Source organism: Heloderma suspectum, chromosome 4 (genome assembly GCF_057233095.1).
Source record: "Heloderma suspectum isolate Gila_16-S chromosome 4, 16-S_ref, whole genome shotgun sequence".
Lineage (NCBI taxonomy): Eukaryota > Metazoa > Chordata > Lepidosauria > Squamata > Helodermatidae > Heloderma > Heloderma suspectum.
The window spans coordinates 134,218,545-134,290,633 of NC_139461.1; positions in this window are offsets into that span (position 1 = coordinate 134,218,545).

Here is a 72,089-nt window from a genome sequence, read left to right on the forward strand (position 1 = left end):
CACCTTGCATTCCACCATCTGCCTATCAATAGAATTTAGGGATCTCAGAGAAATCCACTGCGGATTCAAATGAAGCTGGATTCTTTGGAATCCGGCCTCAGGAACCCGCAGCAGATTGGGACCACTTACCTCTGCTCCAGGAGGACTGGAGGTGGAATGGCACTTGGCTGCTTCTTCCAGCCAGAGCCGTTCGCCTCTTCCCTGTCCCTGACGATTGCCTTTAAAAAAAAAGTATTTTTTTTTTTAAAGGCAATCAGGAGGATGTGCCCATAGACTTATATGCAAATAGAGTCATGAATCTTGCATATAAGTCTATGTGTCCATAGGCTTATACGTAAGATTCACTGCTCTATTTTGCGTATAAGTCTATGGGCACATGCGATCAGCAGGATGCACATTTGTGGCTGGTTTAAAAAAAAAATAGCGTATTTTTCTACAACAACATTTGAGCAAAATTTGGGAAAGTTAGAAAACCAGTCCCCAAGTCTGCAGAAAAACGCCCAACACGGGGAAAGCCTGATGTGGAATCCACAGGTCGGATTCATGAAAATCCAAACTCATTTGGGTCCGTTGTGGATTTCTCTGACATCCCTAGGCCAAATGAAACATTCTCACTAGCACACTTTGTGCAGCTATACACACCAGATCCATACCTCTGTGTAAGCGCATATGGCTCCAATTTGGTTTGGGACTATGACACTTCAGGAAAGGCAGTTTTAAGTTTCCTCCCTGTTTTCATTCCAAAATTCCATCTGTACCCTTTGGGGGGGGGGTGTGTGCTAAAAATAACAATGGAATGGAATCCAATGGAGCCATTTTTCTTTTTTTAACTCCCCCCCCCAGTGGTAAATGGGGGGGCCTATAGCCTCTTCTCCTGAAGTTTTGCAGTCCCTATTCAAATTGGGTCAAGTGTGCTTACACAGAGGTAAAGAGACCTAGCATGTATGGCTCTACCGTGTGTGCTAGAGAGAACACGTAGCTTGGCCCTCAGTTAGTTTCCAGTCTAAGTTTAAGGCTGGTTTGGTATCTAAGGGAGCCCTTTGTCTCATGTGGAGTCCTGAGATCAGGAAATGCCATCTTGAAAGTGCCATCATATCAGATGGCAGTCTGGGCATAACCACAAACAAGGCTTTTGTCACAGATGCCTCCTTGAGTGTGGCATTTCCTCCCATTCAGAGTCTACCAGTTTTATCTAATTAGTCCTTTACAAAAGACCATAGCAAAGGGCTTTTTCTGTTTAGATAAGTCTTTGGACAACAGCCAACCGGGACTGGGAGGTGTTGTGCAAAACCGACTTTTTGTTTGAATCAGTCATGGTTGGCACTGATTTTTCTTTTCTGTTTTTTTAGCATTGTTCATGCTTTTCTGCTATACTGTATTGTAATTAGGGATGGCAGAGAATTCCGCCATGGATCTCGGTGAGGCCGAATGCCAGTGCATTCGGCCCCCCAAAATCTGTGTCGGAACGGCCTGCCACCCCCCCACCCCTCCGCAGATCCCCCCCGGGACGAGACTTACCTGGGGCAGATCTTCCGGGTGGCGGTGGCTCCGGCAGCGGCTTCGGTGGCGGCGGCTGCGGCGGCTGGTCTTCCGACCGGCTGCTGCCTCTGCCATTTCCAGTCTTGGTAAAAAAAAAAAAAGACGTGATAGGCTACGTAAATCTTTACGTAGCCTATCATGGCTGGGTGGGTTTTTTAAAAAAACAACAACCTGCGTACGCAAATGGCGGCGGCTACGGCCGCCGCCATTTGCATTCCTTCTTTTTGGCCGTCTTAGTCTACGTAAATATTTACGTAGACTATGACGGCAAAAATAAAGGGGAATGCAAATAGCGTAGCGGGCGCTATTTGCGTCCCCTTTTGATTCACCGTTTTAGCCTACGTAAAGATTTACGTAGGCTAAAACGGCGAATCAAAAAAGGACGCAAATAGCGCCCGCTACGCTATTTGTGTTCCCCTTTATTTTCGTCGTCATAGTCTACATATTTACGTAGATTAAGACGTCTAAAAAGAAGGAACACAAATGGTGTTTTTTGTGGTTTTTTTTACCCAGAGCCCTCCGCGGCTGGAAATCTGGCTGCGGACGGCTCTGGCCTGGCTGGGCCTGGCCGGCTGCTCCGTGGAGCTGCTGCGGAGCACAGCTGGCCGTTTGAGGATTCCGGGGCGGAAGAATGGAGTGCTTCCCCCCCATCGAGGATTCCGGGGGGAGGGATGGAATGCCTCCCCCCCCACCATAAACATAATCCGTGAACAGGTAAGTCACTTTCGTACATCCCTAATTGTAATGTTGTGTTGCGAGCCGCTTTGAGAATATGTTAAAAAAGGAAGTGATTTGTTTTTAAACAAAAGTGAGGTGAAAAAAAGTAGGAGCAAGTGAGGGCAATGCAAATGCTGAAGTGAACTATTTCAGACCCCCCCCCCCAATAATTGAAATTGCATATTTTGTACTTTGCAAAAATGTTTACAAGAGCTATGAGTAACCTACTCCTTAATTGGTATATAAAATGTTTTCCATGCACTCCATTAATGCTTTCTATACTAGTCAAAAACTGGAAAGTAACAATAGCAAGATGATAGCTGTTTATATCATACAATCCCTGTACTAGACAAAATGAGCTCACAGGGCTGTATTTAGTCATAAAAAAAAACATCCCTGTGTGTGGGTGTGGGTGTTTGTGTGTGCGTGCTCAAATCCTACCAACATGGGTTTTATCTATGGAACACTACTGTTTTGGACTTCTCCCAAAAAACAGGAGCTGGGTTTATATGAATGTGCAAGATCAGAATATTTTGGGTAAACAAGAAATATGAATACAACACAGAAAAACAAAAACATCATTAATAACTCACATGCTAAAAGTAGAATTAACACTGCATTTCCCCCAAAATCTCTCAACACTTTCCTTCACTCTCTCCCAGCTGCGCCCTCTAACTGACATAACTCCCCCTCCCCTGAATTTTCTCCCATCTCCATGGTAACAAGCCGCACTCACTCACATCCCATCCCCTCCCAACTGGCCACTCTGACATCAGGTTTACTACACAGTAGTATAAAAAAACAAGTAAAGTTGCTAATCATGAGGATATGTCCCATACAACAATTAAACAAAACAGAAGCATTTCATGGTTGCTGAAGGGGTTTTTAATTGGTTGGTGCTGTTTATTTCTTTTATTGTTTCATTTTTAATTGCATTTTAAGGTATTTGTTTTTATGCTATGTTTTAATTAAGATTTTTTAAAATGTGGATTTTATTGTTAGTCACCTGGGGTGCCATTTTTTGTGTGGAAAGGAGGTATATTAAATAAATAAATAAATAAATAAATCGGTGCTTCAGAGCATTTGTTTGTTGTTGTTGTTGTTGTTGTTTAAACAGTTTAAAAAACCCAGTAATGGTTAGGAAAGATGATGGAAACACTGGTGATGAATTGCTGATGGGGACAGAAATCACTTCCACTTCCAAGGTAGGGAAGGCAGCACAATGGTGTCTCCCACAAACAGGTAAAATCAATGGAGACATCAGCAAGGTCTGGACATGGGCGATCAAATTGGAACATCAAGATGCGATGTCGTTTGCCTCTTCTCCACAGAACCATTCCAGGTTGCTTGAATGAGCTGCCAGTTTCACAGGCTGCAGAATCCAAGCTGTGATTGAAATGTGTACATCAGCAATGACCTGAAAGATGAACTCCATCTTCGAAGCCACAATGTTCATCATCCAAGCCCCTGTGTTCTCTCTCATTGGTCTGATTTTATAAAATCCCTTTGATTTGTGTTCTTTCTGCTAAGGATTGAAATGACAGTCATTTCTATATGGACATAGTTACCATATTCAACAAGGCTGAATTCCAGTGTCTAGTCCAAAAATAAAACTTAAAAAACCCATCCTTTATCAGGCCGGAAGAGAAATGAGCTGTTCTCCTGTGGCAGTTTATCTGAGATCAGAACTTAAATGAGCCCTGAATTCAGCAAGCTAAACAAATCTATGAAGGGAAAAATGCTGTCTTTCTCTGTCACTTCTAAACACTATGCTAAATCTCACTTATCACAGTCCAATGCAATGCACATCACAATGAGCCACGCACCATAATGAATGGCTTTTCTATTTCTGGCGTATTTCTCACTGAGTGGCTTTGCTCAAGAGGCAAATCCATTAGGTGCTGAAGTAAAAATGTTTTCTCTGGATCCTGTCAAGGTGTCACTATGGAGACAAGCAGCAACAGCTTTGTCTTCTTTGCACACTGAAGGCAGGCTGGAAGAGAGAGCATAAAAAAAGGAAAAAGAAGTGCCGTCGTTTTGGTCCAAGAACAGCAGCCATGCCTGTGCAAATTTCAAAGCTATGCTTGGGTACAGAAGCCATTTGGCACACTTTTGATGGAAATGTTGCTGGCTCATAAACATTTATAGTATTCCATGCCACCATGAAATGCCCCATGAAAATGCCTCCCATATCATTTGATACAAGGGGCATTTCTTGGTGGAGGGGGGGAGGGGAATCCTTTTTAACATTAATGTGTGTGTACCTTGTTTAGCAACTGGGTTTTCTTTACAGTATCGATAAGGGGTTGAGAGCCAAAACCCCTCTGAAGTACCTGCAGAATGGGTCCTGACCACAGATACTACTCCCTCCATGCCCCTCTTTTGCAGCTTATACTATCACTCCTTCTAACAGCGAACTCAGATGTTGAGTGCCAACAGGACTGTCACCAAAACAGAATCAGTGAGAAACAGAAGGGCAGGTAATGGACTACTCAGAGAAACCTCAACATTTGCAGAAGTACCAGAAATCTTTTGTAAAAATGTAAGGGGGACCCTGCTCCCAAAACTAACCCCATGGGGGCTGTGCATGTACAATAGCTGCAGAAGAGTAATCGTTCGAATAGGGGCAGGGGGAAGAAAAGAAAAAAGAACACAGGGCCTGGAGGCAAGTGGAAAGTGGAACTCTCTGCATGGAGAAAATGTCTGGCTGGGGCCCTCTGAACAAGATCATGCCTATTAGGAGGCGAGGATAGTCTGCAACATGTTTTTGTAGGTTCTAATTGTACTGATCATTGGTAATCCAGCTCTGTATGTGCAATATTCAGATCCTATCACCATGAAACAGAAAGGGGATGACACACACTTTCTGCAGGAGTTTGGCCCAACTCCTTGTGTTGTACTTCTTGCTGGGAAAAAAAAAAATATGGGAGATGTGCCATCAACAGATTAATTTCAGAGGGAATGCTGTCTGGATTGCTCCCAGCAAGTGAGTTACCACCACTGCACATCCATTAAAAAGAAAGACTAATGTAATTGAGTATATCATCTTCATGGGAAAAAGGAGTAAATGGGACTCTTCCCACATGGCCCATCTGTTTTATAGACACAATCACAAATGTGGTTGATGGAGAAGAAAGTTGCAGAACTGCCTCCACCGAATGTTTCCACCTGCTTGCCCACACGCCATGGGATGATCCTTCACTATTATGTATGAGGTGATGTATGATGTCCATGCCCAGGCCTGGTGAAAGCAAACATGCTCCTGCAGGGTTGTTTTCTATTAGCTTGGAACAGAGGTAGTGAAAGGACATGCAATTAAGCTAATTGCATGCTCAATCTGCATAGCAGTGATTCATATCAACACCATAGTACATAGAGAGATGCTTGTGCTTTTGAATGAGGGACATGGTGTGCAATTAAGCTGATTGCGGATAACAGACATGAAGTGTGCAGCAGGGATTTGTATCTGCATGACAAACATGGATATCTGCTTTTGCAGATAAGTGTCCTGAATATGCAATTCATGTATTTAGGAAGGAAGGGAGGGAGGGAGGGAGGAAGGGAGGGAGGGAGGGACAGGTCTCACATATCCCTGTCCTACCAGTAAGTGGCAGTAGACCTGCCATAGCTCCCCTCTGATAGATTGAGTGTTGATCAATTATGCTGTATAAATTGAAATTCATATTCATTAACCTGGTTGACCCCTTAAATCTCATTTTTAATTAATGCCGGAAGTTTCTCTGGCTTTTCTTCACAATGAAAGATTAGCATATACCTGATTAACCTTGTGCCATTTATTTTTTTGTTTAGGTAACTTCCACAGGTGTGCAGTGCATGGTTTCAGAAAAGAAATCCATTTGCCTCGATGCTTTTTCCCCAGAAATGAAGTTAATTAATGTGTAAGGTGCCTGGGAAGTTCCACAGCCACAGAGGTACTGAATGAGGCTACAGGAAGCCTTGTCAGGATAGCCTGGCTTCCTTGAACCCCATCCCTGCACCAGCTCCAAACATCTGCCATAATGTTGTGATCCATATGGATGAGCACTAAACCCTGAGGGTAGATGGCTTTCCATCCTCACTAGGCCCTGGAGATTCTCACCTCCTTCAGGGCAGTAAAGCCTCCCCGCTTCCCTCTATAAGCTTGAAATACCCTTTCTTGGCAGATGTCCCTCCAAGGTATTCATTTGTTTGTTTCTGAGTTTCTGCCTGGACATTCTGTTCAAAATGAATTCCAGGTAGCTTACAAAAGATTAAAGAATAATCAACCACAATAAAATAACAACTTGAACATGCACTAACTCTCCCAATCCCAGAAATGGCCACTGAAATAAAACCATCTTTGCAGCTTGTATAAAAGCCAGCAGCAGTAGGGCTAGCTAGCTATCACTTTCTGTGGTGGCTCTTCCAGATTCCAGAAGTGCCTCCAAGTTGGAGCAAAGTTCTTGAGTGTGCCCAATGGGGAGACGTGATACTTGAGATACTCTGTTTCCAGACAGTTTAGAGCTTTAAAGGTCAAATGTCAATCCGCACCTTCAACTGAGCCTGGAAATAAACTAGCTATGAGTGAAGCTGATAAAAGAGCCATGTAATATAATCTGATTTGCTGGCTTCAGACAAAACCTGGGAAGCTTCATTCTGAACCAATTGAAACTTCTGGACTGTCTTGAAGGTCAGCCCCATGTAAAATGCACTACAGCAGTCTAACTTAGAGCATGGATGACTGAGGACAGGTCTGGTTTATCTAGAAGAGGGTTCAGTTGGAGAACAAGACAAGGCTGGTAGAAGGCACCACTGCCACTTCAGCATTCAAGAGCAGGCCTAACCCAGGAGTATTCCTAAAGTGCAAAGGCTGTACATCGGGGGGGGGGAGAACCTCAGGCCCTCCTGGGGTCACACTCTGGCCCTCTGGGGTTTCCCAGAAGGCTACACACCCTTTCCTTTTCCCCTAACCTCCAATCACTTGGCGGTGTCCTACCTTTGGGCTCCCCCCGCCCATATTAAAAGGTTGAAGTGCCTCTCTTAAGGCTTAATTATTGGTACCAAGATCTTTAAGCTATAACATGCTGTGTGTGTGTGTGTGTGTGTGTGTGTGTGTGTATTTTGGGCCTTACCGCCTTTGTCTTTGGCCCGGCCCACAACTGGACTGTGGCCCCTGAGAGTTTCTCTGAAATTGAATTTGGCCCTCTGGCTGAAAGAGGTTCCTCACCCCTGCTGTACCCCAACTCCTAGATCACCAGGTTCCCCCAGCCAACAGTACCTCTGTCTTGTCTGGATTCAGTTTGTTTACACCCATCCAATCTGAAACTGGAACTACATACAAGTTCCATTGCTTTTCCAGGGTTGGACAATGGAAATGAGAGACAGAGTTAGGTATCATCCACATGCCAGAGAGACACAATAGCCCCAAACATTGGATGACCTCACCCAGGGCTTTCATGTAGATGTTAAAGAGCATGGAAGACAAGACAGATCCTTGCAATACCCCATATGCCAAAGGCTGTGGGGTGGAGCAGCAGGCTTCTAGCGCCACCATCTTGGACCTACCATCCAGAATGGACTGGAGACACCACAGAACAGTGCCTTCAGTGCCCAGCCCAGCCCAGCCCAGCCCAGCAGGATGCTGAGAGATCCAGGACAATTGGCATGGAAGATATGATCACCCCTCTGCCAGCATATAACTGTTGTGAATAGGACCCTAATTTCTGCTTCGAGAAAACCTGAATTTTCCAACCTGTGTGCAAATTAAGCAGAATGTGTCTGCATTTGCTTAGTTTCTATAGTATATTGTGCTTCTGCTACTCATGGGATAACATAAATTCCATAAACATAAATTCCAGGTAGATGCCTAGGATGTGACGCCCAGGCCTGGTCTCATGGTGGGAAACAGGCTGTCGTTCGTGACAAATGACCAGTCTATGCAAGATACACAGTTCATAGGAGGAGATGACTTTTCAAAGTTGGCTGGAAATAATGTGTTAATTGTGGTGGATATAATCAGAACTGGATGTACAATGAGAGCTCTGATTGACAGTATTGAAAAATGCCAGCCCAGAATGGTTAAGGTGGCCAGTTTGTTGCTGAAAAGAACATCTCAGCCTGATGGGTACAGATCTGACTATTGTGGATTTGAAATTCCAGATTTATTTGTGGTGGGTTTAGACTACAATGAGTACTTCAGAGATCTAAATCACATAGGTGTTATCAATAACCATGGCAAAGCCAAATACAGAGTCTAAAGAGCAATTGGTTAGCCTGAACTGGAAGAATGACAGCCCTCTTGAAGCATCTCCTGAAGAACAATTCAGCTGACATTCATTTCATTCATCCTGGACTAATAATAAGTGGTATTCCCACCTCCCACATCCAGGAAAACCTGCTCAGACATTGTCATTGTTGGCCTCCCTAATCTCCTTGAGCTTTTCTAGGGGTCACCAGGACACGACAAGGACAGGAAGTCCTAATATTTCTTATGATGTATACATTCTACCATTACTCTAGCATAGGAGGTTGGTGTCATGGACCTTCCAACCCAAGGACTGGCCCAGACCAAGTGAAACATCCTCAAGGAAGGACGAAGCACCATCTGGGTTTTCACATCCAGGTGGGAATGTTTGCCTCCCAGCCACAGAAAGTGCTCCTGCACTCTTGGGAGCAGGTGGAGTCCACCAATCCTCACAGATCTGAATTATGGAAACTGCAGAACCCCAGAAATCAATGGCACCTGCATCTACTGCAGCACCAGCTCTCCTCTCCATTTCCAGAATAAACTGCAGAACTGAAGGTGGCAATGATGAACATGAGCAGGAGCTGCTTTCTATACCTGTAATTCCAGTCCTTATTAGAACTCTTATTTCGTACTATGTTATGTCCTTCCTTCCTTCCTTCCTTCCTTCCTTCCTTCCTTCCTTCCTTTCCCTCCTCAAACCCACCTTTCTCTGAAGACTTTGGCTGAACTCCTTCATCTCCAAAACCAATGATGAAAAGAGAAACCCTAGCTTATGTAATCCTGGGGTCCCCAATATGGTACCCATGAGCACCTCCCTTGGGACCCACCAGCCACTATTGTGTGTGTGTGTGTGTGCACACACATGTACACACACGTGTGCATCTGAGAAAGAGGGGGAGTAATGAAAGTTGAATTGGTAATGTGCATTACAACCAGCCATTTTATGCACATTCACCACATCTCATAGAGAATGTGCATATAATCTGTTCATGAAGAGGGAATTATGCACATTCTCCTGCTATTCTGCATAATCCCCAACAGGCCTCAGAGAATGTGCTTATCTCAACTGGATTTTGCACATTCTCTGGACATTGTGAATAATCTCCAACAAGCCTTGGGGTATGTGCATCTCGCACATTTTCACGCATTCTCAGCAATACACACAAGTCAGTTGTTCATAATAATATCTCACTCCTCTATGATACAATCATGGATGAGGCAGCTGACCTGGCATGTATTAATGAGATTTGGGTGGGCGAGCTGGGAGGTACAGACCTGACCCAGCTCTGTCAGCCTGGTTATTTAGTATAGAACCAGGCCAGGCTGGAGAACCGGGGGCAGGGGAGTCACCATGATCCATAAATGCTCCATCTTGGTCACCAGGAAAGCTTAACCCTAGGACAGGCTATGAGGGCCTGAATCTTGTGTTGGGCTAAAGAGTAGGGATGGGCAAACTCACCCCTGTCCATGCTGGGTGCTGCTCATTGAACCACCGCTGGCTGCTTGACCCTGCTCGCCAGGTGCGGCAAGCCACTGGGTAGTTTGCAGGTGCCCAGCAAATGGCACATGGCATCCCGCTGCTCCCCCGAGCCAACATTCTGTGTAAGATGGAAGCTCGGCCTTTTCTGAAAAGGTCAATTTTATGTAAATGGTGGCCATAAAGAGGCCCCTTTACTCAACATGACAGGCAGTGAACAGGGTCGAGCGGCCGGCCAGGGCCCAGCGAGCTGCAAATGGCATGTGGCACAGATGGGGGTGAGTTCACCCAACCCTAATTAGAGCCCTCAGAGGCCCGCTGTGATGAGTTTTCAAGACACTATGAGGATAAGATTGCCCACCTACATACTTACCTGAATGCCACCATTGATGCAGTGTCTAGTGAGGTGTCCTGAGCATCCCATCTGTTTTTTGGGATCAGTTTCAGTCTTTGAAGCCTGGACAAGAAGCTTGCATCTGCATGACCCACAAGATGCACTCTTGGCCCTTGCCCTTCCTGGCTTATTTGAGCTAGCTGTGGGGGACTGACTGGATGGATCAGGGGAGTGGTGAACACTAGGGATGTCGGAGAATTTCTCCACAAATCTCCGGGAGGCTGACTGCCAACGTATTCGGCCCCCCGAAATTGGTGGGGAAATTCTCCGACACCCCCCCCCCCGGATGGGACTTACCTCGTGCGAATGTCCCTCTTGGCGGAGGGTCCCGGCAGCGTTTTGGTGGCATTTCGGCAGTGGCGGGGGTGGCAGCCACCATTTCCCAGTAAAAAAAAAATAAATGATAGGCTACGTAACGATTTACGTAGCCTATCACGGCTAGATTTTCAAAGTCAGCCGTGATAGGCTACGTAAATCGTTATGTAGCCTATCACTTTTTTTTTTTTTACAATTTACTTTTTTATTTCACGGCCGGGGAGACTGGGCGCTCCCCCCTGGCCAGAATTTCGGCGGGGAGGGATGGGGCGCCTCCGCCCCAGCCTGAATTTCGGCCGGGAGGGGAGGGGTGCCTCCCCCCCGCCAAGAATTTCAGGGGGAGAACCGGAGCGCCTCCCCCCCCACTGAAAACAGCTGCAGGACCGGGTAAGGGACTTTCGTCCATCCTTAGTGAACACATCATTGAATGATGGTGTGGTCCCTACTACCTTGAAGGAGGCAGTGTTGCATCCAGTCTTGAAAAGAAAAAGAAACCCTCCCTGGATATATGCCAACTATGGGCTAGTCACAAACACCCCCTTTCTGGGTAAGGTGCTCGAGAGAGTGGTGGCATCTCAGCTGCAGGTGCTCTTCAATGAAACTCATTATCAGAATCCATTCCAGTCTGGGTTCAAGCTTGGTTTGGGGACAGAATAATCTTGGCCACCCTGATAGATGACCATGTCCAAGAGAGGGATAGAATCATAGAGGAATCATAGAATCATAGGGTTGGAAGGGGCCTAGAAGAGCATCGAGTCCAACCCCCTGCTCAGTGCAGGAAGCCTGATTCCCAGGCGGTCTCCCATCCAAGTACTACCCAGCGCTGACCCTGCTTAGCTTCCGAGATCAGGGGGTGCAAGTCTATTGCTTCTTCTTGATCTTTCTGTGGTTTTTGATGCCATTGACCATGATATCCTCCTGGACCATCTCCATGAGTTGGGACTTGGAGACACTGTCTTACAGTGATGTGTCTCTTACTTTCAGGGTTGGTTCCAGAGAACAGCATTGGGTGACTGTGCCCTGGCCTCTTGGCAGTTGAAGTGTGGAGTGCCACAGGGCACTATCTTGTCCCCAGTGTTATTTAATATTTATATGAAGACATTGGGAGCAGTAATTAGGAGATGTAGGGCAAGTAGGGATGTATGGATTCCCCACCATCCATTCTGGTGGGGAATCTGCGGGGGGGGGGGAGGTGATCTGTTCCTCCCCCTGGAATCCTCGCAGAGTGGCTCCACTCTGTGAGGATTCCGCAGAGCCAAGGGCCGCCGCCGTTTACCTGTCCTGAGTCAACCAGAGCCTTTCGCCTCTGCACCGATTGCCATTTTTTTAAAAAAATGGACACATAGACTTATACGTAAGATTCACAATTCTACTCTGCGTATAAGTCTATGGGGACATCCTGCCGATCGCTTTTTTTTTTTTTTTTTAAGGCAATTGGCACAGAGGCGAACAGCTCCCGGTGCAACTAGCAACTGAGCCATCCCGCGCGGAATCCTCTGGCAGAGGAGGTAAGTGGGGCCAATCTGCTGTGGATTCCTTGAATGGATTCATTTTCATTCATGGATTCAGTCCATTCATCATGGATTAATTCATTTGAATCCACAGCGGATTTCTCTGACATCCCTAAGGGCAAGGTGTCACTAGGGATGGGCAAACGAACGGCATTCAAGATCGCTAGGATTCTCTGAACATTGTCTCACTGCTTGTCTCGTGCCTGATTCCTGTTCACATTTGCAGTTGCTGCTCACTCTGTGCAAATGGGAAACTTGTGTAAATCAAGCAGTAATTGAATGTAAAATTTGTGCAACTTTGCTCTATAGACTAAAGCAGGGCTGATTCAGTCTACCGGGGAAATTTGTGTAAATTAGAAATTTGTGCAAAATAGAACCAAGAAAGCTGAACAAATCGAACATGAGCCTATGTCCAGCAATCTGAGAACATTTTCAGCAGATACATGCTCACACTCATACTTGGGGCTTCCAGCAGGGCTCGCTCAAACATCCCCAGGTGTCACCGGTATGCTGATGACACCCAGCTCTATTTCTCTGTGCACTTTCTGAACTGGTGTCTGCTGCTGCTCACTGTTCCCTTCCAATCAGCTCAGCAGTGTGAGTGGAGGCAATCACAGCTTGAGGAGGTTTAATCACCCCCTGAGTGTTGGTATAAAGCTTAGGAAAAAGCTTAACAGCAGCATGGGAGGGACAATCTTCATTGGGATTGCGGGAGAGAGAAGGGTTAAACTTCCCCCACATTTCTCAGCAGATCACTAGGGAACCCCTGAGCTGTGGGGAACCAGGAACTGGATTGCAGATAAAACTAATCTTTAAATGCTGTCCCATCCCTTCTCCCCCACTGCTCAGCTGTGTGAATGGGTGGAAGGGTGTGTGAAGGGTGAGTGAAGGGTGAGTATGCATACACAGACACAGACACACACATACACACACACACACACACACCATACCCCACCATCCATTCATTCACACACTGTTAGGGGGAAGAGAGAGAAAGAGTGTGAGTGGGGTGGTGACTCTCTCTCTCTCTCTCTCTCACACACACACACACACACACCCCACCTCCATCCATCCACTTTCTCACACACTGAATGGATGCATGGAGTGAGGTGGAGGTGGTGATGGTGGTGGTACTACCACTGCTGGGTGTGTGTGGAGTGAGTATCCGTTCTTTTATATGGCTGAGCAGTCAGGAAGAGGGGGGTGTCTGCAGAGTCTCACTGCTCAGCAGATTGGGAGGGAAGACTGAGGAAAGTGGGTGGGGCTTCAGATTTACTGTACCAGCAATACACCCCCCTTTTCCCCTGCTGCTCAGCTGTTCCCTGGTGAAGCTGAGCAGTGTGTGTGTGTGGGGGGGGGATAGGGATGTATGGACTGTGTGAAATCCACTCTGTCTGTGTTGCTTGGATTGCCAGGGACCTTTTGTTTTGTCATCCTCCTGCAGACAGATGTGAATTCTTTTCATCATGCAGAAAAGTCTGCAAATAATTACGTAAGTATTTACCTAAGTATTTACATAATTTACCTCAGTACATAACATTTAGTGTATTGTCCCCCATTCCATTCAACGTTTCCTCAGCAGAAACTTACATATTTTCCTACGAATACATATGTGTACATTTGAGGAAAGCAAAAGAAAATCATCCTAAAGTCCACAGACTCCATGAGGCCTGAGGGGGTCGCTCTGCAGCAGATTCCGCAGGTCAACTTTTAGAAGTCTGAGCTCATTTTAGTCCATCTTGAATTTCTCCAGCATCCCTAGTGTGGGGGGGTATTTTTTTCTAAGCTTTATACCAGTGTGTATGTGTGTGTGTGTGTGGGGCGGGGGGTTCATCAGGATTGTGGTGGGAGGCAAGACTTTTTTTAGAAAAACCTCCCCTTCCCTATGCTCCTCCATGCAACTCAGCTGATCATGGCTGCCCAGGGCATACTGGGAGTTGTAGACCAACACATCTTGAGATCCCCAGGTTGGGGCAGACTGCTATAGATGATGCTGTGCACAGACAACAACCAAGAGTACCATGCAGAGTGAGGTTAGGGAAGCTCAGACTCTGTTTTGAGAAATGTACAAAAGACTGCAAATTGACTGGGACATAAACTATGTGCTATCTCCAGATAGTGTTATGTCAGAGTGGAAACATTTAAAAAGTTCTTTGCAATGATAGTCTAAGAGTTCAGTGTGGTGATAGCATTCCTTTCTTTCTGTAACTGTTAGATATGGAGCTGTCATAGCTTCAGGCTTTTGCAGTGGAACTCCAACATCTTTAAACCACAGATAGCAAAGAAAATACATGAGAGCCATTGTGTGTGTGTGTGTGTGTGTGTGTGATGTATATGGGAAACCTGCCACTGTACTGAATCACTTTTAGACTCCTCTCTGTTTTCAACATCAACCACAAGAAAATAAATGTATTTCCCACAGTGCATCACTGCCTAAGGTACCAGGCAAAGAATGCAAAAATCATCTGACTAATGTTCGGGATAATTCTTGTCCCTTTCTTGTCGCTTTCTAAATATGTGTTTATTATTTTAAAAAAACCCAGCCCCACTTTTTCCTGTAGTTCGACCTGCTTTATAGGTTTGTTAAAACAAGACGATAAAAAAAACTGTGCAGCTGTAAAACCACAGTACCATCAAAAATAAGGCAACAGATCAGCACAAATAGAAAATGTAGAGAGAAGCCCTTAACAGATTTTGCTAGTCTCATCTCAGCTCTCTTGACCTCCCTCAGAATTCCTCATATGTTCCACAAAACTAAGTTTTGAGTTTTGCTTCTGTAGCAATCCTCAATTCCAATGTAGCCTAAATAACAACAGACTCCTGGCATTTTAAGTCAGTAATTCCAGTTCGAAACCCCTGCAGGAATGAGTGGGTCTTCTGTTTGTTTCTAAAATTTAGCTGTAAGCAATAACGTGAGCTTCTGTGAGCTTGCCCCAGAGTCTGGGGTTACTATTCCAAAGGCTATACTCCTTCTAGCTGAAATATGCATCCCTCTGGATGATGGGATTTTGAGTAGGGCCCTATTTGAACATTTTAACAGATGACGGGATCATTCAAGACAGGCACAATTTCAGATGTTCACATCCTGGACTGAGAAAGGCTTTAGCTTGTAATTCATGATTCCAGGGCCGGTCCTGGGACCCCTGAAGTGGGATCTACCATTTCAGATTCCCCACAATACCTTAAAGTTCTCGATGGGAAATTAAACATTGTTGCTGGGGGCCCACCAATCAGAACAAGCTTAATTGGGGTGCTGCCAATGTCAGCGGTTGGCATGGTGGGCAGCTACCGAGGGCCCAGAGGTTCAGAAGGGCCCATCTCTGCCCATGCCGCAGATGCCACCACCCTTCTCCTCACCTTCCCAGCTGGCCCCACTGTTGAAAGAAAGTACTGTGGCTGAGCCTGCAGGCCCTGCAGCACCCCATTTTAAAAGATTTAAAAAATACTTATCTTTTAAATGGCAGCGATCTGAACCAACCAGACACTGACTGTGGGGGCAATATAGCCAATGAGGCCATAGGGTGGTCTTTATGTTGCTGCTATCCCCTTATTGGCTGGGTCCCCTCCCCACAAAGCAGCATTTGATTGGTTCAGATCACAGCCTCTCAAAAGCTAAGTATATGTATTAAAAATGAAGGCTGAAGGCTCAGCCGGCTGGCTGCCGCAGTATTTAGCCAGTGGGGCCAGCCAGACCAGGTGCAACGGAGCTGGAGCCAGATCCACCATCCCAGCCCCCTCCCTTCCAAGTAAAAAGCCCAGAGTAGATGTAGGGATGGAGGTAGGATGGCCTGGCAGGGTGGGGGCTTTGGCCAGTGAGCAAGCAGGCAGCTTTGGCCAGCCAGCCAGCAGGCAGGCAGATGGGCCTTTGGTGAGCAGGGTATGGGCAAGCAGTGGGCAGACGGGTGAGTCGGCGGGTCTGCGCGAGGGGCGTGGCAGCAGCAGGTGCCCATCGGCAGCACTGTCACAATGGCACAGCAGAGTCTGGCATCAGCCCAGGGGGCGGCACTGTAGCTGAGGCTGCTATCCTGTACCTGCATGGCAGGGAGTAAGCACCTCGGAAGTCAGTTAGACTTACTTCTGAGTAGACATATATAGGATTGTGCATAGGGATGGACAAAAGTCCCTTACCTGGTCCTGCAGCTTGCTTCGCGGTGGGGGGGAGGCGCTCTGTCCCTCCCCACCGAAATTCTGGCTGGGGGGGAGGCGCCCCGTCCCTCCGGCCGCGAATCTCATCTCCTGCCGGGACGCAAATGGCAGCAGCCGTAGCTGCCGCCGTTTGCGTCCCTGCAGTCAGCCATGATAGGCTACGTAAATGTTAACGTAGCCTATCAAGGCTGACTTTGGGGGGGGGGAAGCGCGTACGCAAATGGTGGCGCCCATGGGCGCCGCCATTTGCGTTCCTTATTTGGGCACGGGTAGTCTACGTAAACATTTACGTAGACTACGGTGAAAATAAGGGCAACGCTATTTGCGTTGCCCTTATTTTTGCCATAGTCTACGTAAATGTTTATGTAGACTACACGTGCCCAAATAAGGAACGCAAATGGCGGCACCCATGGGCGCTGCCATTTGCATACACACTTTTTTTCCCCCCCAAAGTCAGCCATGATAGGCTATCTAAGGATTTACGTAGCCTATCACGGTGTTTTTTGAAAATCTAGCCGTGATAGGCTATGTAAATCTTTATGTAGCCTATCACGTTTGTTGTTGTTGTTTTACTTGGAAATGGTGGCGGCGGCAGCCGGTCAGAAGACCGGCTGCCGCCGCCGCCGCCGCCGTGCCGCCACCGGGAGCCACTGCCGCCAGGGACATTCGACAAAGGTAAGTCCCATTCCCGGGGGGGGGCGGACCGTTTCTCCACCAATTTCGGGGGGGCGAATGCATTGGCCTCCCAGAGATTCGTGGAGAAATTCTCCGACATCCCTAATTGTGCGGTCCAGCTACTTTGGTTCTGGTGTGTTACTGTATGTAAAATATGCAAAAGAAAACAATAGCTTTTGTTCATGAATTTGGAAGTTACTTCACACTTCCTTCAATATCTCAGAAAGGATTTTCATAATGTGCTAATTTATTTCAACGTAGTCCATGATTGATGGATTGATGGATCAAAAGGCTTGATTAATATTAATCAGCTAAAATATATTGATTTGGTGAACACAGCCCTATTTTCTACAGCTCTGTTCAGCCTCAGCTGCCTCTTTACTACCCACATCTCAAGCAGCCTCCTCTTTCTCCCTACGCCAACCCTGATTTTTCTCCCCATTTGTCTTGTTGGTTCTATTTTGACACAGTAGAGACCCGGTGCCTCTGTGTGTCCATCAATGTGTTTGGCCTCGATGAATGTCTGTTATTTTTGGTATCCTGGAAAAATCTACAGTAAGCAGATTGTGGAGGCGGGAGAAATGAAGCACAAACTGATACAGGGGGCAGCATTGGATTGGGGAATCAGGAGAAGACACCTGAAAAATTAATCTTAATGATAGATGCAGGTGCAATCAATAGCAGAGATGAAAGGATTTCTTCGCTTATTGATCCTTTGGTTCACTCTGACCTGAGTTTCAGTCGTCCTGAACTCCAATTTAACTAAAAGAATTAACTAAACATTAATTCCAGAACTGGAGCCTTGAGATTGCTGCAGTGTTTAGTCTGTTCAAGTCATTTGTACCTTTCCCCACCTCTGCATTACTAAGATGCCACATGCTTGCGATTAAAAAAAAAATGGCAAAAAAGCAGTCTTGACATGATTGTACATATAATAAGGAAGGGAGGAAGTTGGCAGTTGCAGACAAGTATGTTTATTAAGCCAACATGGTTCAAACAGACATCTTTTTTCTGGGGCCCTCTTATACACAAATAACTTGAATACATACGAACAACTGAAGAGCCCTGCTGGATCAGACCAAGGGTCCATCTAGTCCAGCACTCTGTTCACACAGCGGCCACCCAGCTGCCCATGGGAGACCCACAAGCAGGACATGAGTGCATCAGCACCCTCCTGCCCATGTTACCTAGCAACTGGTGCACATAGGCATACTGCCTCTGATCCTGGAGGTAGCACAAAACCAATATTTGGTCTCTAATGCTGTTGGGAAAAGAATGTTGAAACAAAAGGCTCAAAACTGGATTCATGTTTGAAATGAGTTGGTCTCAATAATGTTGGAATAGAGATGGCAAGAGATCATAGTAGAAAGTGTCACCAAAGGGTTCATCTGTACATGCAACAGCAGGGGTCACTCAGAGTTACAGCACGAAAACCCAAAAAACAGTTACCAAAAAAGAAAGACGATGTGTTACAAGCCCTGCCAACGGGGAGCCCTACCTGTGAGAAACTGTTGAGAATTTCTCCTCCCCCTGGAGAAGTTTGGTGAAATTGGCTCCCAAATTTCTCTGCCCACAAATAAGGTGGAGAGTTCTGAGAATTTGTACACAGCTCTAAAACTATTATTTTAAAAGGCAGTGGTGAATTCTGAAGGCTCTGGGAGACAATGATAGGACATGTCCACTCCCAGCAGGATCTAAATGTTCCCATAAATGAATGAATGAGTGAGTGAGTGAGTGAGTGAGTGAGTGAGTGAATGATGGCACATCATGGAGACTAGAAACTTGCCATGGCTGCATCAGCACTCGTGTATAATGCATGCATTGGATTTACATGTGTACATCCACCCAGATGATATATCCAGTTCCTGTATTCCTTCTATTCCCCCCACTTTTTTTAAATTCTCAAAAGAACATAGGAATCAGACAGAGAGATGGCCATGCATTCCTAATCGCCTCTCAAGTGTGTTCACTTTATGCAGTCAGGTGCACAAGAAGTAAGGTTCTCTGTCAACTAACCCATAGGCACCATAACAGGAAAGGAGTGCCCTCCAAAAACAGCATCAACATCTGGCGATTCAAAGGAAGCTTTACATGTAAGCTGGGTAGTAAAACAATAGTAACCTTTCAGATGGTAAAAAGCAAACATCAATAAACATCACTGTATAACATTCCAATCAATTAATGTGAGAGAGCCAGCAGGTGATCCAAGAGATTACAGACGTGCTCAACTTCAGCCTAAGAAGACTTATGATAAAGAGCCAGGAATAGCAAAAGACAACATTAGGCAGGTCGGGGGAAAAGATCCTTGTGGGAGGTTGAACACTAGCATACCTTGAACCAGTAGCAATGACCGTTTCTTGAAGTTTCTATACCATAGAATCTACAGCCTGCACACACATAGTTCCACTTGTGTTTCTTGATCACAAGCACTCCATGCAGCCGGGCCTCTTTGTAACTGAAGGGAATTCCAAAGGCAGTTTATGATACGACATGGGGGGAATCTGTCATTCAAAGGAAAAAAGTCAAAAGTCCAACTGGGCATGTTTAAGCCTCTGGATGCAGATCAAAACGCTGTTTGGTTCTCTGATGGTATTTTTCTGTCTTAGATAATTTTAGCTGGACACATTCTAACCTTTTTCAATATTGCTGGATGTTTTAAAGCCATAATAGAACAACAATTGTGTCTTTGTTTTTCGTTTTTAAAAAAAGTTCTGCTCTCCAAGCAGATTAACAGAATATCTTGGCCCAGTTCAGAGGTTTGCCACAGCACCAGCTAGAAGGTGTTTAGGACAAGCACAACATTGCAATCTAAGTAACGCAACTTATAGACAGGCTGTAGGTCAGGAAGATGGCACTGAGGGAAGATGCACCCAGCAAATAAACATACTGAGGGATTCTTCATACATAGGGAAATGAATGTTTGCAGCTATCCATTGCATAAATCTTGGAATCAAACAAAGAAATGAAACTAATGTTCAGTAGAAAGGTTAATAAAGTCAATAATATGGACTAGGGCTATGCCTAGTGGACCCCCCCCCCCAATCTGACTTAGAGGCCACTTTGGGGCTTCTGAAGGAGGCCCAATTCGCTGCTGGCTGATTCAGGGGCCCTGACCTGCTTTGGCCTATGAAGATAAAGCAGGATTCAGACATCTGAATCCTGTTCCCCCCCCCCAATGCCATCCAGCCCCCAGCTCCTTACTTGGGCCCTTAGGATTGTTCTGAGGGGGGACACCACTGGGAGAGCTGCTGCTGGCACTGCTGGGGGAGCTGCTGCTCGTTCAGGCAGGCGAGCCGCTGCCAGATCCTAGGCCCTTTGGACATATGCCAGCAGTCATCTTGTTGTTCCAGAGGGTGGAGCCATTTTTAAAATGGCTCCCCCCCCCGGAACAACAAGACGGCTGCCAGCGCATGTCCATAGGACCCAGGTAAGGAACTGGGGAATAGGTGGCGGTAGTGGGCTTCCGGATCTTACCAAAGCATGCCAAAGTGCTTCAGAGTGACCCAGGCCACTTCGTGCCCCCTCCGCCTCACCTTGGAGGTGGCCCAGAGTGGTCCACTTTGTCTCGGAGCTTGGGCTTCGTACTGAAGCGTTGCACAGCCCTGATATGGACCTATTGAGCATAGAAGATGGGGAAATAGTTATGGAAAAAGTCTAAACATTATTATTTCATTATTTGTGGTGATTTCACCCTTCAGTTGATTAATGTTTGCACACTTAGCCATCACTATGTCTTTTCAAGTGTGGTCACCAAGGCTATGTAGTATCTCTCCCACCCACCCAACCCCAAAGGAGCATTATAAATACTTACAGAAAAAAAATATTCCTTGAGTTACAGCATGAGATATTTTCCTAGGAATAAGCAGTTCATTCTTCTATCAGAAGTGTAACACAGTGCTGAAGTTGCAACATGGAGATTAAAGTTAATTGAACCACTAAGATTAAAGGATTTAAACAATGTGACAAGAATCGGATACAAACTCAAAATCAGAATACAATTCTGATATAAACACATATAAAATTAATATAAGCATATAAAATTAGAAGTCCTTTTAAACATATCAACTCTCAATGTGGTTTTCTGTCACTAACAAACAAAACTGTCGGCAAAAGAGAACTACAATATTTCAGAGGGAAAGGAAAGACTTTTAAATGCTGCCGGAATAATGGCAAGTCTTTGTGACATTTCAATATATCTGCAAGAGCGGGAGCACTAGAATTATGTATACTGACCTTGTCATTCTAACCTATCTTGACTGAATTCAGAAACAGTCTGAGAGGTAGTGATTCTAAGTACTGCTTCATTTCGTACTACCAGGAAAAGTCCAGGTACATTATCCTTCAATGTTTGTTCCCATCTTTGCTAATAACTTTAAAATTAATTAGCATTTTAATTAATTTATGTATTAGATGGTCTTCTGCCCACAAGGAACACACCAATTGTTTAGCACTGCTAATGCTTCTTGTATGTCAAAGCATGACCCAAACCAAAGCGTATTTTGTCCAAAGGCAACATTGGGCATGTGCTTAGATCTCCCCCATTAAAACTTGTGGGGGTTAAAGCTGCATGCCTATGCATGTCTACTTGGGAGTAAGCCCGCTGAAGCCAGTGAAATTTACTTCCAATAAACAAACACAGGATCAGGCTGCAAAAGAGCTTCACTTTGGCTTGATCATGCCCAATAATAGAAAATCTCTTGATTACTAGTCAATGATTATCAATAGTAATAATAACAACTTAAAATAACAACAGCAACCTTTGATGGTTATGAAGCCAATTCATCAGAAATCAGATAAAACTTTTGAGAATAGATTTTCATTGCAGCAGTGGTGACAATTATTTCCATTGTTCCAGGTCATTCTAGGTGGAAAATGGTGGCCAACACAAAAAAATGGTGGCCTCCACTGGGATTCATCTTTTTTTCCTCCAGAATGATATTGTGTTCAGGGTATTCTGGGAAACAAAGACTGGTTACCTGTCAGTGGCTGCCAGGAAGAAAAGGTCTTCAGTTGCTGCTGTCACAGTAAATTAAATTATGTTTTAAATGAATTAAAATTATGAAAAAGGTTGCCACTGCATCATCACCAATGCTAAGCCCACCCCACTGCCAAAACATCCATCTTAGCATAACTGGAATCCTCTCCACTCCCACCTTGTTTCTGTTTAGAGGCATTTAACTTGGGAGTATCTGAAGTCCATAGCTTTCAACTTAGAGCTCTTGAATGACACTTACAATGCAGCATGGAACCAGTGGCCAATTCCAAGATTGTGATGGTGATGGTAAGACTTATGATGGTCTTAAGGTCATAAGCCGAGGCCAATGAAGCTGACAAGGTGGGAGGAGCAGAACTTGAGATAGCCTGTTGGTTAGCTTTAGGCATGGCATCACTGGCCTGTAAAGCCCATTGCCAACAATAGCCTCTGTTTCTGTGTGACTGCCTGGTGGTAAACTTTACACAGATGCCTCACAAATCCATGTTGTGTAATTCCCTGAGAGACCATGTGTACTTCCCATGACTCTTGGCAATGGGGACCACTCCAACACCTCTGGGAGTCTCGGCCCTGCTTGAAGAAGCCACCAAGTGCTATTCAAGCCCAGCAAGGCCGAGGATTTAAGTCCATGAGGTGAAAGCCTCAGTGAGGAGAAAATAATCTGGCAATGCCAAAGGCCATGAAGCAAACGAAGAGTCATGCTGAAAGACCTATCAATAAATGAAATGAACTATTTGCGCTATTTTGAAAGGAAAAGAGCTCCCAGTGCTCCAATCCCAAAGAATTGTATTGCAATCCCTGTATTGCAATCCCTGTGCAATACTTCTCAGGAAGTAGCTAAAAGAGAACTGGGCAGGAAGGCCATCACCCATATTGGAGGCATGCACCTAGCGTAGGCCAAATCCTGCTTTCCAAAACTCTTAAGACTTTCTGAAACGTTGCTCTTTGTAGGTGCAGAACCTCTGTGTTTGACTGTGCAGACACTATGAAGAAGAACTTAAACTTCTGAGCATCTTTCCTGCCATTGGACCACTTACATCGACCAACCAGCCTTCATCCTCTACACATGTTTTTTTTTATTATTTATTTATTTATTACATTTATATCCCACTTTTTTCCTCCTTTAGGAACCCAATCCTCCTCCTCCTCCTCACAACAACAACCCCATGAGGTGGGTGGGGCTGAGAGTCTGTGACTGGCACAAACTCTCATGGAAGTGAGCTTCCATGGCCGAGTGGGGACTAGAACCCGGTTCTCCCGACTCCCAGTCCAACACTCTCGCCACTACACCACACTGGTTGAAGACAGTCAATAGGGCATCCTGCAGCACTGGGCTGTCAATCTTCAGTGGATGTACAAGCAATATCCTCCTCTGTGTAACTGATTTGTGTATCCTTTAAATTATAGGAGGAGGACCAGTTATCAAAATAATTAGGAACCAATGCATACTCTCTTCAGTATTTACTTCATGCTTTTGGTTGGACCATCTCTATTGTTTATGGAAGATGCTTTACCTTTTTTAGACTGACTTGCAGAGAATTCTGATTATTTCTTGATTATGTATTATGCAACTTATTTATATTCAATCTACTTCTTTAAAAAATTTTATTTTTGTACTGACCAATTTCTGTATGGTTGATTGATTTATCTTGCTCTAAGCATACATAATCCTTGCTTCTTCTAAAAGTTTCAACTCCTTATCTTGGCTTTTCAGTGTGTTTACTGACTTTGAGCATGATTGTTAGTGATAGAAATGCTGCATGTTATAATTTGCTGGGTACTTTTTATAAAACCAGTATGGAGCCTTGAAAATATAATGCAGATATGAAACACACACACACACACACACACAGTGCATTACCTTTTTTGCTTTCTCTTGTTGAGTGAAAAAACCTCACCAAAAACAACCAATAACAGGACATTTGCCATTTACAGATAATTACCCCCTTTCTATCAGCTTCAAAAGGAGAACAAAATTGGTTTCTTTAAAATAGGGATAAAAGCAGCCATCTCAGTGGAAAATGCATATATTCAGTTTGTTTTGTAGAGGTGGCACTTTTACGGTTTACCTCACTCAGCTCCTAGTGGGCACTCTGTAAACACTTTTTCAAGACGGGGACACAAAGAGAGGTGGGGCATCCAGCTACACTGGAGAAGCTGTCCTCAAGGCACCCCAACTCTATTATCTCCCCAACTTCATCTGATTTAGACTGTAAACTTCTAAGAGCAAGGGCCTGTCTTTTTGCTTATGTTACTCTGTAAAGTGCCATTGCATAGATGGTGCTATGTTAATCAGTCATCATCATATTCTCTCACTGTTGGGATGACAAGAAGCAAGGGAGGACAGTGGCCATGTGCCTTTATTCAGAACAGGGAATTTTAGCAGGTGCAACTTTTCTAATCCCTGCATGTCAAGTTGGGCTTACCCAAATCTCCTCTTTGGCATAGCTATTCATGGGTGCCTTAGTTTTCATTGTGGTCAGCTGTGCCTCTTAGTAGCCCAGAAAGGATTCTGGGCACTTCTACTGCAGAAGTCTTTCTGTTTCTTGAGGCAACGTAACACCAAGGCTACATAACACCAAGGCTAATGCTACATAATACCAAGGCTACATAATACCAAGAGCCAAATTGATGCATACTCTGTGAACCTGGCACAAAACAAACAAATGCCCAAGTGTAAATAGTGCCATGCACAACATTGACATTGGGCCTTGCTCTTCTCTCCTAAAGGGGTCAGGCATCCTGAGCTTTCCCCTGTCTTACAACTGGCTCTTCTGGATAATGCCTCATCATTGTCCGAGTAGCCCTGTGTCTTCTGTTCTCACAGTATGTGTCCTGTTCTCTTTCCCACCCTTTGCCTCCCCTTTTGCTCCCAGTGGTGGGATGGATTTCAATGCTGGGCCTTGCCTCTCCCTCTTACGAGGAGTTGGGCAGGCCTTGTACAGGCCTCCGCAGTGCAGAAATTCCCACCTGCCCACCTGTTTGCACTCCTGGTTGACTCTGTGGTAGGGATGTACTAAAGTCACTTCTGTTTTGTGGATTCATTCGCGGCGGGGGGGGGAGGTGCTCCGGTCACCCCCCCCCCAGAATCCTGCCTGGCTGGCTCCGTTCTGCGGTGATTCCGCAGAGCCGCCGGCTGGCTCCGCCCGCAGCCAGACATCCAGCCGCTGGGCAGCAGGGATGCAAATGGCGGTGGCCGTAGCCGCCGCCACTTGCATCCCTGTAGTGAGCCATGATAGGCTCCGTAAGTATTTATGTAGCCTATCATGGCAGGCTTAAAAAAAAAAAAAGCGTACGCAAATGGCGGCAGCTACAGCGGCCACCATTTGCGTTCTGTATTTTTCGCCATTTTAGCCTACGTAAATATTTACATAGGCTATTATGGCGAAATAAAGGGGAACGCAAATGACGTAGTGGGCGCCATTTGCATTCCCCTTTTTTTGGTCGTAATAGTCTACGTAAATATTTAAGTAGGCTAAAATGGCGAAAATACAGAATGCAAATGGCGGCCGCCGTAGCCCCCACCATTTGCAAATGTGTGTGTGTTTTTTAAGCCTGCCGTGATAGGCTACGTAAATACTTACGTAGCCTATCACAGCCTCCGCAGGGACACAAAAGGCGTCCCTGCATTAGCCATGATAGGCTACGTATGTATTTACATAGCCTATCATGGCTGTAAAGAAGAAGCGAATGGCGGCCGCAGGGCGGCCGCCATTTGCAAGTCGGCGCCGATGGGAGCAGGTAAGTGCTCCGTTTTGCGTGACTTTCGTGGGTTGGGGGGGTGGGGGCTTCGTTCCCTGATGGATTTCGGGGGGCTGAATGCACTTGCATTCGGCCTCACCGAGATCCATCGCGGAATTCTCTGACATCCCTACTTGGTGGGCTGCAGAGCCATGGAAGTTCAAACAGGTGCAAGCTCCCAAAATCTGAATTCTGCATTTGCATTCAGATGGCTGATTTCCCCTCGCAAAAAGAAAATAAAAGATGGAAGCAGTCAAGAAAGGTTTGGGACCCCACTTCCATGTTGATAACAGGGAAAACTCAGGTATATAAGTGTCACACTTGACTCTGCTACACATGAATCTTGCCATTTATATGCGGGTACTTTTTGTACCTTGGTTTAAAAGGTCAGTAAAATCAAGGTTGAGGTTGGCAATGCGAATTCTTAATTTCTGCAATCTAACAAATTGCATGCAGAGCAGTTAGGGCTGTATACATTTCTCCCTTTTAAATTCCACTGATTGGCTCTTTGGCTGGGAAGGGGGAGGAGGATTGAATCCAGCCCTTGACTCCCTCTCACAAATAACTGATCAGCAGCATTTCAACACACACACGCACACACACACACACATACATATATATATATATATATATATATATATATATAATGTTCAACATATATCCAGCTATCAGATTTGGAGTAGAACTATGTACACAGCAGTTTGCAATGTGTAGATTGTAGTTTAAAGTCCATTTCCCATTCACCTTTCAGCCTATGGCAGATGGTGACAAATACACAAATGTTCTCCTGTTTAGTTTTTCAGGTCCAAAATAGTTTGGCTGGGAGGAGATTTTTTTCCCAATGCCACCCTCCTTAAATTGTGAAGATGTTCACTTTTTGAACCATCTTGTCATTCTTTCTCCTATCAGCTTCTTTATTCAGCACCACCACTACAATTACTGGGTTTTCTTCTTCTTCCTGGGAATAGTCAATACCAGGCAGCCAGGGATCATGATAACTCCATTCCCACTCCGCTCCCCACAATGTTCCCATGTCACCTGCCTCAGATACCGATGATCCCTCCCCACTGAAGCATTCTTAGCTCTGCACAGTCTGCCTTTTCCACCATACCAGTCCCAGAAGCAGTGGCGGAAAAAACAGCCCTGCTGGAGTGCCTGCCCCAGAAATAGGTTATGTGCCCTCAGACAGAAACAGAGTATGAGAGATGATCTACTGCAGAGAGACAGAAGCCCCTGTGACACACACCTTCCTGCAGGAGTATTTCAGCCCTCAGTAGGTTACAGATCTGTGCTAGAGCAACACTCCAGGTTACCTGCTGTCTGGCCTAGGCCCTACTGGATAGCCTTAGTCTTGGTTCCAGTTCTTACAGTGTGCTGTCCCAGGTCCTGATGATGGACCAACACTAAGGCACATTCAGACAGTCCTCCCAATGATAATATGGCAGATTTGGAATGAGTGTGGCCAGCCTTGATCTGCAGAGCTCCCTCCTCATTCATGTGTGAGGGGGGAGTTCAGAAGCATCCACTTTGAATTTGGTCACAATGGGGCAAATTACGGTTTACAAATCATACTGTAATAACCTCCCTTACAGATAAGACTCCCTCAGAGCCAACTGCAATCCTTGAGTGAGCTAAATATCTCCCTTTGACCATGGCCTAAGGAGGGCTAATTCTGTGATGAGTTAGAGGTCAAAGCTTTTACTGTACCTCCTCCACAGCTCAATAAATCCATTTCCTGTTACCATAAACATCCCTGATCCCCAGGAAACAAAACTTGCCTTGGTCCTGATCAATCTCTACTGCTTGGACTTCCAGCTCTTGCTCTTCCCTGCATCTTCTCTTGTCTATCACTCCCATGACTTTATATAGCAGGCTCTGCAGTTTGGACATACTGTTCATCCCTGGGGTCCTGCCCCACACATTTCTGGAATGCCATGAACATCTTCAGGTGAAGCAACACTGGGAACAAGCCCAGCCAGATCTCCACCCCTACACAATCTCTCACACATACTTTGCCCTCCAGTTTGATCCTGATTTGGGATCTTGGCTTAGGGAAGAATTGCTACATTCAGATGAAACAGAAAACTATGGTTTGCTGGAAATGAAAGCACTAATGTCTAATCTCCTCCCCTCATATGTGATGGAGGAAATGTTGCACTCTAAGGCTTCTCAGGCTCATTCTAATAACAACAAGCTATGGTTCATTGCCACATCTGAATTGTACTACCATTACGCCTGCCTGGCTGCCTGCCCATCTACGCAGCTCTACAGTTCATCAATGACCAGTCCTGGAATTACTCACACAGCCTCCTCACCCTGCTGTAGGAGGAAACAAAAAATGAAAAACGAATTAGCTGATTGACTCTCTCCTCTCACATTCAGAACCTGTGGAATTGTCAGGAATATATTTCCTGCGTTGGTATATCAGCTACCTTTTGTACTACGCACTCTGTAAAACAAAGCAAGAAAGGGTGAGTGCTCAGCTGCTTGCCTCAGAAACCACTGGGATTTTGTGAGCATCCACTGTGACTCCTTGCAAAACCTTGAAGGGCATTGTGTGGACTCACAAGGAATACTCACAACCCCCACCCCCACTGGATTTTTCAAGCAAGCAAAGAAGAGAAACAAAAGCAACCGCTGCACCTTTGCTTGTAAGGGTGGGGGGAGGTAACCAGCTACAAGAGGCGTGCAGGTGAAGTGAAACGTGAGTCGTATTTTCAGATCCACTCAAGCAGTGGAGGCTGATGGCTCTGATGTCAGTGGGGCAGTGAATCCACTCCAGGTTTCAGTCAGAACCAGCCAGAGTTCTAAAGGAGCGATCCAAGCATGTTGGATCACTCCTCTAAAGTTCTGGCTGGTTCTGAGTGAAACCCAGAGCGGATTCACCACCCCAGTGACATCAGAGCCACCATTTTCAAACCCCTCATTTCTAGGTCCTTGCCCCATACCTCCAGAATGCCACATCATGGCTCCAGAATCTGTTTGGATGGGGAGCAGTATACAAATGTTGTAAATAAAAAAAAATGAAATAAAAATACCTGATTTAAAAAAATGGTGTTGCTGGATCAGACCATCTCTCCCAGTATTCTCTTCCTAAGAGTAGCCAGCCAGATTTCACTGGGAAGGGAAGCCAGTAAGCGGAGCATGCAGGGAAGAGCCTGCTCTCCTCTGCCCCTAGTGCCTGGTAATATTCAGAACTATATTGTCTGTGTGCTAAAGGCCCATCCACCTAATCATGGCTAATAGCTGTTAGTTAACCTAACAAGATGTGTGACAATTTCATTTCATCTGAACCTTACCTGTCCCATTTACAACAGAGAATGTGAACGGGAGCACATTTTTTGCTAATATGTTAATATATTCTTGAACTTGTCATCGTGTTTGAAGAACGCAGTGTTTGAGGGAGTAAAATGCACACTTCAAAGTGTGCATTTTAAAAAAAAACACATTTTGACACTTTAGTCTTTGGAGAAAATGTGCACAATTCTGAAAAATACACACAGAAATGCACACAAACAGCACACTTTCCCCATTTGAACGAACCAAACAACATGTCACAAATGAAAACAGAAGATTGCTGAACTGAGCTTCGAAGTGACGTTTGGAGAGTGTTAGCAAGCGCAGACATCCCTGCTTCTCCCATCCCTATCAGTTTGTCTAATCTTTTTATAAAGACACCTAAGCCACGAAAGCAGTTAGAGACCATCACCACACCATGGAATACTGAATTTCCTCAGCCTACACGGCTGCCACTGTTACTGTGGCAAATATTAATTTATAGACAAGATCTGGACTGGTCTGTTAATTAGCCTCTCGCACAACTAAATATCCTTTGAGGTTGGGGGAAATGCTTTGTTTGCATGAATACAAACATAGGTATCCTTCTGTTTTCCTTTATCTGCGAATTGAGTTGTTCCTTGTAGTTATTATTCTGGAGTTTGCCCTTATGACTGTTTTCTGTTAGCTTGCTTTCTAATGTAAAATCAATAAGCAGGAGAGATAAGAAATTGGTTAAGGGGACTCTCTGACATCAGCCTCATTTAAAAGTAACAATGTGAAGGGAGGAGAACCACTATCAGAGGGAGAAGGGGTTTTTCTTCTTCTCCAAATTATGCCAGTATAGCAAGCAATCCATCAGGAAAAATGAAAGTGCAGGCAAAAATGCTGCCCTGAATACTAACACCATCGAATGCATGAGAGAAAGAATGCACAATGATGTCACTTAAAGAACTGTGTGATGTGAACGAGAGACACGCTGAAATAGGGATGTATGAAAGTCACTTACCTTTTCGACGGGGTGATTCGCGGTAGGGGGAGGCGCTCTGCACCTCCCCCCGAAATCCTAATCCGGCCGGCTCCGCTCCACGGAGATTCCGTGGAGCCACCGGCTGGGGCCGCCCGCAGCTGGACATCTGGCTGCTGGGCAGCCTGCAGGCAAAAAAAACCCAACGAAGCCCCCGCCCCACCCATCCCACGAAAGGTGCGCGAAACGGAGCACTTATCTGCTGCTGTCTGCACTGACTTGCGAATGGTGGCAGCTACGGCAGCCACCATTTGCATTCCCTTTTTTTCACTGTTTTAGCCTACGGAAATATTTACGTAAGCTATGACGGCGGGGAAAAAAAGGAAAACAAATAGCACCCACTACGCTATTTGCATTCCCCTTTTTTTTTGCCGTAATAGCTTATGTAAATATTTATGTAGGCTAAAACAGCAAAAAAAAAAAGGGAACGCAAATGGCGGCCGCCATAGCCGCCACCATTCGCAAGTCAGCGCGGACAGCAGCAGGTAAGTGCTCCATTTCACGCACCTTTCGTGGGGTGGGTGGGGTGGGGGCTTCGTTCTGCCATGGATTTCGGGGGGCAAATGCACTGGCATTTGGCCTCACTGAGATCCGTGGTGGAATCTCTGACATCCCTAAACTGAAAGCAGAGACCTTTTCACAAGCATGTCATGTTAATTCTGTTATGCAGACTGCATGCCCAAGATTCTGCAATTGCTGTTGTCTATGGTAGCGACAAGAAGGAAAAGAATGTGTTTGGCCACAGCATGAAGAACTTCATCTGGAGGGCTTTAAACTGAATCCTACAGGGGAGGGAGACGTAAAGTTGGCGATAACAGTGGATGAAGGCTCATGCACCACAATGGAGAGAACAGCTCTAATGGTGCCCAATAATAGTCTTCAGAAACATGTAGGAAGAAAGCCAGATTATAAAGCACATGGTCTTCGATGTCTACACTAATGCCCAGAGTATGGGAAACAAACAGAACCAATTTGAACTCTTAATACAGGAGGGAAATTATGACTTTATAGGTGTAATTGAAATTTGGTGGGATGACTCCCATGACTGGAATACAGAAATTGAAAGATATAACTTGTTCAAAAAGAATAGGAGGAACAGAAAGGGAGGTGGAGTTGCACTATATGTTAAAACTGCATATCTCTGCACAGAAATACAGGAGGATGAGCTTGGTAGCCCCATCAAGAGCATCTGGGTTAAAATAAATGGAGCAAAGTATAAAAGGAACATGGTGGTCGGAGTCTACTACTGGCCACCCAATCAAGGTGAAGACAAAGATGAGACTTTTAGAAAGCAAATAGCCAATGTTTCAAGGAAGCATGATGTAGTAGTAATGGGGGACTTCAATTTCCCCGATATTTGTTGGGAGACAAATTCTGTAAAACATGGCCCCTCCAAGAGATTCCTGACTTGTGTTGCTGATAATTTCCTCCTACAGAAAGTAGAGGAAGGAACTAGAGGATCGGCTATTCTTGACTTGATACTGACCAACAGAGATGACTTAGTGGATAAAGTAGCAGTTATGGGAACTCTGGGGGAAAGTGACCATGTCATACTTGAGTTCTTGGTTCTAAAGGAAGCAAAAGCCAAGTGTAGCCAAATGTATACCCTGGATTTTAGGAAAGACAATTTTAATAAACTCAGAACAATGATAAGTAAGGTCCCATGGCAAGTAACTCTAATGAGAAAAGGAGTCCAAGATGGGTGGGAGTTTTTTAAAAAGGGAATTGTAAAGGCACAATTACAAACAATTCAAATGAGGAAAAAAAGGTGGAAGACAACAAAAGAAGCCAATGTGGCTTCATAAAAAGCTTAGAGATGACCTGAAAACAAAAAGAAAAGGACACATATAGGAAGTGGAAGGAAGGCCAAGCTACAAAGGAAGAGCACAGGCAGGTAGCACAGAATTGCAGGGATGGTGTCAGGAAGGCTAAAGCTGAGAATGAGCTGAGGTTAGCGAGGGATGCTAAAAACAACAAAAAGGCTTTCTTCAGCTCCGTGCATAGTAAAAGACAAAGGAAAGAAATGGTGGTTCAACTATTAAATAAGGATGGCAAAATGATAACAGATGACAAGGAAAAGGCAGAAGTGCACAATTCCTACTTTGGTTCAGTCTTCTCCCGAAAGAGGGTCTATGAGCACCCTGGCAAAGGCTAAGTGCAGGCTGAAGGGGCAGGATTGCAGCTTGAGATCAATAGGCATATGGTCAAGGAACACCTCATTACTTTGAATGAGTTCAAATCTTCAGGGCCAGATGAACTGCATCCTAGAGCAATAAAGGAACTGGCAGAAGAACTCTCAGAACCACTGTCTATTCTCTTTGAGAATTCATGGAGGATGGGTGAAGTGCCAGATGACTGGAGGAGGGCTAATGTTGTCCCTATCTTCAAAAAGGGCAAAAAGGAGGAACCTGGGAACTATAGAACAGTCAATCTGACATCAATCCCTGGGAAAATTCTGGAGCAGATTATAAGGCAATCCATCTGTAAGCACCTTGAAAACAATGCAGCGATTACTCAAAGCCAACATGGTTTTGTCAAAAACAAATCTTGCCAGACTAATCTCATTTTTTGAGTAGGTGACCTCCCTTGTGGACTGTGGGAATGCTGTGGATATAATATAGCTCAACTTCAGCAGAGCTTTCGACAAAGTGCCCCAGGATATCCTGATGAGCAAACTAGCTCAAAGTGGGCTCGATGAAGCAATGATCCGGTGGATCCACAGTTGGCTACAGAATCGGACTGAAAGAGTGCTTATCAATGGGACCTTCTCAAACTGGGGAGAGGTAATGAGTGGGGTACCGCAGGGCTCAGTCCTGGGCCCAGTGCTCTTCACCATTTTTATGAATGACTTGGAGGAGGAGGTACAGGGAATGCTGATCAAATTTGTAGATGACACAAAATTGAGTGGGATAGCTGAACCAGAATTCAAAGTGATCTTGATAGACTGGAGCGCTGAGCAGAAACAACAAAATGAAATTTAATAGGGATAAATGCCAAGTTGTGCACCTAGGGAAAAACAAAACAAATGCACAGTTACAAGATGAGAGATACTTGGCTCAACAATACTTGGAAAGTGGGGAAGGGCCTATTTTGCAAGGTGAGATTAAAGATGGAAAAAAAAAACTTTCAGAAAGCAGAGATATCATACATGACTTTAACAAGTGAAGCTAGCAAGATTCAATGAATGATCCAACATGATCCATAACTGGGGGTGATTCTTTTTTTTCTTTTTAAGTAGGAAAGTATTTATTCATTTAACCTTTTGCTAGAAAATTTAAATTTGGAAAGTTTGCTTGTTTTCCATAAAGAAATGTAGACAATCCCACACCCCTTCTTTACAGATTCAGTTTCAGAATTGTCATTGGTGGAGCTGCTAACTTGCTTAAAGTATGAGAAACATACTACTAATCCTTTATGCATTAGGGGGTAAAGGAAAGCATTGGCTGTCTGATACATCTCATTCTGAATCACACTGAGGTCTATTTCTTACAGCAGCAGATCAGCTGTCTCTGAGCTGTACCACATCAGATTGGGTGGACAACAGGTATCACATGACATAATTCTCAAAAATGTACAAAACATTCCTGCACATAGAAAATTAGCATCTCAAGGAGACAGCTAGGTCAGAAGCTTTCTCCCTCACCTCTAGTTTTCTATATGCAGGGATTTTTATTTTTATTTTTTGCTATGGTTGAACCTTGAATCAAGTGAGCCCCCATCTGTTGTCCATAGTGGTACAATCCAGATAGAGATTTTACTGCCTCTGGTTGGATCCAAACTAAGTTATTAGAGACTAACTTCAGTCCCACTGATTTCAGTGGGTCTGCTTTAACTATGACTAAATCTGGATCCAACCCCTCATCTGCAATTTTGTGAGAATGTGATCTGAGATTCTGTGTTAGGTAGGGCATCTCAAACAGTCAGAATATGAATTCAATAATATCTGACAAGACAGTAGCCACATGTAGTTAAGTGCCTTCCAAAACATGGTGGAGCAAACCACACAGGCATTGCCATGTGTCTGCAGAATTCATCAGGCATCATGAAACCAGCCCATATATGAGGCTAATTCAGGACTGAGTTTGTAATGTGCAAAACCAACTACAACCTACTTATATCATGATGCTAATGTCAAAAACGTTGTCATCAATGGGGATTGTTCTTACAAGTAGTTTAATGATGTTGCAGTTCAACAACACCATCTATGGACATTAGAACTGTAGCTGCATTGTTCACTCATATGCTGAAGGCAAAAAGAACACAAGTTGGACTGAAAATTGCTTTCATGATGTAGTTAGTTGATCAATTAGTCAATATTCAGACTTTTCTGTTGAGGAATGTTTACAGTGTTATAGCAACAATGCTGTAACACTTGCATTTACAGAAGTAAAAAGGCTTTTTTTCCCCTTTCAGACTTGGTCTGAAATAGTAACCCTTTCCATCTGTGTCTGCTGGGACAAGAACCACTGGTACTGCACAAATTTGCACAAATGTGTAGGCATTTAATGCAGAGACATCCACTAAATAGCCCAGGTTGCTGAATGCAGGGAGCCATATTTCTTGTGTCCTCTGACCTTTATGTCTACTCTAGGTCATGCAACCCAGTCCCCATTATTCTCTTCCCACTTTATCATTATTTGAAACTGGAATTGACAGCTAACCAGGAGATTATTTAAATCAGATGTGATGTATACAGAACTGTCCTGGCCCAAGGGAACTAGCAGGTTATTTTCTTGGGCAATGAAAACAGTTACTTAGGAATTACTTGGTGTGAGAGGAACAGGTTCCATTTTGGGAATAAAGTGTTGGAGTCTCGAGTATCTGGGGATGGCTAGACAGAAAGGGCAGAGGAAGAAAGGGAAATAAGGAAGAAAGATGCCCATGCAGTGGTCTCATTGCCTTAAGAGGGAAGGCTGTGACAGATTGAGATGACTGCTGACCCATGGACTGGTCCCAATCATGCCCTCTGCCAACATAATGGATAGTTGCTTCCACCAGCTCCATGAGAGGGACTTAAAAAATCCTACCCTAAGACCAGAAGGGAGTAAACTCTGGATGGAGGGGTTGGGGGCAACTGGCCTAACTTCCCTGGAGCTTCTCTGTTGAGCAAGCCTACAGCCTGACTCCTTCACTGTGCCTTACCTTAACCTGGTTTGAAGGGGAAAGTTACTGAACTTAAAAGTCACTTATGTAAAACTGGATGCCTGATAGAAAGAAAGTTCTTAAACTCTCCAAAATCAAAACTAGCTCTTCACAGTTTCCCAGGTGAGCATCATAAGTTTGATGGAGCTGTAAAAATAAATTAGTCTGAAAGGAATCCAATGTTCAGATGGAAAAGTGCATGCTTATGTCCCACTTAAAAAAAAGAGAGTCACAAATGGTTTCAGAAAAATATCATCAAGGAAAAATGATGCAGTTTGTGATATATTTGGAAACTATATGAAAAGGTCATTCTAAAGGTTGATCGGAAGCTACTTCCCTTGTTTCATATTCAATTCTGTGAAAAGGCATCTCCTATCTTCAGCAATTTTTTTAATACTCAGTGTGATTATATTTTCATTGTTGCCCTGGGACTGGAGAGCAGAAGGGAAGCACGCTCTGGCTTCTGCCATCAGCTAAGGAACCTAGGGCCACTGGGATGCTGCATACCTTATTTCCCAGGACAAACACCAATCCAAGAGGGAGACCAACCTGGCCCATCCATCATCCAGAGAAGGAGCGACTGCATGGAGCTCCCTGCCAGAAAGAACACTCAGCTTCAACTGACAGTTGCCCTGGGCCTGCAGAAGAAAGGGAAATGAATGCTCTGCCTCTCTTTTTGATTGATGTGAGCCACTTTGAGAGACAATAATTGTCTGAAAAGCTGGATACAAATACAATAAATAAATAGCTTCCCCACTTGCTGCTGCTATTTTTCTTCTTTGCTTTCACTGACTTGGGGGGTTCATTTACCCTCAGTGCCCTTCAGTCTGATTGGCTGTGGTGACCCACATAGTTTTATGAAGATGTCACAACACTGTGTCTGACCTGGTGCCATGACACCTGTAAACAAAATAATGTGGATCACCACAGCCAATCAGATAAAAGGGCACCAAAGCAGCAGCGGTCTAGGGAATAAAAGGCATGAAACAACAAGGTGATTTTTTTTTTTTTGAGGGGGGCGTTGTAGTTTGTTCAACTGCATTGAATACAAAAATGTTGAAGCAAATATTGAACTTAGCAAATATTTGGCACAGCCTCCATTGCCGTGTTTGCTTTTGCTTTCTGCAGGGCAAATGTATTCCAAATACATCAGCAACAATCTAGAGAAAACTGAGTGCAATACTGCTTAATAAGACATCTGTCCTTAGCAAGAGTGCTCAAGGCACCCAGGGAAATGGGAAAAGAAAATTCTGAAGAGAAGTTAGGAAAAGAAGACAACATATGGCTTCCCATAGGGTTTTAATACAGTTCCATGATTCAAAGGCATCCAAGGCTTCATTCAAGCCAAATATCACTAGGGTTCAGTCCTGTGCTAGGGCTTAGCTTTAAACCATGCAAAAACATAATAAGAGAGGAACCTGGAGAGCTCGTATAGTTTTTCTTCACCACTATGTACAATTGGAACATCTAGGGAATTTTGAGGGAAGCTTAAAAAAAAAAAAAAAAGAGCTTTGGTAAGACAAGTTAAATTCCTCAGGAGGGAATTTTTCATATTTTTAGGATGTCACTGAATTATTTCTACCTAAAGAAAAATCTGAGGCAAATTTGGAATTCCCTGCTCCGGCAACAACAGGATTTTGGGGACGAGCTTAAACAGTAGTGATGAGTGTAATTTCTTAGAGACAGAGTGGGGAGATGTGTGGTAGTGGGGGAGGGAACCACTGTGTATACGTGTCATCTCAACCAGTGACTACAAACCTAGAACTGGAATAATGAAGATCTTGCCAGTCAGCAGGGATATTATACTGCACAACTGAATTTCAGTTCAGTGTAAATATGTACAGAGATGTAAAAAGTGTGGCATCCATACCGTCATGGCTATAATGTAGTCCAATACTGAATGAATTAATCCAGAATATAAAACCTAAAGGAAGATGAGGTTTCAAGCTAACGACGTTGTAATTAACAGATGCTTAGAAGAGGAAGAAGCCTTCAAACAAATCCAATCATTATTTTCATAGCAGATTTTCTGAAAATAGCCAGCCAACAGTTAAGCTGTATTATACATGTTATTATACCAGTGATAGAAGTTCCCCTTGAGCCCCCTTTATTTCATAGCACAGCTCAGAAATGCAGAGAATGGCACGCTGACTTTTGAACCCAGGAGACCAATGAGCGCACACAGCAATGACATCCAAAAGGAATTTCTTTACAACAAGCTGAATAAATAAAAACATGTTTATGCACAACAGTTCCATTTCCTAAAGATATTCATCATACCTAAGAACTTAAGATATACTCCATATAGAAGACCAGGAAACAAAAAGTAATCTCTCGAAGTGTATCTCAAACACAGTAGATAAGTGACACACTCACTCATAAATAAACCAGAGGGGGAACAAACAGGTGTATTTCACCAAGGGAATCCAAGATTCATCAGAGGAAGATGTATTTATAGGTTGTTATACAAGAAAAATATATTTCTAGGCAACAAAGCAACACGGAAAATTGTGCTATTACCAAACATGTCCATGGGCAGCAGTCAGCAGATATGCGAAATATGGCCAGCTGTGAAATATGTAGGGAGACTCAACAAATAACCCACTGCAGTCCAACAATAATCATACCAGAAGGGTGTGGTAGGGTTGACTGGAAGCAGTGGAGGCTGGTGGCTCTGATTTCAGTGGGGCTGTGAATCCATTCTGGGCTTCAGTCAGACCAGCCAGAATTCTAAAGGAGCTATCCAAGGTTCTGAACCTATTTTGTGGATAGAGTTCTTGGATAGCTCCTTTCAAGTTCTGGCTGGTTCTGACTGAAACCCAGAATGGTTTCACAGCCCCACTGAAATTGGAGCCACGGCCCTCCACTGACTGGAAGTGCCATTATCGTTACTGTTTTCGCCTACCCTTATGGTAGAACTGGGACATGGCAGTTGCAGGCCACCCTAAAGAAATCTGCTGCCCTCCCTGTCTTGTTGATTAGTTTCAGGAGAAATGAAGGTTAAAGGAATATGCCCTGATCAAAATACAGAATGGGGCAGTACATGGACAATCCACATACCTTCCAGCAAACTTCTCTGCAGTCAAGCATGTGTTTAACTTCCCCACTAAAATCCATTGAATGTAAAATTATTTGTTGAACTATCCTGCAGAAATCATTTGGACTTAGAAGTGCCTGGTGTTGCCTGGATACTGTGCCCATTCATTTTAGCCATTTAGATTTGCCATCCCAGGCACCAAAATGTGTTTGGCCGTCGCTGGATTCCCCAGCAGTAGTTTCTAAAGCACTTTAGCCAGAGCCAATTATATAAGGGATTCCCACAACAGCACTGCATCACATTATTCCTAAAATCAGCTCACATAATATTAATCCAGTTGTGGATTATCAAGAGCCAGTGTGCTGTTGAATGCAGACTGTAGATGAGAGTGTTGAATGTGGAGGGTGTTGAATGTAGATGCTAGGAGTCATGAGTCTGACCTGGATCTCCAGTCAGCCATGAAGTTCACTGGGTGGCTTTTATTCTCCCTACATCAAACTTACCTTGCAAGGTTGTTGTGAGGTTAAAATGGAATAACCCCAGCTCCTTAGAGGAAGGGTGGTGCCATAAACATGTAGTAAATAAAGCACAACTAGTCTGATTTTCTACCAGCATTCCAAGGCTCAACAAAATAAATCATACATTGTGTCGAATCATTTCCTCACCACTGATGAACGGCTTTTTAATTCAGCAGAGGCTTCAATGACTAAAATGGGGAGAGGTGATTTTTATGGATTCCCCCTTCATTCTTCAGCCCCCTTAAATCTGCTCAAGAGTGCTGGGCCCCTCTTTAGAACAGCAGGGGCAGTGTGGTGCAGGGGGTTGCAGAAGAAATGGTGAATTTGCATTGAATACCTTCCTCTCTTTCCACTCACAGAAGCCTCCACTGGATCAAAGTGTCTTCCATCCATGGAAGGACAGAACTGGATGCAACTCAATTACAAGGAAAGTAACCATTCTAGAAAATAAACTAAGGTTACAATGGAAAGAAATAAAAATTATTCCAAAATGTTCTTATGGATGGTCTGTCATTTATGACAGCTGGCTCTTTTAAAAACATGAATCTTGATTCCCTATTCCTTTGGGACTATTTAGAAATAAATACCCATTTCCAGTACCATTCCACCCCAGCTGATTTCTTTCTTGCAAAGGAAGGTGAAATCCATTAGCCTGGGGAACATTTAAATGTCCAGTCTTAAATCCAAAAGGACCAATTGGTAAATGACATATTGCTTGCAGATGATACCTTGTATGTTGTTGTTTTTGTTGTTTTTAAAAGTACTGGCACAATTTTTGACAGGAGAATAAATATCAGCAATATGATTAGCCCCCAACAGCGACTATGTCTGTGTCTTGCACGTACATACATCACCCTGACAAAGCCGTGCCAGCCCAAACCATTATTTACTAAGAAAAATTACCTGGTCTTTAAAAATTATGGAGCTCATGCTGAAAAGGACATGTGTATGTGCTGAGCTCTTTTTCTTTCCCACTTTCTGGGAAAGCTGGTGTGTCTAAGCCATTTACATGAAATCAGGATTTATCACCAGTCTTTAGCTCTCTCTGCTGCCGAATGCCTTCTGGTGAAAGAACATATGTGCATGAAGAATGATGTGCTTCTAACATCAGAGCTTGGAGGATGAATGAGCTAATTCATGCATGGAGTGAGTTGAAACCACCCAGCAAATATTACTTGAGATCTTGGCCTTATATCTCATAATCCATTTTACTTGATTTGAGTTCTGGCTCCTGAATGTCATAAATGCTGGCATATGGATTGTTCTGAGCATGACCAGACTGAGAACTCTCCATATCTAGAAGTAGGGATGCATGAGAAATTTGGTTTAGCTTATTTTTGACCAGAATTTACCCAGTTTGCACCTCTGAGAACCGGATGCAGACCCAAACACATGTATGGTTGAAGTCTGTGCATTTCTGAGCTTGTGGTGTGATTTGCAGAACAAAAAAAAATGCATTAAAATGCGTACATTTGAAAAATGCACATGAACGAATGCATACACATTTCAATCAATGGGAGAAAAAAGGATACGTTGCAATTGACGCATAGACTTGGGGAAATGCACATGAAAATATGCACAAATTTTCATGTGAAAAAAGAAGAAGCTTGCAATCCAGTATGTACTAGGGATGTCAGAGAATTCCACGACGGATCTCGGTGAGGCTGAATGCCAGTGCATTCAGCCCCCTGAAATCCATCGCGGAAAGGCCTGCCACCCCACCCCCTGTGGATCCCCCCTCGGGACAAGACTCACCTGGGGTGGATGTTCCAGACGGCGGTGGCTCCAGCGGCGGCGGATGGTCTTCCAAACGGCTGCCGCTGCCGCCATTTGCAGTCTGTGTCCTCCCCCCCCCATGCATAGACGTGATAGGCTATGTAAAGACTTACGTAGCCTATCGCATCTGGGTTTTAAAAAAAAGAACGCGCACACAAATGGCGGCGGCTATGGCCACCGCCATTTGCGTTCCTTATTTTTCACTCAGTCTACATCAATATTTACATAGGCTAAGACAAAGAAAAGAAAGGGGAATGCAAATAGCGCCCACTACGTTATTTGCTTTCCCCTTTCTTTTCTTCGTCTTAGTCTACATAAAAATTGACGTAGGCTAAGACGGTGAAAAATAAGGAATGCAAATGGTGGCGGCCGTAGCCGCCGCCATTTGCGTAGGCGTTTTTTTTTTTTTGTTACCCAGAGCCCTCCATGGCTGGAAATCTGGCTGCGGATGGCCCTGGAATGGATCGCCTCCCCCCCGCATCAAGGATTCCAGGGGGAGGGACGGAACGCCTCCTCCCCCACCATGAACAGAATCCGTGAAAAGGTAAGTCACTTTCATACATCCCTAGTATGTACACAAGTTCAGATGAGCTTCAAGGTGAAATTCAGAGATGAGTCTTGCTGCTTCGCACATCCCTATTTAGAATACCCTATGGGCTATTCCATTTGGTTTCCATTTGTTCAAATATGCTGCACTGGAAGATTCTCAGATGAACATGTGAAGTGGAAAGCATTGTGTTTTAAGCTGAGATGAAAGTTCTGCATGTGACATTTGAGCCGTTCAGAGATACTGAAGGAAAAACAAAGATGTTCTTCTTCAATAAGAAACGCAGTTAGCACTAGCCATCCAGGATACACTACAAAGGGCATCAGCCTTTCCCAGGCAGTGTGTATCCTGGGAAAATAACTGCTACACAGTCACATTGCTAATTTGCTACAATATCCTAAGAGACATGTGTGTGGATCTTTGTAGCCCAGCCTCTTACTCACTAGTCATTCATTCATTCATTCATTCATTCATCTGAATATATTTTTAGGCCACCTTTAAGGGTACAACCCTCCCAAGGCAGTTTACATACTTAAAAAACAATGCAATAATAAAACCACAAAAATCAATTAAACTAATAAACAACAGTAAATAATAAAGACATATGCAGCCCAGAGAATACTAAAATAATTGCACCTAAGGAGTAAGGACCCATCAAGGTAAAACACAACTCAAGAGAAGGCCGAAGAAAACGGGTGGGTTTTCAGAGCTTTCCTAAAGTCCTACAAAGATGGAGCCAGACAGACCCCACATGGCAACTCATTCCAGGGCTGTGGGGGCCACTGTAGAAAAGGACCTCTCTCTTGAACTCACCATTCTAACTGCCCTCAATAGCAGACAAGGGAGAGGGCTGCTCTTGCTGATACAGATGAAGGCAGCCCTTCAAGAGGGCTTTAAAGGTCAAACCCAGCACTTTAAATTGGGCTTGGGAATGTACTGGCAAGTGATGCAGTTGGCACAGTACAGATGTCACATGAGCCAATTACCTGGCCCCCACCTGGCTGCCACCAATCTGGCCATATTCTGCACCAGCTGCAGTTTCTAAACCATCTTTAAAGGCAGTCTAAGGAGACCACATTGGGGCAGTCTAGCCTGGATACCAATAGTGCATAAATAATGAAAGTAAGTTTTGACCTCTCCAGATACAGTTGAAGCTGGCATACTAGCCTAAGCTGATAAAAAGCCCTCCTGGCCACTGGTACCACCTGAGCTATTCCCAAAGCTCTGAATGAGTTCCTCAACAGTTCCATGTGGATGTTGAAGTACATGGAGTCAGGATGGAACCTTGAGGTACTGCAAAGGCCAGAGGTTCCCCAGCACCATCTTCTGAGACCAGTCATTCAGGAAGGACCAGAACCACAATAACATCGTGCCTCCTAAACCCAACCTGGACTAATGATGTAGAAGGATACCAAGGTTGATGGTAAAGAAAGTCCAGGAGAATCAACAGGGCCTTACTCCCCCTATCAATTCCCTGGCATAAGTGATCTACTAGGGCAACCAAGGCTGTTTCCATCCCAGAACCAGGCCTGAAACCAGATTGGAATTGATCAAATCATGAGCATCATCCTATACTCCTGTGAAATTCATTCATTAAGACTTATACCCTGCCTGCTGAGCACATTATCTCCAAGGTGGCCTACAACAGATTACAGCAATACAAAAGAAACACTCCTCAATCCTCTGACCATTGGCAGGGGCCAGAGTGTCCTCCTCACTTACTTCTATAGTCCCAGGGCAACTAGCCATTGGGTCCAAGTTCTTTCCTGGGAGTGGGGAGGCAAGCTCGCTGAAGCTGCTCCTCTTCTGGCCAGTGGATGAGACCAACATGGTCTTCCCCTTGTCAGGATCTTCTTCCTGGGAGGCAGTGTATGCAGCCTCTCCATGTTCTGTGATCTCCTGGCTGGTGGCAGAGGCTAAAGAGAGCTTCAGCTATTGGGTGGTATAGAAAATAAATAAATAAACAAACAAACAAACAAACAAATAAATAAATGTATGTGCCTCCCTTCAGCTCTGCTGTACCAGGGCAACTGGAAGTTGGAGCACAATGTTCTTTCTGGCAGGAAGGAGGGAAGCAAGCTCCCTGCAGCCACTCCTTCAGTGCCTGATGGGACAGGTTATTCTCACCCTTGCCATGATGTCTGCCCTGGTGGTGGTGATGACGTGGTCCAAACTCCTAGTGGCTCTTGGTCCTATGGAGGAGGCCAGGGTGTTCTTCCTTAACCTTTGCAGCCCAAGGGCAATGCTTTAAGGCAGCCTTCCTGAACCTGATGCCCTCCAAATGTTTTGGACTTCAATTCCCATCAGCCCCAGCCAGCATGACCAATGGCAATGAATGCTGGGAGTTGTAGTCCAAAACAACTAGAGGGTATCAGGTTGGGGAAAGCTGCTTGAAGAGGGCAGAATCTCAATTGCCTCAATACTTTCCGAACATCTACTGAGAAGGAGAGTTGGCCACAACTGGACTCTTTTACCGCTGTCAAGTGCATCAAGGTAAATGGTACAATTTTTCACTTGCCATGAATTGCTTTTAAAAATGAACCATGAATGTGGTTGTACAATATCCACTGACAAAGGGAATCCAAGTACCGACAAACATATCAAGATGTTGCTATTATCCTAGCATCGCTGTAGTAATTTCAGTTTCTAGAAATCCACACTTAAGCAAGCTTTATAAGGCCCATGCATTGTGCGTGATATATTTCTTGCCAAAACATATCTATGTCATGAAGTAAGCGGTGGTATTATCAAATGATATTTGCTGGACACATTAGATGAAAGGTACCAAAGAGGCAATTTGTCATTTAATGGGATTTCTACAACAGAAGAGAGAACGGTTCTGCATTGTCAGAAGTGATCATTCAGGAGACTTTCAGCAATTTGATGTCAACTTTGTAAAAAATCAATATTTTATACACATGAAGGGGATGCATTGTGAAGTATATCCAATGTTCTTTTTTAGTTATTGGAATGAAGAATGTAGAATGTCTTTTTGCTCCATTTAGATCCTGCAATTAATCAATTACTTTGTTTGTCTTTTGGCTGGCAAAGCCTTCTCCCCCACACATCTGTGCACAGTGATCATCTCCTGGATATACTTAATGCTTCAGCAATTTATCTGCTCAGGCTGTGTGTCAATAACATTGTTCTCATTAGGCTCACCAATAACTGGACGATGACAAACAGGACCAAGGGCAATACCTTTTTTACTCACCTTGATCTTCCTGCTGTCACCACTAACCCATAACTTATAGAGCTGTCATCATTTCTGTTTGCTGCATGTATTTCCTCTCCTTATTCCTCCAGAGTTGTAAGATAGTAATAAAGTTATCAAGGGAAATCTTCCCTACTCTACTATCCTTTGATGATGCATAGAAACTCCACCACTCATGCTCATCTTTACAATTTCATCTCTCAGTGACCTCCCTCATGGTCATGGTTTCAATTGTTGAGTCATTGCTGACCTTTAACACATTCATCTCAACTAAGAGCTTTTCTACATGAGGCTGTTAATCCACTGTATCTACTTTTGGTTTTGTCACAGAATTGAGATCTGAGCTGTACACAAAGAGCTTTTCTTTTCTTGCTTTTTCCACTACATAAACTCTAGGTGGTGCTGTGCTATAGCAGAACAGCAGAATTAACAAGTAGAAAAATACATTTTTCTGTCACTTTCATAAATAATACTCCATTTTCCCCTCTCTAAAAAAATATGGGAAAGTGCTCTTAAAAAACAGAAGTGAAGCTGGAGAGTCACAGTGTCATCTAAAGAACCCATAAATAACCATAAATAAGGAATGATGAGCACACAATAAATGCCTCATGTAGAAAAGCTCCAAGTGTTGCGATGGCTTTTCCTTCAGTTTAAGGATCATCCCTTCCTGCTTGCCCTGCTACCAACTTATATGTCAAGGAGTGCAACAGTATGACTGCCTTTCTTTTCCTTTGTGATCATTACTGAAGATTTCACAGTCACTATAGTGAACGTCCATTTTAGCAGTTCCTCTTGAACTCTGAGGTGAGGTGCTGAAGTTTTCAAAGCAGAATTCTGAATATGCAATTGGATGATCCATCACAGTACTGTATCATTCCTAGACCTGTGCTCAAATGGCCGATAAAAATTCCCCACCCTATTTGTGGGCATGCAAAAGCTGGGAAACCACCAAGTGATTGGCAGTCAGGGGAAAGGGGCTGGCGCCTAGAGAAGGGAGCATAGCCATCTGCCATGGTCAGCAGGATGACTGGCGCTCCTGGACCGGTACTGGACTGAGGGAATGTGGCAATGGAACAAGTGTGTGCAAAGAGATAAGAGATCCTGTTCAAAATCTCCCGTTGTTGCCTCCCTGCTGCCCACACCAGCTCCCAGGCCGTAAGAGTCATTCCTTGTTCAAAATTCTCTCTCGGGTAGGGATGGGGGACAATTCCACCATGGACCTCAGTGAGGCCAGATTCCAAGAATCTGGCCCCATTGGGGCCCGTGGCGGAACCGAGCACTCACCTCTGCCTCCCCCCGGAATCCGTGCGGGTTGGCTCCCTCGTAGTGTTGACTCCCTCGTAGTGTTGATCCTGCAGAGCCGGCCGCTGGCTCCTATTCGCTGGCGATATGGCCAACCTCCATTGCCGTGCCATAACGCTGGGGTAGGATAAGTGAGTCTCTGGACGCGAGTGGCATATGCGTAGCTGCCTTTGCCGTGATAGGCTACATAAGTAACTATCACAGCTAGGGATGTCAGAGAATTCTGCGACGGATCTCGGTGAGGCCGAATGCCAGTGCATTCGGCCCCCCAAAATCCATCGTGGCTGAAATGGCCTGCCACCCCCCCCCGCCCCCCACAGATCCCCCCCAGGACAAGACTTACCTGGGGCGGATGTTCCGGACGGTGGAGGCTTCGGCGGCGGCGGCAGCTGGTCTTCTGACAGGCTGCCACCGCTGCCATTTGCAGTCTGTGTTCCCCCCCCCCATAGATGTGATAGGCTACATAAAGACTTACATAGCCTATCACGTCTGGGTTAAAAAAAAAAAGGAAAAAACTTGTACGCAAATGGCGGCAGCTACAGCCACTGCCATTTGCATTCCTCATTTTTCTTCGTCTTAGTCTACATCAATATTTATGTAGACTAAGATGAAGAAAAATAAGGAATGCAAATGGTGGCGGCCGTAGCCGCTGCCATTTGCATACGTGTTGTTTTTGTTTTGTTTTTTTTATCCAGAGCCCTCCACGGCCGGAAATCCAGCTGCGGACGGCCCTGGCCTGGGCCTGGCCGGCTGCTCCATGGAGGTGCCACGGAGCACAGCCAGCAGTGGAGGATTCCGGGGGGGAGGACTGGATCGCCTCCCCCCTGTCAAGGATTCCGGGGGGAGGGACGGAACGCCTCCCCCCCACCATGAACAGAATCCACGGAAAGGAAGTGACTTTCGTACATCCCGGCAAGCTAAAAAAAAAAAAAAAAAACAGCATATGCAAATGGTGGCCGCCATAGCCGCCGCCATTTGCGTATGCTGGTGTTTTTTTTTCCGGATGGCTGCCCAGTGGCCGGATGTCCGGCTGTGGGCGGCCCTGGCCGGCGGCTCCACAGAATCTCCATGGAGCGGAGCTGGCCGAATTAGGATTTTGGGTGGAGGTGCTCACCCCATCGAGAAGGTAAGTGACTTTTGTACATCCCTGCAAAAAAGAGGGATGCAAATGGCATAGTGGACGCCATTTGCGGCCATAAAGCTGGTAGATTAGCCTAAATGAAGCTGTAATTGGCTGCATTTAGGCTAATCTACCAGCTTTATGGCTGCAAATGGTGCCCACTATGCCATTTGCATCCGGAGATGCACTTACCGTACCCCAGCGATACAGCATGACAATGGCGGCCGGCAGTATTGCCAGTGAAGCGGAGCTGGCTCCGCAGGATTGCCACAGAGCAGAGCTGGCCCAGATGGATTCCGGGGGGGGAGGGATGGATTGCCTCCCCCCTGTGGACCCTCCCACACACCAGACCCAGAGGTAAGGGATTTGTACATCCCTACTCTCAGGGAATGTGTCTGAACTCACCTTTTGGTAATCAAGGCCTCCGAATATTTGCTATTCTGTTGTTTGTTTGTGATAATTTGTTTAAGTCCTGGGCTGTGGAAAACAATTTCGTCAGCCTGTGGCAGCCTGAATGGTCTGTCTCCATGGGGGAGTTTGGTTCAAAATCACCTCCTGTGAGTTCCCTGCTTGCTAGGATGGTAAAACTCTACAGCCAACCTGGGAATTTTCTGGCTCAGTTAAGTGTAAAATGCTTGGTGTTTTTATGTCATGTGTGGAATGGGTATACCTATGAAAAGCCTGCATTGCACTGGCCTGATGGAGGCTCCTTTGATCAAAGTAAATTGCAATATCTAAGAGGTCTTCTTGAGTCATCTCACCCAAGACAGATGGATTACTGGTACTGATTTTGTTAGTGCAGGATAGATAGATTTAGGAGGTTTGTAAGCAGGAGCAGAAGGTTTAGTCTGAGGGACAGGCTGAGAGAGAGAGAGAGAGTAGTTTTATCTGGGCTTCAAGTGTTTTACACATCTTCGTTTTGGCTAGCCACTAAACTCCATAGTTGCCCTTTTCCTGACACACCTTCCCACAGGTACCAGTAAACCCTGGAGGGCTGAAAGGGGACTCCAGGCAGCTTGGGCTTAGCCCCCAGCCCTGAGGTTCAATTGCTCTGGCCTGGAGGCTACTTTCACAGTATCACAGGTCCAGAGGCTTTCCAGTGAAGTGTGTGTGTGTGCATTTGCCACTAGATTTTATGCCACAAGGTCTGTCCTGTAGGTTTGTCATGCTTAACCGCCCTCCTCAGCCAAATGGGGGCCTCAGAAAAGAGCAAGACTCCCCACCACAGCATGGGAAAGTCTCTCCTCTCACATGTTGCCACAAATGGGAGCCCTTGTGTGTGTGTCTGCTGCTTAATTGCTTGACCATCTGTGTCTGACCTGACTTGGCCTATTTGGCCTAGCTCAGTCTCTTGAGTTATCTGCTATGCTTGTAGTTTATTTTCTGCTTTCTGGTTGCAGTGCAGTTATAATCTGGATGGTGTGTGATGGCCTGGTATCATGTGTGGACTGGATGGTATCGCTTGGTGGCAGAGATCTTGTAAGCACTAGTGGTACACATCTTAGCTGGACTAAGTATTTTCTGTGAGCACCATCTCCAGGTGTATGCAGACTCCATCCCCATCAAGGTATCAGAATTTTTACTTCAAGGATTAGCAACCTAACCTGGTCTTCCTCCTTTTAAAACAACTTTTAATCGGAATCTGATGTGTCATCACATTATGCAAATATATTGCATTTATAGTATATACATAATTTCATTGTAAAAATAATATTCTTGTGTATGTTACACGTTTTACATTTTCAGACCAGCATTAATGGCCTGAGTGATGTTTCCACAGTTCAATAAATCATGGATATTCCAGTCATTTTGAGCTTTCCTGGTGCCAAATTAGGCAAACACTGTGGAAGCTATTCCCACAGATGCTTCAGCAAGGAGGATGTAAAAACTGGGATGTGATCTATATATCTAGCAATGCAATCCTAGACATGTCCACTCACATGTAATTGCCACTGAGTTCAATGGTGCTTACTCCCAGGCCAGTAGATATAGGATTGTGGCCTAAATGTATTATGCACCTTGGGAGGAAAAAAAAATCCAATGACAGCAGGAAACCTTGTGGAGAACTTTTATCCCACAGGCAATAGGGTTACATTGCCAATGTAATCATAGCTTACAGAAATCCATGGAGACAAAGGAGGTCACAGATAGCAGAATGAAACAACTCAACCAACGGCCTTACAAAGTATCTCTAGTCAATGTGCTGTTATGACAGATATAGCTGTCACATCAATTGACCACACTTAACCATCTTCAGTTTGAAAATGATGACCAGTTTTGAGTTTTTGCTGAAAAAAAAAGATACACTTTGGCATTATATTTTATATATGATATACTATACTGTATGTACACATATACATTTCATTGCTAAAACCAAGCCTGCACCAAGAGTTGGCAGAAAGTAGATCTGACCATTGCAGTGGCTTCTGGGAGTTGAAGTCCAAAACATCTGGAGTTCTACCTTCTGCCCACCCTCAGCCCACACAACTTGTAAATTACCTACCAGCCTATATCATGGCCTGCTATGTGCTTGACAATGCCCAGTTTTTCAGACTCAACTTGCAGCTAGTAGAGCCAGTGTGATGTAGTGGTGAGAGTGTTGGACTGGGAGCTGGGAGATCCGGGTTCTAGTCTCCGCTTGGCCATGGAAGCTCACTGGGTGACTTTGGGCCAGTCACAGACTCTCAGCCCAACTTACCTCACAGGGTTGTTGTTGTGAGGATAAAATGGAGTGGAGGAGGATTATGTACGCCACCTTGGGTTCCTTGCAAGAGGAAAAAAGGCGGGATATAAATGCAATAAAAAAAAAATAGTAATGAAGAAGAAGTTTATTGAGCCCCAGGTGAGCTGCCATACACTTTTGAGTTATTGTAGAATGTGTTCCACATGCTTTCATTTGTGTAGCAAATTCTAGCAGTAGCATCTGCTGTGATCATGGTAGCTTTGAAGAGGTCTCCACTAACAGTTATGAACCTGGAAACAATGCTGTTGGATAATATGCTCCTGCATAACTCCATAGTGTATGTGGCTTTTTATATACATACCATTGTATAACTATCATTATTATTGGATATAATGTTATTGTAAAAAAAAAAGTGCATTTACTGCTTTAAATACATTACATTCCACTTACAGAGTTTGTTCCACAGAGGCTTTGAAGCAGATCTACGAAATAATGAATGCAAACCAGGGAATAAAAGCCTCAAGTTATTAGGCGAATATATAATGGGGTGTCATTAAACATTAAAAATTAAGAGTGTTTGAGCTTTTCATTTATTCTGGAACTGAAACAATGCTTCTTAGCTGGACATTACTGGTCCTATTTTAATTGAATTAATTACATCTTTCTTTTTCCTCTCATGGTTTCCAACTCAGTGCATGTTTTAAAAACAGTCTCTTAGCACAAATATTTGTCTAGTTAAGCAATGAGACACACACCCATAATGCCCCCCCCCACCATGAAACTAGTTAACTATGTCTGAGCAATGGAGAAAGAAGCCACAATATCTTTGAAAAATGTCCACTTTGAGCCAAGCCCTCAATTTTCACTACCTTGTTAAAAATAAGAAAGAATAAATTCCCCATGGGTCCTGTACTCTCATGACATCATCCTCAAAATCATCTGATCCCTTTAGCCAATGAGGATTCAATAAGTGGGCAGCGTGAACATTGTTGAACAGATGTGCTTGTAATAAGCACGTGCAAGACTCAGTGTTCATGGAGCATCTGCACCCTCCAGTCATGCCCCAGAATCCATACACCACTTGTTGCTTCTTATTTAATAATAATAACATTTGTGAGTTCCGTCTTTATTCCAGAAAGTCCTCAGTGTGACATAAAAGAAGTTAAAACCACCCTAATGTCTGAATAAAATCTTGACCTAATTAAATACAACTGTTAACAAAAGAAGAATCCAGCGGAAATCATAAGTTTGCAAGAGCGCTTTTTAGACCTCAGCCCAAAAACATATACGTATGAATAGTAATGTTTTCAGGTGGCAGCTGAATATATAAGAAAAGTGGAATACACAGATTTGTGCCCAGAAACTGGAAATAAAGTTAAATGGGGTGAGCTAAGGCCACATTTCATTGAACTTCCAAATAGATTTAGAGTTGTGACTGTGCAAGATGTGATTTCTTTAGACTCACGGGCAACTGTGCCTGATATTCTTTGGGTGAGCTCCTTTCTGGAGAAGAGACAGAAATTCACATGACCCCTACCCCTAAGTCACATCTCTTCTGGTCAGAAGGAGGCCTTCCTGTGTCCTCATCAATGTCCTACTATGCTGAGTGAGACAAGTTAGCCCCAGAGGTGATCCTTATCCTGCCCACAGGTCCCACAGCACTAAGCTTCAGGTCTCAGGGTTCGCCCTTCACTTTTAAAGGTACCTCAGGGTACGCACCTAACCTCATCCCTACCTGGACACTTTCCCACACATCACTGCCATAGGAGACGGGCAAACGTCTGATTAGCCCGTCCTCTTCCACCTCCTCAAGATACAACCTCTCAGGCCCCTATGCAGATCTGTTAAATATAAATGGTTGCTTTCATCTGACAAGTGTATGCCATCTGCCATCTAGACATCAGGAGTGCTTATTCCCTGGATGGCTAACATCCTGCTACCACCTCTGTTCAGGATCATACACAATTCCCTGTTTACCTCCTTACTAGGAATGTCCCTCACTGGGAAATCCGGTTCTTTGTTGGCTCAATAGAGTTCTCTGGTGTGCACGCCATGATTTGTGTGTGTGATCCAAGCTGCGGGCTTTTCCCCAAACTCCTGGAACTTTTATTTTGCATTGGGGGGGGGAGTCATAATTTGTGCAAATTGCTCAGAAATTTGCTCAAATTTGGACGTAATTTGTGCAAGTTGAGAACCTGTGAAAAAAAGAAGTTCAGAATGCCCGGAAAATCTGTAAAATGGCTTGACTCACTGCAGACCAACTTGGGCACTGCAGCAGGAACCAGACAAAAGTCCAGGGGGCTGAACCTAGGAAAACCCATTGAACTCCACCCCCCAAATGAATTTCTCTGACTTCTTACCAGCCCTCAAGGCACTAAGGTCTCTATCTCCCATCCAAATTCTTTGTGGCAGTATCTCCAACCTGAAGATTGTACTGCTGGCCATTGGTGTCTAATTGTTTCAAAATCCATTTTGGTTTGGATAACTAGGGCCTTTCCTTTCAATAAGCCCAGGTCAATCCCTGGTGGGCATCTAATACCTGCAGGAGCTGCTTCACCATGCCATAGGAACATAGGAAGCTGCCTTATACTGAGTCAGACCATTGGCCCATCTAGCCCAGTATTGTCAGCACTGACTGGCAGAAGCTCTCCAGGGTTTCAGGCAGGATTCTTGCCTCGCTCTACCTGGAGAAGCTGGGGATCGAACCTGGGACCTTCTGCATGCAAAGCAGGGGCTCTATCACACTGAGCTATGGTCCCTCCCAAACTTGAAAAGGGTCAACATTTCCCATAACATTCTGGGTTGGATCCATATTTAGTCATCCTAACTCAAGTCTCATTGATTTCAATGGGTCTACCTTTGGTATGCCTAAATCTGAGTCCAACTTCCCATGTCTACCAACCATCGCACCCTTGGAACCTCAATCAGGCAGGGTTCCACATCGCATGGAAGTCTATGTGTGTACAGCTGTATATATGAAGGCCTCTCCGCTGCAGATGTTTGCGCTGTCCGTGTGGGGACCCCTGTGGGTGGAGCTATATTATGATGTGACATTGGGGGTGGGGCTACTTGGCAAGGCCCCTTTTCTGCTCCTGTGGTGAGTTTCACCACTGATCATAATGCCTACATAGGGCTTATGTCACTGCCTGAACCCTGCAGGGGATCAGGTGGGCACAAGGATTTCCTTTGGATACCACTGCAGAACATCCTGGTGCTCTGTATTAATTGATGGAAAGAGGAGGAAGCCAACTTGAATTTTTGCATGACTCACAAAATGTTGTGGGCTGGACCTGAATGCTCTTGAGCTTTTGCAATATGATCCAGGAACAGCCAAGTCCACTCAACAGATGCAGGCAAGCTGCCACTACAGGAATATGCTGGCACAGGTGACAGCTTGTGTTATCATATTCACCATTGTCCTGTCTTCTTTGGAACTGTTTTCTCCATTCCCAGTTGAATGCTAGATGGTAGGCTGTGTTAGGTACGTTATACTGTGGTTTCAGCCGGGGCAATTTTGCTGCTTCTGCCAAACTGTTATTGGAACCAGCCACCTAATCAGTGCAAAATGATAGCTTTGTAATTGTGAGTCCAACAGGAAAAGAAACAGGCACACGGGCATCTTGATAGACATAATCATGACATTGTAAGCATGCTGTTTTGCTGTGTTAAATCCCCCCCCCCAAAAAAAAACATTTCTGCATTGCCTGGCACTAGATGATACATAGTAGCATCTTGAATAACAGCATTTGATGGCTGTGGCTTCTCCAAGGCTGTTTACAAGCATCCCATAAAATCAGAATTGGACCCCTGGTGTTATCAACTCCACAAAACATTCACATTGAACCTCCTAGAAAATCCTCAGGTTTCAAAGTCAGACACATAAACAATTTTATCTTTCCCATTTGCTGATATATTTCATCATTTCAGCATTGGTCTCATAAGATTAAGCAACAATACATATTTTAAAAGTAGATTTCTGCTTCTCTTCCCCTGCCCCAGCCCCACTGTATGCTGCCCTTGTTCTTTGCTTCTACTGTTGATGCAGCAACCGGATACAAAAACAGTGCCTTTGGTGATTGGTCTATACAGTACCTCTGGAATTCTCTTCCTCCTCTCAATCTACCAAAGTAATTCAAGCTTTATGGGCAAGCAGTGCACAAGAACATTTTGACCTGGCTGGGCCCAGGATGTTGGTGCAGGACAAATATTCCCTCCTGTCTGCCCCCATCAGGAGGCCAGTAACTAAATTCTGTGCAAGTCAAAGTTTCTCCCATTCTCAAGGCCAGGAATCATGGCAGCATACTGAAGGACTCGGGATTGCAGAAGTGTGGCTGATGGTAGCCAAATTCCTTTGACCAATGCAAGGAAGGTTGCAGTCGGTAAGCCCAAAGATTTTCAGTGTTAATGATGTGTGAATCAGCAAAACTCAAGCTTCTCGAGGTTCTTCCAATTCCACCTTGGAGCTACTCGGGTCCATGTCAGATGGTGAGCTTTTTAATTTCTTTTCACACAAAATTTTGTCTGTATTTTTCTGCACATCAGTTGTGTGCATTTTTTTTTTTGAAATATACACATTTTCTTCCATCGACTAATGCATGTTCGTGTACATTTTTCAAAAGTACGTATTTTTTCATATGCCTCTTTGAAACTTTTTTGTTCTGGGAATTGCATCACAACCTCAGAAATATATGGACTTTGACTGCAATTTGCACCCAAATTTGTTTCTGGGAGGAGCAAATTGTGTAAATTCTGGTAAAAAATGAACTGGAACATATTTCTCATACATCCCTATTTGTTTGTTAAAGCCCTTCTGACCATAAGTGTGCCCTTATGTTCCATTAGTAGTTCCAGCTGCAAGTCTTTTCCAAGAGGGAAGGCAAACTGTCTTCATTAGAGGCAATCCAGCAGTATGCAAAGCCCTTTAACACTCTAAAGAAAACTATATATAAAGCCTAAGTGTATATATAAAGCCATCAACATTGTTACCTCACTGGGATTCAACTGCAGCCTGTTCATATTCAGCTACAGATACCAAACATCAGTTCAGGACTGATAATGACCCCCTCCCCTTTCACACACACACACACAGCCACTTTTCTGTGGTGCATTCTTACGTGGCTGCTGTGGTATGTCTGTGAATACCACAACCATATGGGCAAGGCCAATTGTGTTTTCCCATCCAATGACCAAGACCCAAACCAAGATTACCCCTTGGTTGTCTACATGTTTTCTTCATTCATTCATACATAAAAAACATAGCCATGTGGGAATTCACGGTAGAGATGTGGCTTCCACTAGGTATGTGCGATGCTGGGAAATCTGTTCCATTTGAGCCCGATAGATTTCCACAGCATTTCCAATCTGGTAAGTGGGGGCGGACTGCATCAGATTGGGGGGGGGGATTCTGGGGGAAATGTGTGCATTGTCCCCCTCAGGTTCCACCCTTTGTGCAAATTTTAATTTGCACAATGTATTTTATTTTATTGGATCTTGAAATGTGCACAAATGTTATATATATATATATATATATATATATATATATATATATATATATAATTGCTGCTTTTGCTCAACCTCGCATGATTGCAGGTTCCATCTGTCTACTATGTAGCCCCACAGAGTTGCATTCCTCTCTTGTCAATATCCTTGTCAGTTTCATCCTCTCCACACATTACTTTGTTTACCCCAGCTGAGCCCTCAAATGTCAATCCCCACCCCCCACCGCGCCCATCACAGGGGAAGTGCTGCCACAGTTACTGCAAATGAGAGCTGGGAAAAGGGGATGGAGGCTACATCTGTGTAAAAAGCATTTGCTTGAGGTTCAGGCAAGTGTGCAATGGAAGCAGGGTACCTCCAAGTGTCAATTCAACACTTCAAACTGTGAGAATCAGGTTGCTAAGTGGGCAATCTGGTCCCCTTTTATCGACCTGTCAGTGGGTAATTTGTGCATGCTTTGACCCTGACAGCTCAATTTGCACAAATGGCAGAACCTGGAGAAAAAAATGCACAAATTGTAGCCATTTTTTAAAAAGGAAATCTGCGTATTGGCTCGCTACAGAGCGAGTCTTGCCAGCAGAGGGAAATCGAATGAAATCTGCAGGGCTGAACCCCAAAAAATACTTTGAGCTTCACCCCACAAACAGAATCCTCCAACATCCCTAGCTTCCATACAGCAGTGGGTGTGAATAGAGGGCAGCAGCATGGGAAAAGTAGAATTGGATGTTGTAATCCCTGAAGCTTCATATAGACATGAAGCAAGAATAAGTTACATCAAGGATGAAGAAAGTACCTTCGAAATTAGGAATAGGTGTGTAACATGAATGTTGGCCTTGACACCCATGCTTATAAAGTGCAGGTCAGGCCACCACCACTGATTTTATGAAGCCTGTTTCCAGGGGCGAGTTTTCTCTGCCAACTCCTGTCATTTTTTATAATTCTCAAAGTTGGCTGATACATTCATTGGAAATTGGAATTCTCCACACATACTGTATATTATTATCTTGCACTATTATGAGCACTAGAAATAATTCACACAGATATACACCTTTCAGTGGTATAGTCTCTTTGAAGGCAATGAGACTGCATCAGAGTAAAGGGACTGCAAATAATCTCCTGTCCTGAGCATTTTCATTTCTAACAACCAATTCCTTTCTTTTTCAAGTGGAAGCATCACTTATGACTTGTTAATATCTGGTATGTTGCCAAATCCCTAGACGCATACTTTAGTGTCTCTTGGTAAATCAGTACTTAAAAATCAAAAGTTAATTTAAAAAAAAATGTATTCAGCTGCTGCAAACATGGCTGGCTTTTAAAATAAAGTGGTCTTCTAAATATTGCTTGCAAGAGGAAAGAATAGCTGGTCAAATGGCTTCTCTGAAAAAACAACAATTTGCATATAACTAAAGTGTTGAATACAAATGCATGCACCTTTACAAAAGAGAAGAAACAAGAAAGCACTTCCGTTAATGATACTTACATTCACACAATACATTTACAGACACAGGAAAATTGTATACAAGTTATCTATGAAAGGCAGTGTTATATTCATTTGTTTTGGTGATACAGATGTGGACAGCTCATATGAGTTATTTTATGTGGCTTCCTTAAAAAGACATAGTCAGTTTGGGCTCCAAGGTGGAGGAGTGATAAATCCCTACATTTGTGATCAGCAACTGGAAGCCCATAGGCCAAAGCCAGCCCTGTGAAGAGAGAACCACTCTGGCCTCCCAATGGCCAGCCAAGGCAAAATGAGTGTCAGGAGGGAACGATGTCTACATGATTGGCTGGAAGTTTCCTGGGGTGGTCTCTGGCTTACCATTCTCAATCACCTACACTGAAAGTGGTCCTAGAATAAAAAGGCAGCTGATACAGCATCCTTGCTGGAAGCAAGGCAGGTCTGGTCTGGTCAGTGCCTGGAATGGAGACTGCCTGTAATCCTATATATATGCCACTTCTGGGCTTCCCAGAAGAAAGACGAGACATAATGCAAGAAATGTAGCATTTTTTAAGTGTTCAAAGCTCTTCAGTGTACTGCCACAATAATCCTATAAGATGTGTTGCCATGATTATCCACATATTTCTGACGTGGTGAGCTAAGACTGGGAGACAGAGGCTTATCTAAGGCTTCCTACTGAGTTGATGGCAGATGGAAGCTCTGCACCAGAGACTTCCTGGTTTACAGCTCAGACCCTTAGCTATTATGTTTAAATAGCTCTCAGTACTGTACATAGCCCTCTATGCACCTTCATGCCCATAGACCAGTGGTTCTTGCATTTTCTACCTCTGGAGAACCTGGTTGACTGTCCAGATTGATTGTCTGCCAGGAGACCCCTGTGCACTGTAGAATATTCTAAAGTTGTCAAGCTTTTTGAGGTCAACCTAATTCTGTCCCATTTCTACATGAGCTTGAAATTATTATTTTTATTATTTTAAAGCATCTGTATGGATTTTTTGTAATGTACACATTAATGTATGTATTCATGTTTGCATTTTTAAACATATGCTTTCTTGGACCCATTGACTAAAGCATGTTTGTGTGCATTTTGGAAATGTGTGCATATTTCAAATGTGGTCATCATGTTGTTGAATATTTTGTGTGTGTGCAGAATGCATTACAAGCTTAGACATCTGTAGATATCCAATCGCAAATTGCATTTGGGACTGTTCAGGAGGTGCAAATTGGGTAAACCCATTTTTTAAAAAAGGGTTAAAAAACACCCTTGATGGAGCGAATTTCTCACACATCCCTAATCAGCAAAGGACTGGTCAGGTCTATTGGCCCTCATTTTTGCCCTGCATGAACTGAGAGTAGTCCCAACATTCTCCAGTAACTGCAAAAGAAGAGCTGGAGTGGTGTGCAAGCTTCATTGATGGACCTTGTCTGACACTCAGGAATCCCTGATAAGCTTTCATGAATTCCAGCATCCCCCAGAACACAGTACCCTAGGCCCTCAACCAGACACCCTGGCATCTCCTATCTCTTCTATGGGTTTTCCATAGGTAGTTGGGCCTTGGTGAGAGGAACTCACCATACGTTCTTGCCTGTGTTGAGTCTTCTTCTCCAGCCTACCTCTCCTGCCACTCTACTGGAAATGGGGGACAAGCCAGCATTAGTGTCTACCTGCCAAATAGGCCCAGAAACAGTCCAAACTCACAGGAACATATAAGAACATAGGAAGCTGCCTTATATTGAGTCAGACCCTTCCATCTAGCCCAGTATTGTCGACACAGACCAGCAGCAGCTCTCCAGGGTTTCAGGGAGGAATTTTCCCTGCCCTACCTGGACATGCCAGGGATCAAACTTGGGACCTTCCGCATGCAAAGCATGTGGTCCACCACTGAGCTATGGCCCTTCCTTGAACTCCTCAATTCCTTTCCTACTTCTGCTTGTCCACCCACTGCTCATATAAAAGCACACGGCGTTTTCCTCTTTTATCCTTCTCAGATGTCTGGGGCTCATATGTTGCTGAAGGGCAATATTGCAATTGACCCTGAAATAGAATCTTTTAGAACACTGCACTTGAGGGTTATCTATAATACAGAAAACTGTACATTACAGTACAGCGGATCAAGCTCCCATTTAATTCAACAGGAGCTGTTCATGTCATAGGGCAATCTGGGCACTGTTTTCCATGCTGAGATGTGCTACGGGCTCTCTGTGTAATCTCTTATCTTCTACCTCATTTTATCTCCCTCAGGAAAATGAAAGTATTTCGTCTTGGGAAACTACTTTTAGTATCTCGGGTTAAAGAGGTCAAGTCAAACATTACAGGGTTCAGTATTTGCAGGGTAGTAATATGCAGCCTGCATAGAGTAAAGGATATGGGTTACAGAAAGTGCCTCTCCTCAAATGAAATACAAGGCAGATTTGTTTTTTCTTCACGCATTAGAAAAAGAGGAACATCCCAAACATCTGTCCAATAGGCTTCAGAATGTTGGTATTATTGACAATTAAGAGGTGGATGTCTACTTTCTGAACCATCCATCCATCTCTTTAAGCCACAAAAAACTAACCTTTTCCTCTTCTTGCTGATGTTCCATTTTATGGTTCCTTGAGGCTCACAGGGGAAGCTGGTAGCAAGATAAAGACAGGAAAGCACATCAAGGCAGGAAGAAAGTAGGACCTTAGATAGCTCCAACTGGGTTCTGCTTAGGGATGGCAGAGAAATCCGCCCTGGACTCCAGTGAGGCCGGATTCTTTAGAATCCAGCCCCCCGGAGTCCATGGCGGAACGAACTACCCCCTCGAAATCTCCCCAGGATGGACCTTACCTGGTGGTGATGGCTGCTCTGGGTCGGGTCATCATCTTCCTTCTGCAGCCGGGCTGCAGAATGAAATGGCAACCATTGTAGCAGCCACCATTTGCATCTCTGCCCATGATTGGCTATGTAAATATTTACATAGCCTATGATGGAAAAGAGCAGGGACACAAATGGCGGCCACTACGCCATTTGCATCCCTGCTCTTTTCGCGATAGGCTATGTAAATATATACATAGCCAATCATGGCCATGGGCAGTGATGCAAATGGCGGACACTACGATAGCTGCCATTTGCAGCCACAGTAGCCCGGCAGCAGACAGCAGTCCAGCAGAGCTGGCCGGGCAGGATTCCGGGGGGAGGGACGGATCGCCTTCCCCCCACCGCGGACACCACCAGCTGGAATGGTGAGTGGGGTTCGTAAACCCCTAGTTCTGCTGGCTGGAACTAGGGATGTCAGAGAAATCCACAATGGAGCCAAATGAGTTTGGATTTTCATGAATCTGACCCATCGATTCCACTCTGTGGACTTGTGGGTCATTTTTCTAACTTTTCTGAATTTTATGCAAATTTTGTCATAGAAGAATTAGGGTTGGCGGAGAATTTCTCCATGAATCTTCGGGAGGCTGAGTGCCGACGCATTCAGCCCCCTGAAAGTGTTGGGGAAATTCTCCGCCGGCCCCCCGCCCCCCCGGGATGGGACTTACCTTCGGCGAATGTCCCTCTCGGCGGTGGGTCCCGGCGGCAGTTCGGCAGCGCTTCATCGGGGGCGGGGGCGGCAGCCGCTCTCCTGACCGGCTGCTGCCGCCGCCATTGCAAAAAGAAAAAATAAAGTAAAAAACAAAAACAAAAAACACCCGTGATAGGTACGTAATGATTTACGTAGCCTATCACGGCTAGATTTCCAAAGTCAGCCAGGATAGGCTACATAAATCGTCACGTAGCCTATCACGGGTGACTCTGAAAAAAAAAAAGCACGAGACCAGGTAAGTGACTTTCGTACATCCCTAAGCTTATCACGGGTGACTTTGAAAAAAAAAAAAAGCATGTATGCAAATGGCGGCTCCCATGGGGACCGCCATTTGCGTTCCTTATTTTGGCACGTCTAGCCAAAAGACTTTGCACTGTATCCTTGTAATGGAGGCGGTGGCAGCCGGTCGAAAGACTGGCTGCTGCCCCCGCCCCTGACGAAGACCTGCCGAACCGCCGCCGGGACCTGCTGCCAGGAGTGACATTCGTGAAAGGTAAGTCCCATCCTGGGGGGGGGCGGGGGGGCGGGGGGCGGAGAATTTCTCCCCGAACCTTCGGAGGACCGAATGCGTTGGCACTCGGCCCCCTGAAGTTTCGGGGAGAAATTCTCCCCCATCCCTAGATAGGCTACGTGACGATTTACATAGCCTATCACAGCTGACTTTGGAAATCTAGCCGTGATAGGCTACGTAAATCATTACGTAGCCTACCATGGGTGTGTGTGGGGTTTTTTTTTAAACTTTTTTTTTCGCGGATGGGTAGACGGGGCGCTCCTACCTGGCCTGAATTTCGCCAGCGAGGGATGGGGTGCCTCCCCCCCGGCCTGAACTTTGGGGGGAGAACCGAAGCACCTCCCCCCCACAGCGAAGCAAGCTGCGGGACGAGGTAAGTCCCTTTCGTTCATCCCTACGAAGAATACACAATTAAGAAAAAGAATACACAATTAAAAAAAAAACAGCCAAAAATATGCATTCCCCCATAGGTTAAAGCATGAAAATTTGCTTTTGGGGGAATTTGCACATTTTTGCATGTGTGAATTTGTGCAAATGCGAATTTGCAGAAATTTGGAAATGAAAGAAGCTGATTCCATCGATGGGTAGACAACAGAATGAAAGACGCCTGACAATCCACAAAGCACAGACAGAATGGATTTTACACAATCCATACATCCCTAGCTGCAACTCAGTCCTACTAGGACAATAGGAGAATGTTGTCTCAGCAGGGAGCTAAAGCCAACTGAAGTTTTATGTAGGCTGACAAGACCTGTAATGTGATCAGCTCTGTCCCTCCTAGTAGAGCTGACTAGATTGTTAAAGGCCCCTCACCTGATTCTGTAGCCTGAGACTTCTGTGAGGCTGAGGAGATGGAGTTTCTGCAGGGGACTCACCCTCTGAGCCAGAGGATGATGGCAGGGCTGTGTCCTGTCACCGCCAGGGCACTGAATGAGGCACTGACTGTCCAACCACTGAGGAAGTAGCCTGTGCCCCATCTTCATCAGAATCATCTGCTGCCTACTGAAAGGTCCTAGCATTGGGGTTCATGACTTGGGACTCGTGACAGCTGACAGATGTGTACATCTCCCAGTCTGAATTGGTCATGTCTGGGCCCTCTCCTAATTGGACAGGAACTAAAGGGAATTGACACCTTCAGAGGAGACCCTTCTCTGTGTACCATTCTTGGGGGAAGTGTACTATGCATCTACAAAAGACAGGTCCCATCTCTCTCTGATGAGACTCTGACCTTGGAATACCCTCCCAAGGGAGTTATAATTGGCACTCGGTATTCTTTGGGGTGCTAAATTAAAATGTTCCTGTTTGCCTGGGCATTTTGAGGAGAAGTTCAATATTGTGACATTTTAAAATTGACTGATATTTTTCGGTAAAATGCCCTGAGATGTCTTTTGGTGATGAAAGAAGGGTATAGATTTTTATTTTTTTTTACAATAAATAAACGAAATCTCTATGCATCTGGGCTGTGGATGGTTTGATCTGCATTTGCTGCTCTGTGGAGTCACTCTGTATAGGGTTCCTCTAGGAGAGGGATATATTGGCTTCAGATAATTAGGCATATAGGAACATAGGAAGCTGCCTTATACTGAGTCTGACCCTGGGTCCATCTAGCCCAGTATTGTTGATGCTGACTGGCAGTGGCTCTAAGGTTTCAGCCAGGATTCTTTTCTAGCCCTGCTTGGAGAAGCTGGGGGTTGATCCTGGGACCTTCTGCATGCAAAGCAGAAGAAAACACTGTGCTTTATGGCCCCTCCCTTGTTCATACATGAATATATCAGATGCAACATCACTGATGAATGAGTAACATTCCCTGCCATGACGTTCAACATAACAATTTACAATGGAGTCACATAAAGGTAGCTGAGCCTCAACCAGTGTAGAGAAATCAAGTGATGTACATGCACATGCGAATAGGGATGCTGGAGAAATTTGAGATGGACTAAAATGAGCTCAGATTTCTAAGAATCCAACCTGCAGAATCCACTGCGGAGCGACCCCCTCAGGCCACATGGACTCTGTGGGCTTCTGGATGATTTTTTTTCACTTTCCTGAAATTTACACATATAAATTCATAGGAAAATATGTAAGTTTCTGCTGAGGAAATGTTGAATGGAATGAGGGACATTACACTATATGTTGTGTACTAAGGTAAAATATGTAAATACTTAGGTAATTATTTCTGTAGTTTTCCCCATGACGAAAATTTTTTTAGATCCATCTATGGGTGGACAACAGAACAAAAGGCACCTGACATTCCACAAAACACAGACAGAGTAGATTTTACACAGTCTGTACATCCCTACATGTGAACCACCCAGAAAGCTTTGTCTATTGGACAGTATAGACATAGAATCATAGAATCTAGGGATATACGAATCACTTACCTGGTTCCGGTCGGGGCATCCACTGGGGGGGGGAGGTGCTCCGTCCCTCCCCCCGGAATCCTTGACGGGGAGAGGTGATCCGGTCCTCCCCCCACCCCGGAATCCTGCCTGGCTGGCTCTGCTCCATGGCAGCTCCACAGAGCAGCCAGCCAGGGCCGTCTGCAGCCAGAGTTCCAGCTGCGGACAGGCTGCTGCGGATGCAAATGGTGGCCGCCGTAGCGGCCGCCATTTGCATCCTTCCAGGCTGCTGTGATCGGCTACATAAATATTTACGTAGCCTATCAAGGCATGCCCCCACCAAAAAAACGGCGTACGCAAATGGTGGTGGCTACGGCGGCCGCCATTTGCATTCCCTATTTTTCGCCTTTCTAGCCTATGTAAATATTTACATAAGCAATTACGGGGGGGGGGAAGGGAACCGCAAATAGCGTAGTGAGCGCTATTTGTGTTTCTTTCTTTTTTTCGCCGTAAAAGCCTACATAAATATTTATGTAGGATAAAACGGCGGGGGGAAAAAGAACGCAAATAGCACCGACTACGCTATTTGCGGTTCCCTTTTTTTCCCGCCGCAATTGCCTACGTAAATATTTATGTAGACTAGAACAGTGAAAAATAGGGAATGCAAATGGCAGCTGCCATAGCCACTGCCATTTGCATACGCTGGTTTTTTTGGGGGGGTTAGCTGTGATAGGCTATGTAAATTATTACATAGCCTATCACAGCTCGAAGGACAGCAATGGCGGCCGCAGCAGCCCGGCCGCCACCGGCCAGGAGACCAGCCACTGCCACCGCCGGAGCCGCCACCGCCGGAGCCGCCACCGCCGCCGCCGCCGAATCCACCACATCCACCTCAGGTAAGTTCCATCCTGGGGGATTCCACAGGGGGGCAGGAGGCTGTTCCGCCACAGATTCCGGGGGGAATTCTGGAATCTGTGGTGGAATTCTCTGCCATCCCTAACTAGAATAGTAGGGTGAAAAGGGCCTACAATACTATTGAGTCCAACCCCCTGCTCAATGCAGGAATCCATGTCAGAGCATCCCTGACAGATGGCTGTCCAGCCTCGTCTTAAAGGCCTCCAGTGTGGGAGAGCCCAGCACCTCCCTAGGTCATTCGTTCCATTATCGTACTGCTCTAACAGTCAGGACGTTTTTCCTGATGTTCAGCCGGAATCTGGCTTCCTGTAACTTGAGCCCATTATTCTGTGTCCTGCACTCTGGGATGATCGAGAAGAGATCCTGGCCTTCCTCTCTGTGACAACCTTTCAAGTACTTTAAGAGCGCTATCCTATCTCCCCTCAGTCTTCTCTTCTCAAGACTAAACATGTCAAACAACCAGCTTTAGGAGTTTTGCTTAAATGGCATTCACGCTGCAGGTACCTGTCAAACAACCAAGCTGGAGAACCATAAAGCAGTTCCATGTTCAGCAGGCATGATAGCAGAAGTATTTTTGAAAGCATTACTTTACTATGACAGCACTCAGTAAATAAAGCCTTCTGCCTCTAGCTTCCTCTTAAACTGAAGAGCACTCTGCCTTCAGACCTCAAAAAGCATGAAGTTTGCCCCATCCACTTCAATAAATTATTACAGAAATGCTATTGTGATGTGTAAAGTGAAGCAATGGCCATCTTTTGTACAGTTGGGTTGCTTGCTATTGGGCCATGAAGATGCATCTTCAGATGCATCTTCAATGGCTTTGTATGGCTAGAAGAGCATTGATGTGGGATAGCTACTAGCTGTGACATACTGGATGTGTTGGAGAAAGGAGTGAGAAAGCCATATGAATTTCACAGCTGGCTAAAAGAGGCGTCCAGGGTAGGGTGAGATTGGCATGGCAAGGTGGAAACCAGTGTGGCTTTAAAGATTGTCTGTCTGGGTCGTTGCCTGCTTCTCTTACCTTAAACTTCTTGAATTGTAAATTATATCATTTAAAAAATGAGATCAGCCTTGAGGATTCTCATCTCACATAGCATCAGTCCATGTTGTAGCTGCCCGTGACATTTCCTACCACTCGCAGTAGAAGCTGGTGGCATCGGTGGGGCTGTAAATCCATTCTTGGTTTCACTCAGAACCAGCCAGAACTCTAAAGGAGCTATACAAGGTGCTGAACTTATTTTGGCTGTGGTCCAGCTCCTCGGACAGCTTCTTTAGAGGTTCTGGCTGAAACCCAGAATGGATTCATTCACAGCCCCACCAAAATCAGAACCCCCAGCCTCTACTGACCATTCATGATCTGGAGAGTGGGGAAGCTGTGTGTGTGCGCTGCAAAACAAGATAAAGAGCTCACCTGAGCCACTTCCTTAACAGCAGGGCTTTGAGATAAAGCTCCAGGCCAGAGAATTTTAACCCAGCATGAGCTTTGCAGGAATCTGAGGGCTGGGTTGGAAACCTGTGATATAATCAGTGCTGCTGGGTTCAAAGATGCTGTAAGGATCATGTTATTTTTATTTGATTTATATCCCACCCTTCCTTACAAAGAGCCCGGGGGAGGGGCTAGCAACCTATATAAAACACAGTACACCACATAAACAACATTAAAATCATGACTCTCCAGTCACAAATATATAATAAAATACAATAGAACAGTCAATCGATCAAAATAGACCTCACTATTGCTGCAGGAAATTATGCATGCTGCCCTTTGATATGGGACTATATGCAGCCTAAGTGCAGAGTAGAGATGGGTGAAAATTTTGTTTCAGTTCATTTTTTATAAGAATTCACCAAAATATCTTCCTATTCATGATGGAAAGAACTTGAGATACTTAAAAGAAATGAATTTGGGAGAAACAGAAACTGACAGATCTGTCCATCCAGGCAGAGGGCTTTCAGTGTTGAGCCCTTAACAGTCTGGGTTTGGATTTCTGTGTACACAGCCATGTTTGTGACACTGGATTAGGGTTGCCATCTCTTTTTTTTCTGTCAGACTCTTCATCTTTATCAGCTCTATGGCAGGCAGGTACAACATGGTCCTTTCCATGCTGGGAGTAGCTGTACTCCTTGGATTTGGCTAGTGCAGATGGGTGAGAATTTCATTTCAGTTTGTTTTTGATAAGAATACACCAAAATTCACAGATTTATTCGTATGATGGACGGAAAGGACTTGAGTCTTCAAAAATTTTAATGTGTGAGAACATGAAACTGACAGTTAGAGCCCAATGATGAGGCCTTTAGCAAGCCTGTAACTAACAATCAGTCTCCTTTCGAACACCCAGAAGGGCAAAGTTGTCTCAAAATGCCATGCAGAGAGGATGCTTTGCTGATCAATGTTCATATTTAAAATGTACCAACTTCAGACATTGGAGGTCACATCAGAACTGTGAATAAAGATGGCGGGGTGGGACTACGGAACATTTTATCTCAGATAAGCATTGCAACCACTCTTCTTCAGAGGTCTGAAAGGAAATCAACATGTGTTGAAGAAACACAATATTTCCTTGCTCAGCCATGAAGCTCCCTGGGTAGCCCTGGGACACTCACTGTTTCTTGGACTGACTTCCCTCGTGGGATTGTTGTGAAGATAAAAGATGATAGCGTCATGTGTACTGTATTTTATACTACCATGATAAATCATACATGCTCATTGCATACATCTGAGCCATTTTTCCAGTCTATTATGTGGCTGGGTGTCATTCCTTCAATTCTAATGTCATCTCACTCACTGTACTTTCAAAAACTCCTTAAATTATCGGAGATCACATCCAATAGTAATGTGATGTATTACTGTTATAGCTGTTTAGCAAGGATGTTTTGGGGACACCCCTACTAACACGCAACTTTCTTTTTCATTATTACCGAAATCTCAGTGCAATCTACATTTATTTGCTTGGCTCTTTTATGGTGAAATTCCATTTTGTCATTAATGCTAACTGTGTGGTTTGCCAAGATCTCTTCATGCAATTATGAATATATTACCCTAACCTATATTGCTGGCTACTGCCCAAATGTTTATATCCTTTCCTGACATAGATTATTTTTTTAAAAAAGAGAGAAGAAGATCTACTATATTGCTTCCTGGTATTTTGAGAGCCTATGCACAAATCATAGCTTTAACTCAATCAAAAAGAGTGCCAAGTGTACCTTTTCCAAATAACTTTGTCAACATTTGTAAAGGACCATACTTTATCATACATATCACAGCCCTCGTTCAGTCAGGCAGAATTTAGAGAATACTCACTCCCAACAGCACTTTAAAATGTAGATGAGTATATTATCTATCCATAAATCAATACTATACATACCAACAGGAAAAAAAGAGACAACTTGTGGCTGTTTAATAAAAACACACAGCATATACACTACATGAGCATCTATCTTTTCCACAAAAATATATAAACAAAAAGGCGATATTCTAACATGTAATTGGTACAACAGCAGTTATATATGCAACAAATACATGAATGAATACCATGCCCACTTTTCCAAACACTAGGGTCAAACTACACATTATTGTTTTTCCTTAAGTTATTCAAAAATTAAAGGCAGTGGACCTGATCCAGATCTGGACCCTAGCATGAGTCATGGGCTGAGTTAACCCTTTGGCCCCCACTGCTGTCTTCATTTGTATTGGGGCCCCTGTACCTACAATTTGCTTTGCCAAAAATGATTCATTGAAAGCCCCATGGATTAGTAAAGGGAATCATTTAGATAGGGAGATTTTGCACAAACCCTTTCATACTGAGGCATAACACTAAAATGCTCTGTGGCAGTTCTTTGGAGAAACATTTATCATGAAGCTGTTGAGGTTGAAGGATCAGATAGTTGAATCAGATACTTTTTTCCTTACAAAAGGGCAACAGTAGATATAATGTGAGAGCATTTCAACTGAATGTTCAAGATACAGCTGGTAGATAGATAGATAGATAGATAGATAGATAGATAGATAGAAGATGGAGTGTTTAGGAAAGCATCTGAAATCTGTCAAACTGTTCCAAACTGATGAGGAGCAATTTATATGGAGGATTCTTCTTAGCACACCACTCATCTATTATCTACTATGGCCACTGTTTTCTTGGAACAGCTCTAGGTTTTCTGCAGTCTCAGGCAGCCTTCCACAATGTGCTGCCCTCCAGAAGTTTTGGCCTACAACTCCCATTAACCCTGACTACTGGTCATGGTAGCTGGGGTGATGGGCACTGCAGCTTGAAACTTATGGAGGGCACCATGTCAGGGAAGACTAGCTGAAGGACATGGTTATGACCCTATGAACTGCTTTGGTAGCCATTTCCTCTCACATTACAATTTGGCAAAGGAGTGAAGACTATCCAACAGACAATTATTAGCATCCTGGTCAAATTACAATGTTTAGGATTCCTTGGGAGAAGCCATGACAGTTACACTGATATAAAACCAATAAATATTTAGAGAATAAACCTGTTCATAGAGAATAGCACAGCAAGTTATTAGAGGACCTCTGTGTAAACCGTTGCTCATTGCTGGCTGAGTCTGGTCAAAGCCTGGTTTGGCTTGAACTACGGTACAGCTCTTCAGACCTCTTGGCTAGGAATATATGAGAAATTTGTTTCAGTTCATTTTTGACCAGAACATACTCAGTTTACACCTCCTGGAACTGAATGTGGACCTGAATTCAACCTGAGGTTGAAGTCTGTACATTTCTGAGTTTGCAATGTGATCTGTGTAACAACAACAAGATCAAAATGTGTACATTTAAAAAATGAACCTAAAAAAACTGTACTTTTGAAAAACTCACATCAACACTCTTTAATTAACAGAGGAAAACTGCATACATTTGGGAAGATGTGCACAAAAATACACATGAACAAAGCTCACAATCTAATAAGTACACGAGTTGGAACAAGCTTAGAGGTGGAATTCACAGAACCTCGACGAGCTCAAATTTTGCTGATTCGCACAATGCTGCTCTCAACTTGATCTCTAAGATCTGATCCAAACATGCAAAAATCACATGGTGCAGTCTTCCCAGAACAGAACCACTTTAAATTAGTGCTGTGTTGAACTTTATTTCCATGTCTTTTTCTGCAATTTGTAGGTGGTGTGGTGAATAAAGAATATCTCCAAATATTGGGATAGGGTGAGAGAAATACCAGGAATTTTAAGGGAAGGGGCTTACTTTAGAAATGAGGTGGCCAACAGTAGGTTTTTCTCTGTTTTGTTTACCCCTTAAAACAGGGTTCACAACCTGTGACTGAAAGTGCTGCCAATTGTGCAACAAATATCTCCTGCACTACATCTCCTACCACTGATGATTTGGGGGACACTGCCCATCTCCCTCAATGCAGAGCACTGATTCCTGGAGGACACTCTAGGACACTCTAGGCTGTTTCCCAGCTCCCAGCAGAGCAGAGCAGAGCAGAGCAAGTTGCTCCAGCTGGTCCAGGGACTACAGAAGCAAGCAAGCTCCCAGAGAGCGAGCGACCAGAGCGAGTGAACAGGGGAAGCAAACAGTTGGCCAGGGGAGTTGCAGTGGTAGAAGAGACAAAGGAGACAAAGGAGACAGAGGCTAAGAGGTAAGTGGGCTGCAGGAAGCCCAGGGGGCTGCCCTTTATCCTTCTGAGAGGCTGTGAGCTCACCAGGTGCTTCTGAAAGCTCCAACTGAATTGAGGGGGGGTGGCCTGAGTACTCCCAGCAGCTGAGTGGGCGGGAAGCTTGAGTCTGTTTCCCGCCCCCCAGCTGAGCAGAGCAGAGCAGAGCAAGCTGCTCCAGCTGGTCCAGGGACTACAGAAGCAAGCAAGCTCCCAGAGAGTGAGTGACCAGAGCGAGTGGACAGGGGGAGCAAACAGGAGTTGGCCAGGGGAGTTTGGCGGGGTAGGTCAAGGGGGAGGGCCCTAACATTTATTTTATTTTTTCATTTTTTCATTTTTTTATTTTTAACTAACTTTTTTTCATGTATTTTTCTTGTAACACACACTTCCACACCGGTGGAACTCTGCTTTTAACCTCTATTGAGTAGAGGAGCAGGCACAAGCTAGTCTAGAATAGGGATGTGCGAAAGTCACTTACCTTTTCGCAGGGGTGCTTCGCAGTGGGGGGGAGGCGCTTCGCTTCTCCCCCTGAAGTTCAGACGAGGGGGGGAGCTGTCCCGCCTCACCCGGCCGAAATTCAGGCCAGAGGGGGAGGCTTCCCGCCTCGCCTGGCTGAAATTCAGGCCGGGGAGAAGCGCCCCGTCTCCCCGGCCGCGAAACAAAGTGTTAAAAAAAACCAAAAACCCCGTGATAGGCTACGTAACGATTAACGTAGTCTATCATGGCTAGATTTCCAAAGTCAGCCGTGATAGGCTATGTAAATCGTTACGTAGCCTATCACGGGTGACTTTGAAAAAAAAAAGCACGTACGCAAATGGCGGCGGCCTATGGGCCGCCGCCATTTGCGTTCCTTATTTGGTCCCGGTAGTCTACATAAAGATTTATGTAGACTATGGCGTAAATCTTTACGTAGGCTACCGGGACCAAATAAGGAACGCAAATGGCGGCGCCCATAGGCCGCCGCCATTTGCGTACGCGCTTTTTCTTTTTTTTTCAAAGTCACCCGTGATAGGCTACGTAACAATTTACGTCGCCTATCATGGCTGACTTTGGAAATCTAGCCATGATAGGCTACGTTAATCGTTACGTAGCCTATCACGGGTTTTTTTTTTTAACACTTTACTTTGTAATGGCAGCGGCAGCTGGTCAGAAGACCGACTGCCACCCCCGCCCCCGACGAAAGGCCGACGAACCGCCGCCGGGACCCACCACCGGAAGGGACATTCGCCAAAGGTAAGTCCCATCCCGGGGGGGCGGGGGGCAGAGAATTTCACCGCCGATTTCGGGGGCCGAATGCGTTGGCGCTCAGCCCCCCGAAGATTCGGGGAGAAATTCTCCGCCATCCCTAGTCTAGAACAATCACAAAACTAGACACAAAAAGGGAAAAGAGGCTATGGAAGGACAGGACTCTCAGTGGTGGTGACCTGCAAGGTGTGTGCAATGTTTGTTTTCTTGCCGGAGAACAACATGGCCTACACCTGCAAGAAGTGCAAGTTGATCACGCTGCTGGAAAAAAGAGTAAGTGGACTGGAGCGGCGACTGTCGACCCTCCAGGGAATAAGAGAACATGAAGAGTTCTTGGACAGAATGGAGGAACTACAGCAGCAAAGGGCAGACCAGAAGCTTGAAGAGCAACAGCAAGATGAGGCAGTGGAAAATGCTGAGGTGAAGAAAAATGGAGTAGAGGATACTCCTTGGAAAAGGGTGACAGGAGAAGAACTAGACGCCACTCTGCACCAGTGGAAGCAGTGGAGCTGTGGAACCGATTCCAGGTACTTGCGAATGAGACTGGTGGATAGCCTGCAGAGGAAGAATCACAGGGGAACCTACATGAGAGTGAGCAAGAGGCTGAAGGTCAGTCAAACAGAGGCGATGAAACCCAGGCCTACAACAAGAAGAAGGGAAGAGTGGTAGTAGTGGGAGACTCTTTGCTGTGTGGGATCGAGACCCAAGTATGTTGCGAAGACCCATGAACTCGCCAGGTATGTTGTCTCCCGGGAGGATGGATTAGAGACGTGACTGAAAGGTTGCCTGCACTCATAAAGCCCACTGACAGGTATCCCTTTTGTCTCATCCATGTGGGAACAAATGATACCTCCAAGTGGAGCTACGAAGAAATCACGTCAGACTTTGAAGCTTTGGGAAGGAAACTCAAGAACTTTGGGGCCCAGATAGTTTTCTCATCCATCCTTCCAGTAGTTAGAAGAGGAATAGAAAGGGAATGAAAAATACTCCAGGTGAATGACTGGCTACGAAGGTGGTGCCGACGAGAGAGATTTGGATTCTGGGACCATGGGCTGTACTTCCTGGAAGACGGGCTGTTGGCAAGGGACGGATTGCACCTCACAAAGGATGGGAAGAATGTGTTTGGCCACAGCATGAAGAACTTCATCAGGAGGGCTTTAAACTGAATCCTACGGGGAAGGGAGATGTAATGTTGGGGGTAACAATGGACGTAGGCTCATGCACTGCAACGGAGAGAACAGCTCTGATAGCACCCAATAATAGTCTTCAGACACATGTAGGAAGAAAGCCAGACTATGAAGCACATGATCTTCGATGTCTATATACTAATGCCCAGAGTATGGGAAACAAACAGAACGAACTTGAACTCTTAATACAGGAGGGAAATTATGACTTGATAGGTATAACTGAGACTTCGTGGGATGACTCTCATGACTGGAATACAGCAATTGAAGGATATAACTTGTTCAAAAAGAATAGGAGGAACAGAAAGGGAGGTGGGGTTGTCCTGTATGTGAAAAATACAGTTCTCTGCACAGAAATACAGGAGGACGAGCTTGGTAGCCCC